The sequence below is a fragment of the Triturus cristatus genome, chromosome 5_2 (genome assembly GCF_964204655.1).
Source record: "Triturus cristatus chromosome 5_2, aTriCri1.1, whole genome shotgun sequence".
Lineage (NCBI taxonomy): Eukaryota > Metazoa > Chordata > Amphibia > Caudata > Salamandridae > Triturus > Triturus cristatus.
The window spans coordinates 719026614-719098702 of NC_140588.1; positions in this window are offsets into that span (position 1 = coordinate 719026614).

Genomic DNA, 72089 nt, shown 5'->3' on the forward strand with positions numbered 1-72089 from the left:
GTGGGCCACTGAGGAAGAGGGATCACAGCTCCCAGCAGGTGCCTCGGAGTGAGACTCGGGGAGGGTGGAGAGAGAGACCACCACAGAGTTCCTCACGCTGTCCAACAGGCACGGCCAGACACCCCTCCTCCCGGCAATTTTGTCTCAGGAGGCAGAGCAGTCAGGACCAGATCTTTAAGGCAGTCTGGAGGATTACCGTCCCACTAGTCCCAGGACCGCTCCGAGCAGGGTCAAGGTGGCCAGGGGGGCAGGGGCGGCAGAGGGGTCCTCACCGTAGTCCTCCCTCCGCTCGATGGAGGCACCCGACACCACCCCGCCGGCCTCCCCTAAGCAGGAATTCAGATTCTTCCCCTAATCCAGCGGCCACAAGCAGGTCCATGGCCCAAAAGGCCAGAAAGTAGGCTCCAGGGCACCTAAGACGAAGGGACATGGCGTATAGGCCACAGGCAGGGCCTACAGGGTCTGGTCCCGCTCCACAGCAAGCCACCCGCATGCGCAGGGGGGCCCCCCACAGCCAGCAAGGGACCCCCTTCCACCACCGGGACATACTAGCCGCCGAGGTAGTTCAGCGTCGTGCTCCCGAACACACAGGCCGCTTCCCCACCGGCCAACACCGCTTACCGTCAGCTCTTGGCCCCCGGCCGACAGAAACAGCAGTTGGTACCACAGCAGCTCCTTCGGGCATCCAGGATCCGCAATGCACAGGCAGAGGGCAGCTCAGCGCCGGGCGTGAAGTATTCGACAGCTGCGGCCAGGCGAAGTTCCTCCAGCCGCCTGATCAGCAGCCAGTCGTCCCCAGCCCCTACCACCCGAGGTGGCGGTTGATGGTGCAGCTGCGCCGCAGGGAAACGGGGAGTGTCAGTGGGTATCCCTGGTGAATGCAGGCCGGGGAACAGGTTCGCACCAGTCACGGCATTTACAGAATTTGCGAGCGGGGCCAGGCCTCCACAGCCAGACACTCTAGAACAGCCATCACAAGGAGGGAGTTACGGGCAGCAATCGAGACCCCGCAGCTCACCTCCCTATGCCCCCGATCCCGGGGGGAGGCCCTCACAATCCTCCGGGTATCCAGGCCGGGGAACGATCAGCAAGATCCGGAGGCCACAGGAAGCGCCGATCAGCGCGGAGGGGCCACCATCTTGGGTGCAGGTCCCGGCCGACCGACTGAGCCTGGCACGACAGCGGCCCACAAAAGTTTTCCACAGCTGGGGGTGCAGCTGGAGGTGCGGCGACCAGTCTCAGGGTCGGATGGGCGGATTATGGGCGGATGGCAGAGGGGTCCGGGAGCACACTCAAGGTGCGTCCACCATCTTGGCTCGTCAAGCCACGCCCCATGAAGATGTGTTTTAGATTCTAGAATTCTTTATGGACTGTGACTTCTCCACTGACGTTTTCTCCCATCTTAGATTTATCTAACCATAGACTCTTAAATGTGGTCACACTCCATGGACTTTTATGTTCACAATGGCCTATTTTTTTAGCTACCTCAGGACACAATTATTTTATGGGTGGGTGATAAAATCCGCTCCGCCTGTGGAGTTGGCAGGGATTTGTCCACTCCAAGTTACATATGTAACGCTGCATTTTTGCCAAATACCATCTACCGCCCCATGTCACAGTGTTTTTTATCACAACTTGCCAAAGGTCTCTTAGTGAGAGCGAGCAAGATTTGGTGTCACCAGTGCAATTTTCAGTCGCTAGGAGTGCACCGACTTAGATTTACCCAATGCGGGCAGTCACGGTCCTGAAAACTGCCACTAAAGTAAAAAATCTAATTGAGCAGCTGCAAAATCAACTCAAGAAGCAGCATCCTCTGGTGTGCCGTGTGGTACCATACGCTGTGTTTTTTCAGTGCGGAAAAACCCCTTGGCACTCAAAATCACCACCAGCTGCGCAATATGCTCAATTCCCCCTGTTCACAGATCTCTGCTTAATCTTGCAGAGTTTTCATATAACTCTGCAGAGCTCTGCCCACCCCTAATTTTATATACACATTATGTGCATGTTCAAAAGAAATCTATTTTGTTAATAAATTATTGTGCCATCTTCTACCTCTATTTATAATAATGTGCTTATTGCTTTGAAACTTAGATTTTCTTTTTTTAAATTAAGACTGCACTACATAAATTATTGCTTTACCAGAAGACTTTTTTCAATGTAAACTTCTACCTCTTCATTCTGATGAACCCAGTGTTTTAGGTCACTGCAGCCATTCTTAAAAGAAGATGTGGCTCCTTTGTGGGCATCTGTTTTCATTTAGTGGCAGATATGGATACTTGCAACGCCCTTGATCTCCCATTCTGTTTCGAGCATAGCAAGAAGTTGTCTGGGTGACACCTTTACCCCTGTTATTGTTGTAAAGAGTTGTAAGTAATTGGGTTTTTGATTGAGGGCGCAAAAACACTCTCAAGAAACAGCCACAAACAACCTAAATGTGCGAGTGACCCTCTGGCAGCTTGGCACAAAAGCAGTCATTCTTAACTTATAAAAATGTATGAAGAATTTATGCAGTACACATAAAGTAATAATGTGAAATAACAACAGAAGAATAATTCCACACCAATTTAGAAAAATAGAGCACACTTTTATAAATGAAAAGGTATCAAAACAACAAAAATCCAATCAGTAGAACTGAAGATAATCATATTCAATGCTTTTAGGCAAGCATAGCTCTCTAAAAGCAAAATACACCACTCGCAATCATCTGGTTGTGCTAGACAGAGGGAAAGTCACAAGGCCGACCACCATAAAGCATAGGCCGGATACAGAGTCAGGATAGTCTCACTAAAATAGTTACCTTCTGTAAGTTTGGTGCAAATTTGCAGTGGAGGAGGCAGCGGGGAGCAGGGAGAGTGTCAGTGATGGTTGTCGCTGTAGTACAAAGAGTAGGCTTGGTGTCACAGACCGTTGTCTCTGTAGCACGAAGATCCAGTCATGTGTTGCGTATAGTAATTGCTGGAGCTTTGCACTGGCACTAACTGTGGGATGTTGAGGATGTAGCATGAAGTCCAGATCTTGCATTGCTGGTCATCGCGGGTGGTCACTATAGAGCAAAAAGTCAGGTTTACCAAAGCTCATGTTGGCGGTCATCACTTTGCTTTCAGAGTCTCAGCATGAACAGAACTGTTCACAGTTATGAAGAAACCAAAACCTGAGAATTTCACTTTTCATGGCAGAAGAGTTTCTCTTTGATATCAGACCTGGGGAGTCACCTCTTTTCGATCAATGACTCACTCTAGCAGAGGCAGGTGGGGGTTAGAAATGTTCAGTTGCTGCAGGTCCGTTGGGCAGTTGCATGGACGTCTCTTGAACTTGTTGTTTCCCTGTAGCTCAGAACAGGAAGTCAGCCAACTCACTCTTGAATTCACTCATGTAGCCTAGGAACAAGACCATGCTCCAGTTCTCCTTCAGGAAGAGATGTGACACAGCAGCCAGGGCGCCTGACTCCAGAACCGGGGGCTCATGGTTCGATCCCCAGTGCTGGCGGCAGATCAGCCCAGCACCATGTGACTCTGGGCCATAGCTCGCTTGATCTTCCCGACGGCCCCCAGCGCCTTGACACCTTCGGGTAATTGTTCGCGCTTTACAAATACTGGACATTTACATTTACATTTCAGCAAGGCAGGCCTCAAGCAGCAAGAAGCAGTCCTCTGGTAGCAGCAGGGCAGTCCTCTGGGAAACAAGGCAGTCTTGTGGAGTCTTCCATAGGTCCAGGCATGTACTAATTAGGTAGTTCAGGAGGTCCAATATTTATACCTGGGGCCAGGCCTTTGAAGTGGGGGTGATATCCTGAAAACCCTCCATTCGTTAGTCCAGCACCATGTGACTCTGGGCAATAGCTCGCTAAATCTTCCCAACAGCCCCCAGCGCCAGGAAATCTTGCCTGAGGTAGCCGAGTGCTTTACAAATGCTGGTTAATATTATTAAAGCTGTCACCGGTGGAGTCTCAGCGCAAATCCAGCCTGTATAACACACTTGAAGATAAAAAAGTGATAGTGAAACTCTTCATGTCGGTGGCCAGGAACTGAATGAAACTACCACCAATAAAAGATATGGCGACTTTACTCAAATCAGTGCAATACGCTATTCGGAGTAAGAATGCTAAAGGGGCTGCAACCAGATTACAAAAGCAGTGCACAGCAATAATCAGTACAGATTAAATTGAAATTCATGTGCTATGAAACAGAGATTGACCCAGTGTTTGTGAAGGAACATTTAAGCACAAAGCCGACCAAATATCACAACGTTATCTGCTTTCATGGACTAGTAGTATAAAAGGTTTATCTACTTACCAAAACCTTTAATGAATCATTGAACCACAAGGTGTTGGGAAGCGACCCACCACCAAAGCTGCCGCATAGGGGCTCAGAACAAATCCCTAGACTGCTGCCATCAAATAAAGAGCTCCAATGGTAAGCCATGGTAAGGTCCAAGCTTCAAAAGGGATTAATTCTGACCCTGAAGCCAGCATCACAGAATGTACTAGAGAAGCTTTGCATGAACCAGTGCCGCAAGAAGCGCCTGGGAGACCAATACAGTCCACAATGGCATATACGGCTGCTACATTCTTAAAACCTCCATCAGCATTTGATAGTGCCAAAAAACACAATATTGGTAATAGATGGACTGCATGGATAGAGACTATGGAAGATTTCATAGATAGAAAAGATAAAAAGGACAATAAAAAGATTATAAACAATCTGAGGAACATGGCTGGTGAAGGAGTGACAGAAGCCTTAAAAAAGATACCACAAGAAGGTGATGTGACACACAATCGAATCAAAACAGCCATGAATGTCAGATTTAATCCAGTGCCAAATGTAGATTATGAAAGATACATATTCAGTCAAGAATGCCGGAGACAAGCTGAAACCATTAAGGACTTTGTTGAAAGACTATATGTTCTGGTGAAGCACCGTAAATTCAATACATTTAATGATGAGAAAGCTACCTGCCTCAGAGTTATTGATGGATGTCTGATAGATTCCTTTCAGCGATGAATGCTGAATTAAACTCTGAGATTAGAACAAGTCCTCAAGGCTGCTCGCACTGAAGAGCATACTGATTGTCAAGCCACTGACACGGAGACCAGAGGTACTAAAAGTGCATCAGTCATGAGCATGAAAAGTAAGCCAAAGTACAAGTCCAGTGGCCACAGAAAAAGAAAATGTGTTACAGATGTGTAGTGTCATTTCCACACAAAGGTAAATGTCCAGGCATTAGACAGATATGCATTGCGTGTGCTAAAGCGAACCATTTTGTGACGACATGCGTCACAGCATGAAGACAAAATGGACGACCTTAATGCTACCTCAGTGACATTCAATGTGCTCCAACAAGGCCAAGCAGTCACACCAACTGAGGCGAATCAACACCAAATGAAGTTGATAGTCATCTAAATCATCGACAAAGAGTTCCTCAGTATCAGTTTACAATGAAAGTGACAATGATGATTATGCAATGTCGAAGTTTACTTCAGAGAAGCATGCACATGTGGGACTAGTCGAATGTGAGGGAAAATCGAAAAGGAAGAAAAACCAACATAAAAGCACCAAAGACATTGAAACATTGTCCAAATATTACCCTAAAGATAAATGGGTGTTCAATACCATTCATAATTGACAGCGGTGCATTGATACATATCATGCCTGAGAAGTATCAATAATTGACTCCGCGTTATCACAGCTTACAAAGTAAAAAAAGAAAGTCTACACATGGGCTGCCTCAACGCCCTTAAAGAATCAAGGTTCGTTTGTAACCCTAATGAAGCATAAGAAAACAGTTGTACAAACGCCCATTCGTGTACTTCAAGGAATGGCTTCAAGTGCCTGTTTGCTCAGTTTCAACACTGCTGCTGATATGGGACTGATATCGGTGAACTACAATATGAATCCTCATCATGAAATTTCAAGTAAATTTCCTTCATTGTTTCATGGGTTAGGAAAACTCAAAAAATTAAAATAAAGTTGCAAATAAATGAGGATGTTCGTCCTTTTGCTCAGACACAGACAAATTGCATTTCACTTGCAAGAGGCTGTCGAAAAGGAACTTAATATGTTGCTTAAACGCTACATCATTGAACTCTTCACTGGCCCAACAACATTTGTTTCTCCCATAGGAGTAGTGCCTAAAAGAGACGGTGAAGGAGCTGTTTGCATATGCATTGACAGGTGTCAGACTAACCAGGCGGTTGAGCGAGAGAGACATCCAGGTCCGCACATTGCTGCTATGATAACTAAATTGAATGGTGTGAAGTTCTTGTAAAGACTCAACTTAAAGAAAGGATGGCACCACTAGGAAGAAAAATCCAGGTACATTATAGCCTATGCATTTTGATCTGTTTTGCTATAAGCAATTAAGTTATGTGTAGTCTTTGCTACAGAACATTTCCAAGATGTCATTTGACGCATCATACAACCTGTAGTAAATGCATTTAACTATAGTGATGACATACTGGTTTTTTGAGCCTCTCAGAAAGAGTATGACAAAGCTCTCATGCAAGCATGCTGCAGGCTTATCTCTGAATACTGACAAATGTAAATTCCACAAGAAAAGCTTGACATTTTTTGACCATGTCTTTTCTAATGGGGGCATGAAACCTGATCCAGCTGCAAGTGTCCCAATATCTACCGTAGATCCCCCACAGAATATTTTTATGTTACGATCATTTCTTAGAATGGCCAGTTACTGTGCAAAATACTTACAAGATTTTGCTACAGTCAGTGCACCATTCTGAGAACTAAAAAAAGGATGTGTCATTTTTTTGGTCACATAACTTTGAGAAGAGGTTCCAAAAAAACAAGCAAACCATCAGGAATGCTGCTGAAATTGCCTACTTCATTCCCAAACTTCATGCAGATGTTGTAGTACATGCTAACCCTGTCAGTTTAGGTGCAACCCTAGCACAACAGAAAGGACAGTCAAATGCTCTGAGGCATATCTTGGCTTACGCCAGTAATAGTCTTTCACTAATGGAACGTGCTTACTCACGACCTGAGAACGAAAGTTTGACAGTGGTCTGGGCATGTGTGCTTATATGGAAAGCCTTTCACAGTAGTGACTGATCATCAAGCACTGTTGATAATATTTGGCAATCTCAATGCCAAAATCCGAACTCGAATTGAACGTTGGGGTTTTATTTTCACAAGAATGCAATTCTGAAAATCTTCATAATTCAGCAAAAGATTGGAATCCTAATGATAATTTTTAGAGAATGACATTGCAGTGCCCTGGTACCCCATCTAAGACAGCCATCGCCTACATCAATTTTATTGTAAAATCGAGCTCACTGACTGACATGTCTTTAGAACAAATTATTACTGCCAACAGCCAAGACAAAGAGCAATAGGTAACTGTAGGTGTGGATCATGTTCCATCTGCCCTCACTGTATTGAGACCAAAAGTATAGAAATGGCAGGTAAAACTATAACGGCGACTACATTGAACAATTGTCGCTGTAAGAACGTTATATACCTAATCTTGTGTCCTTGCGGTCTGGGATACGTAGGTGAGACTAGCCGCGAGTTACGTGTTCGTCTTCTCGAACACAAATCTGCCATCAGAACTAAAAAAGAAAAGGCCCCCTTGACAGAACATTTTTTCAAAATAGGACATAGCTGTGATCAATTCCAGTGGTTTATCCTAGAAAAAGTTAGTATCAATAGAAGAGGTGGTGACCTTGAAACTAAAAGGAAAGTGAGAGAACAATGGTATATATGCCATTTTAAACACAGTAGAGAAGGGTCTTAACTCCTGGGAGGACTGGATGCAGATTATAAATAGATAATTTTTAATGTTGTCAATATAGTACCTCTTTAGATACTCATATAATGTACGAAGGGTCTCGTATATAAAAAAAAAAACTTTTTGAAAAAGATGAAAGATGAAAGCTTGTATGCAATAAAAATGTTATGGAGCCGCAGTTCTGACTCAGAAAAATTATTATAAAAATGTAATTAAGGTACTAATAAGAAGTAACACAGGAATGTGCCAAGTTGAGTATAACTAATCTTAAAAACTTACGTAAGAAATCGGCAAGCGGCAGGAGTACATTGCTCAGGGGATCTAAGCAAACGGGGCATAGAGTCGAGCACTTCCGGATGAACTTAGGCAGACAAAGTTTAAGTCTGGACAACGTAATTGTCGTGGCATACTTGTGGGATTACTTTAGATAATTCCGTGCATAATAAGTAGTGCATTAGTACTACGAAGCACAGTGTGCACTGGAGATTAGTATATAATCATGTTATACGATAGTTTTAACAAGTAAAGAACCAGGAATCGATCATATGTTTTACTGCCGGGTGAATATAGGCAGAGTCAGAAGTAGGCCAGTATAGGATAATTGACAGGAGTATGACAGCCAATGGGAAGGCGGCTGGTTACTATTTAAACCGTGAGGTAGAAGTTATAACGGAGGTTTTGAACCTTTTTTAAAATGTGAGCTATGGAGACTGAGGTAGTTGAACGGAATCACCCAACAATGGGTACCGAGTTAAGTGAAGACTTTTTCCCTAGGAGGGGAGTGCATTTGGATATGCGCAGGGGTAAATCTAAATGAGTAGCGGTGGAATAGATTGATTTTGCCATTTCATGGGGAAGGCAGTGATCACATTTTAATTTGTAAATAAGTTTCAACTCACAGGGGTTAGGCTATGAATCCGATAGTAGTGTGTCAGGATTCATATGAAGAAATAGCATAATAAAACCTATCAGAGAATATGTAGCAACATACAGAGTAAAACAGAGGAGCGTATAGGATAAGGTGATGTGAAGCCTATTATACGAATGGGTCTAGCTATAATACGGGAAGTAGCCCTAGGACCGATACCATAAGTAGTGCCAATCACACAACTATAGAAAATGGGGGGACGGTGATTGCTCACAAAAGGTTAATTTGACATTTGTTTTTAGATTGGAAGACATGGATGAACCACATGCTCCTACCCTGATGACAACATATATAATTTTGCATCCTTTAGTGCTTCGAGGATTCTTATAGCAACAGAAGGAGACAAGCAGATCCTCAATAAACGGAGGCAAATATAATGATAGCGCTCAACACTAGAGGCTGTATATAAGGTAGAATAAAAGGTATGAACACAACAATATATTTATCTTCTAAAATCAATGTAAGATAAACGTTAGGTGGGATATGCCATAACGTCCTCGTAATTTTTCAGTTTTTTCCTAAATAGGCGAATATTAATTGAAGTTGACAAAAAAAAATGTTCGGTTGCAAGGTATGAATGGATGGAACAACGAATTCAATGTTAAGAGGGCAGTTGTAAAGAAATTAGGGAACAGTATCAAATTTATTGGATAACTCTTGATTGTATACAACAGAGTAGATTAGTTTGAATCCAGGGAGATATTAATATAGATGTATTTGAGTGGCAATTTATAAATGATAGAGCATGACTTTTTTTAGCATGTAAAAATGTATAAAAAGTAAACAGAAATTGTATTAATCCTACATTGATAATTGTAGGAAACAGTAAACCAGAGCTCAAATAGTAAATACCAATGTATGCATATGTTCATTTTTCACACAGGATCTCTAATCATGAGGACACAAGAGGTAGAGAAAACCTTAGGATAATATATGTCTTGAAAATGATGGAAGAATTTTGAGTAAAACCATCGAAACGCGTTGACGCTTTGTGGATTACATAATCTCTAAGGGAATATGGTTGTGGTATTTTTCGAGTAAAAGTTGAACCAGACTATACCCTCACTAATTCAGATGATATGTCCATATCAAGACTAATTTAGAAGTCTGGAATCGTGTTTTCTCTTGTACATGTGTTTTTCATGTCTGTATAATGATACGGTATATGTTGTAGAAATTGTATGGAATATATGGAATGTTTTAATGAAAAAAAAATGTCTTCTGTTTTCTATTGTATCAATTGTATGGTCTTTTTATGTGATTTTATTAAAGAAACACTGTGTACTATTGAAGTAGACGTGTAAGATATTTTAAAACTTTGTTTGCGATATTTTGTTCCATGAATGTTACATTTGCTTTGTATGGGGCTACAGTGGATATATATTGTGCAGGCGTATTCCAAAGGGAATTAATTTATAACAGCCAAGATAGTGACATGCTGAATTTAAAAGACATTATTGTTCACCAATGGTGGAATCAGCACTCTAAACCCTTCACTAATGCAAGTGAATATTTAAAGTGAAAACATTTAAGTGATGAACTATCAGTAACTCAAGAAAGCCTCATCCTGCGAGGCACAGGAATTGCTATTCCTAAGAGTTTACTACAACAAGTGATCGACGTCGCATATTAGTGACATCAAGGAAGTGTTGCTACAAAGAGAGCTCTCCGCAACTGTGTCTGGTTTACTTATCTCAACAAAAGCATTGAAAAAGACTTAAAGGCCTGTCATGTATGTAACTGTCTTTCATCTCAAGTTATTCAGCACCCTTTGAACATGTCAGAATTGCCTCATCATTCTTGGAAGAGGATTACTGTTGATTTTGTTGGTCCTCTAGAATGGACATCATCTTCTAGTCCCATTTCCCATTGGTAGAAGACCTTTCATTCACTACACATAAAAAGGTTATTCAAAGATTAGATGGCATCTTTGCAACATGGGGGGTACATGCAATCTTAAAATCCGACAATGGCCCAACCTTTAATAGTGGAGAATTTCAAAGACTTTCTTAATGACCTCAATATAGAGCAACAAAAAGTACTCCACTTTGGCCACAGGCCAATGGCCTGGTAGAGTGGTTCATGAGTACTATAAAGAAAGCAGTTCAGTGTACTGCAGCGGAGAAGCTTGATTGTAAATTTGTTGTGAACACTACTCTTCGAGCTTACTGTTCAACCACTCACTCAACAACACGTGAAAGCCCTGCAACTCTAATATTTGGAGGAGCCATGACAACCAATGACAAAGAATGTCATGTAAAAGATGTCAGTCACAAACGAAAGAAGAAAATATATGCTGAAAAACAACATCAATGTAAAAGATGTCACCTTTACAAGAGGTGATCGAGTGCTTGTCAGACAACTCAGAATAAGAAAGTCTGATTCTCCTATTGAGGCTAAACCATTTACTATCACTATCACCAAAGGATATATGGTGACTGTCACCCGTCCTGAGAAGTCCCTTACGAGAGATTCCTCTCACTTTCAACATGTGAGCCATCACCCATCAAACATAGATGTCAATGTAGAGACTGGATCCAGACAGACTTTGATGATTCTGTGTCTGCAGATGATCCCAACTCACTTGTGCAGATCACTGACAATTTGACTGGCAGATCCCGGTTTCCAATGACCTGATCAGGACGTGTGATTCAGAAGTGACAATGATAAATTAAAGAATTATAATTGCAGATATATCTTTAATCATCTGTGCATTTATTCATGTATTTATTTGTATTTTTATTTATCTATTTTGAGAAGTTGGAACTTTTTTAATTTAACATAGCGGGAGATGTAGGGGCATATTTACAACCCCCTAACGTCACTTTTCATGATGTTGTTGTGGCGATAGGGGCTTCGCCTTATTTACAAGTCAGCAAGGCAGCATTAAGCCACTTCACGCGGCTTAACGCTGCCTTCTAAATAAGGCACCCTTTCACGCTGTACTTAGCGTGAAAGGGGAGCGAGCGCAATGGGTGTTACGGTGTGCGTTTCACTGCAACACCCATTCATTTTGACGCTATCCCCTATTTACAAGGGTGGTGTAAATATGAGGCAGTGCCAAAATTAAGACCAGGGAAAACCTGGACTTACCCTGGCGCAACAAGGATACACTTTTTATTTCTCCTAGTTTTTGCTATTGTACAACACACATGAAAACCGCAAAACGCCATTCATTGTTTATGTGCAGGAAGGTGTTCCTTCCTTTGCATAAACAATCATTTAAAAAAGACGTTTTGCAGCTTCTATGTGTGCTGCATTAAGCAGCACACATAGAAGTTACAAAACGCCATTTAAACATTGTTTATGTGCAGGAAGAGAAACCTTCTGCACATAATCAATCTTCCCCTGCAATGCATGCATGTCTGCATTGGTGCTAGGCAGATACATTTAGTGCCAGTACAGGGGGAAATGCAGGGCTGAACCATATTGTTGTAAATATGGAATTTATACAAGAGGGTAGTACTGTTCCCTAATGGGAAAAAACCTGCACATCAATATAAGAATTAATATAAAGAAAAAAGTCAATGGCGTGAAACAATAAAATGAAATATTGCTGTAAATGTAGCGGGGTGCTTGGCTAGCTGAAAGCACCCACCACCCAAGAGTGCTTATTAGGCAGATAGAAAGAACAACCTGCCAATTTAGAAAACAAAAAGCAAAAGCTAATATAGCACACCCATAATCCGTGTACAGAGGTCCTGCTTAATAACCAGTAATGGGGACCATTCGTCGTTTGAAGGCAAATAAGCAATTTCACAACTTATGAAATCATATATGGCAGTCCAAGATCCAACAAGATATGATGAAAAGTCCATGTGATGTCAGTAGAAGACGTTCTTTTTATTTTAAAACAATATCCAAGATAGAACACAGCCAACACGTGTTTCATCAGTACTTGTCAGTACTAAAGACTTTCTCAAGGCTATCGAATAATAGTATAAATATTGGAGTCTGATGAGAAGTTCTGAAGAATAAGTGCATGTAAAGCACAAAGTCCATACCATGTTTTGTTGTAAATATGGTGCAGGCCTATGCTTCAGAAGTGGCTGAGTGTGGCGTTAAGCCAAGAAAGCTAACGCCACAAACTATCACTTCTATTGTAAATATACCCCGTAGGGTCTTGTAAATAAAGAATGCTGGAGCTCTTCTGGTTCCCACTTTACACCATGGGATTGTGACGTAAGTGTTGGAGGGATGAGTTAAAGGCAGACTGAGAATGCTGAGTTCTGACTTACACACAACAGAATAAAGATGTGTAAAATGACTGTGTGTGGCGTATTTATTGGCAAGTACCTGGGTTAGTAGGACGCTACAGTAGATATTCCTTAGTTTCAAGCTATTCCCCCTCATCCTTTTGACATTTATACCACAGCTGTGTTCCTAAGAGTAGCGAGTTCTCCTGCATCCACACATTATCGATATAGGAGGCATAGGTGGACATCTTTGCAGAACCTTTTTGAATAGCTTTTATCAGCACCTAAAGTAGTGCGAAAGGACTACTACTTTGCATATAGTAGCTTCTATGTCAATACTGACGTGCTGCAAATGCCATAGAAACTTAGGATAAATATTTAAACGCCCATATGGCACTATGTACAGGTCTTAAAGCTGATGATTTCATATTGACCTAGTGTGATGTACTTTTCAGTCATTTACATAAAATGCCAATCTTTGTTTAATATGTTTTAATGTCTCGTGTACAGCTCTTAGGTGCAACTCACAAACTTAGGGGCATATCATTAAGGGATTTATCGCCACGTTAGCGTCAGTTTTCGGCGATAAACCAGCGATAATTTTATCGCCCTATTAACAAGGCATCGCTAACCCCCTTTAGCGTTACTTTTCTGGCGATAGCAACCGGAAATTTATCGCCTTGCAAGGCAGCGATATTCAACGCTAATGACATGCAAAGTAGGCTTTCCTGACTTAAATTTCATGAAAAAAGTTGCTAACACAGCTTCTCACTATTATCAAGGATATCGCCAACCCGCTTAGCTACAAAAAAACTCACGCTAACTCCCGCTATCTCCAGTTATTAACACCTGATAAAAACCTGACTTACACTGGAGATAAGTGGGTGTATATAAGGGAGATTAGGCCCGAGCTTCCCCAGAACAGCCACAGAAGCCATGGAGGTAGTCATCATGCAGATTGGAGTCCCACCAAGGCAGCAACAACAACAACCACCGCCAATGCCACTACCCCCAGGACCACCACCACCGATGCAGTGACGAAGAAGACAGTGGGCACTGCGCAGACGTGTCTACCTTGCAGACTTAAGGTCATAGGAAGTCATAGCCCACTACAGGCTCAAAAGGACATCCATCTAGCATATCCTGACCCTGATTGCCCACAGGCTGACACCACCAACACAGCGGACAACCAACATCCCTCCGCAGACAAACTGCTTGCTGTGCTGCACTTTTTGGCCTCTGGGACATTCCAACCAACAACAGCCAGAGTCGGTGGAGTATCACAGGCAGCCTTCTCAACCTTCCTCCATACTGTCTTGGAGGGCATACTCAGGCTGATTCCCCAGCACCTTCACTTCCCCAACACTGTGCAGGAGCAGATTGCCATCAAGCAAGGATTCCATGCCGTTGCTGGCTTACCACAGGTGGTGGGTGCAATTGACTGCACACATGTATCATTTTTGCCCCCTGCAGACAGCGCCCACATGCACCGCAACAGGAGGCACACCTATTCAATGAATGTGCAGGCAATAGTGGACCACCGCGGACTGTTCATAAATGTCATTGCCAAATTCCCAGGGAGTGTGCATGAAGCATTCATCTTCCGACACTGCATCATAAACCAGCGCTTCCAGGATGGCACATATGGAAATGCATTGCTTGTCGGTAAGTACCAACTGAACACACCACATGCCCAAGAAAAACAATCATGTTGACCCATCAAGAGGGAGGATGTAAATACGTTGCCTAGGTACTGATAGGGGGGGCACAAAAGGCATGGGCACATCACTTCGTGCCACATGCTGATGTATTGTGTATGAGGCTGAGGTATACAGGCTCCACTGTGTAGAGCACGGGTACTCATAGTACGGCCGCGTGCTGCCTGCATCCCGGCAAGCCGTTCTTGGTGGCCCGCTGACCTTACAGACATTGTACATGTGTCTCATTCTTTTACATTTGTCATAAGAGTGCCACCAAACACCATCACAGCTGCGCGGACTCTGAGAGACTCTGCCCTATGGGTGCCGTGCGATTCCAGCGATAGTCAGAGTGGAGATGCAGGTGCACCAAGAGGTAAAACATAACAAAACCTCGTTAACAAGTAAATGGTCCATTATAGACCTGTGAAGTAATGGGGTGCGGCTGTGTGTATGTGCCCAGTAAGCTGTCTCAGCCCAGGCTACGGGTGGGAGGTGACAGAGGGTGACAGAGGAAGAGAGGAAAAGAGACAGAGGGAGGGAGACAGAGGGAGGGCGAGACAGCGGGAGGGGGAGGCAGAGGGAGGGGGAGACAGAGGGAGGGAGAGATAGAACGAGGGAGGGAGAGAGAGAGCGAGGGAGGGAGAGATAGAGCGAGGGAGGGAGACAGAGAGAGGGAGGGAGAGAGAGAGAGAGAGGGGGAGGGAGGGAGTGAGGGAGAGTGAGGAAGAGAGAAAGTTAAAGATGTGTGTATGCCGGGTGGCACAGTGAATATGAGGGCATCCGCTGCAGGGGCCTGTGTTCAACCACATGGTCAGTTTCTTTTTTCACTAGCCCAACCCTCTTCCCCAATGACCCCGTCCCCACCGGTGCAGCACACTGCCACAAAACACACTGTAAAGTTGGGCCCAGAGAGAAAGTATGTGAGTACCCATGGCGTAGAGTAACCACCATCACTTGACCATTTATGTAGCTCATCAAAGTCATCCTCACTGGTATCCCTGTCCGGTGTATGGTCGCATAGTTGAGGGGCAGTTCTTGTTGCTGGTGACCTATTCGGGTGACCCAACATTGCATAAGTACTCACACATGTAAAAGAAGTGTGTCAAGTCAGAGGTTTGTTGTGACCAAGGTTGTAACAATGCACTTTGATTGTAGCAAGTGCATTGTGGGGCAAATGTGCATGCATAGGCAGAAAAATGTGTCATGAAACCACGATCTCGCACCATTGGTGTTGACTGCAGTGTTGTGGGTGCTGCTGTTAATGGGGTTTAGTAGTATCTCCTCTCTGACTCAGCTACACATATGTCTCATTCTCACACCTGTGATATGGTGTGTCATGTGGTTGCCCGAGGAGTAATTGTATGTGCATTCGGTCACCACTTGTGTGTTGAAGTTGATCTTTTAAATGCTAATCCATTACAAATGCAAAGAAGTGTGCAAAGGTGAGCCATGCCATGTGTATCAGCGTGGTGAAGTGTGTGGACAGTCTGATTTTGTCAGACAAACCACATAGTGTAAATGATTCTGAGAAGATGTGTCATGTGAGTTTGATGCTCTGCTAGTGACAGATGACACAGGCCAGTAAGTTTACGTTGTGTCACAAGTTATTGTTGATGGTGTGTGCAAACCTTCACTGTCCCCAGTGGGCCCTGCAGGTGCGGTGGCTGCGGTCTGTGCCTTTGGTTTGGCTCTGGACGTACAATTGCATGGCTTGTATGCTGTCACAGGTCTGCCATCAGCATGAGATGCATGTCTGAATGTGAGCTGTGTCATGCGTGGCCTATGTCATTTGAACATTCACATGGCGGTGACTGCGAGGAGTGTGGATCATTGTCATGGCTAGATGTTAGGCGAGCCAGGCTGGCTTTTGGTGTTTGTGGTTTTTGTGCAGGTCTCATTCCCATTTGGTACACTTGTTGTGACACTTATGCAACCGTGCAGCAAACACCAGCAAAATGGATGGTTGGAGGATCAACAATGAGGCAATGTACTCAGCATTGATGCCGCTAAATAGCCAGAAGCAACACATGTCTATCCTAAGTCTAAAAACAGCAAAAATAACAAGAGAAAAAAATGTCAACACTGCCAACATAGTATGCCTAATGAATCATTAACCCATCTCCCCATTATAGGTGATCAAGGATATGCTCTCTGCCCGTGGATGATGACACCCATATGAAACCCCACCACCCAGGCACAGAGGCAGTACAATGCTGCACATAGATGCACACGTGGTATTGTGGAGCGTACATTTGGTGTGCTCAAGTCACGTTTCCGTTGCCTGGATATTACAGGTGGCAAACTGCTGTACAACACAGAAATAGCAAACAAAATCATACTAGCATGTTGGGTATTGCACAACATTTGTGTCCGCACAAATGCCCCCTGGATCCAAGTGCCTGCAGCACCAGGCGATGACCAGGATGATGACGAAGATCAGCGAGGTGGCCCACACCCCACAGCCACTGCTGCTGGAATTGCCCGAAGGGACAGGATAATAAACAATTACTTCACTTGAGCACATCACATTGTGACTGACAAAAACAAAGACATGTATGTGGAAAATTACCTCAAGAACTGTTTGTGACAAGAAACAAACTCAACACACATACCCTGTCTGCAAGTTACTCTCCTGCATCAGTATCTCACTATGAAATTTTAACATTGTACAATAATTGCAAGTAAGAGTACAAAAGTTAAATAATGGTGTGTATGTTTCATCATCACAGAGATGCAATAGTGTGTCAACCGTGCACAACTTGACTTTACAAGGAGTAAAATCTGGCACACAATTCATCAATGGTTGTGTCAAATAGTATGTAATTCATGATTCACAGGGTGTACTTGATATGAAAAATAGAAATAAAATGGGTTTGTAAGTGCCAAATGATGAATTTTAGGGTTAAATCGGTGTTAAATTTCACTGTTAAGGCCGTGAAAAGGGGGACAAATCAGAAAATTGGGTGTGGAATGGGGCTAAAATTGGAAAAGTGGGTCCTAAATTGGGGGCAAATCTTAAAAGTGGGTGTGAAATGGTGCCAATTCAGAAAATTCTTCTCAGCATGCATCCAAGACATTGAATGAGCCACCACCAGAGCTCACATGCACACCATCTCTGGATACCTTCATAAAGACCGTCAAGACCGGGCTCCACATTGAACAAATCGGCTCATTGGCAGTATGACCCAACAGACAAGACAAACTATCTGACCAACCACTGCACCCCGTGGTGGACAAAGTCATAGAGAGACTCATAAACACCCAGCTGACCGGCTGCATTGAAGCGAACTCCATCATGGACCACTCCCAGTCTAGGTTTGGCAGCAAGCACAGCACCAAGAACGCCCACCTTGCCTCCAAAAAATGACATACGCATGCTACTTGTCTAGAGTCACATTGCGGACCACATCCTACTACACTTCTATGCAGCGTTAAGCACCGTCTCACACCGCACCCCAGATGACAGACAACACCACAAGGGGATACGAGGAAAAGCCCTCTCCTGGATCCACTCCTTCCTCCCAGCAATAAACCAAAGGATCACCCCCCCATCTCCAAAACCCCAGGCACTAACTGCGGAGTACAATATGGAGCGTCACTAAGACACACGTTTTTCCATATACACATGTCCCCACTCACTGCCATTGTTAGACAGCACGGGGTAAGCATATCATCCCACACAGACGACACACAGCTCCTCCTCCCCCTTACGAAGAATGCAGAAGACACAAAAGCCAGCTCCCAGGAATGAATGTCGGAACTAGCATATTGGATGACAGATCTCTGTATAAAGCTCTAATGCGAGAAGACTGACCTCCTCATCCTCGGTCCATCCACATCCACATGGGACAACCTCTGGTGGTTGTCTGCCCTTGTGAGCCTGCCCTCACTGACAGACCATGCACGCAAGTTCGGCATCATCCCAAATCCTCCATGATCCTGCCCTGGCAAATCTACTCCATTGCCTGCACCATCTACAACTGCCTACTGATCTAACACAATCCATCACAATGGATAACCCCATGATGCATTAAAATTGTTAACAACGCACTCATTACCAGCAGACTGGACTACTGCAACAAACTCAACGCAGGGATCTACAACACGCCACTACACAAGCTCTAAGAAAGCCTGAAAACTGCAGACAGACCCGTCTTCATAAACTCACGTCCCAAACTCAAGAGGGAACACATACAAAACATCAAATGGCTCACTGACAAGGAGAAAGTAACCCTAAAACTACTCTCACACACCTGTAATTCACCACACATCATCAGGCACAAAGACATCCACTAGAGAGTCAACCTCAACATCCACAAGAGGAACTGCTGCTCCAACAACTTTGCCCTTGCAGACTCGACCTGGATCGTCAAATCACGAGCCTGAGGAAGAGCTTTCACCTACGTCGCAAGCAAAGCCATGGACGAGATGAAAATCAACATCAATCTCTCAGCCAGCACGCTTACATGTTGAACGACAAGACATGGCTATTTGACTGAGAAGGAGCTGCACCCCCACTCCCCCACTCCCCCCCAGCGACTTGTGAGCCTCACGTGTGAGTAGGGCACATCATGGCCATCCTTATTGTCGGGTTGATCTGCGCACATACTCATCACCTACAGACCACCCCAGGTGAGTAGTACCCTTACAATTCACATCTTTTATTGAATGAATGTTAGTGAAATCAGTAATTGAGGTAGGGAGGAGTCATGTTACATGCCATTTTGTGTGTCAACTGTCTTGGAACATAAACGGTAGTCTGGGTATACCCCCTGAGGAAGTGTTGGCTATGGAACAACAATTCCCATTCCATTGGGTGCAGGGGGATATACAGTACCTGGGTCTCCAACTGGCTCCGACTCTTGCCTGTACAGTGAAGCTCAACTATTCAACACTGTTGGATGAGATGGCTAAGGCGCTGGACGCCTGGTCAAAACTGCACCTCACATGGTTTGGACGCATAGCGTGAGTCAAAATGTCGATTCTTCCATGCAATCTCTATGTATTTCAAATTATACTCATGGTGCCCCCGCACCATGCACTCACACAATTGCAAGCCCTCATTAATAAGTCTGTCGGGGAGGGCAAGCGGCCGCGCATTTCACTTGTGCAGCTTACATGCCCAAAAATGCTAGGTGGCCTGGGATTGCCCCTTATTGGTGGCTACTACCAAGCCACATGCCTTCGCTATATAGTGGAATGGAATTGGCTGCTATCGGAGAAGCACTGGATGTTATGTACCAGTCTGTGGCAGGCAAAAACATCTGGAGAGAACTGTGGCTACCCCGTAAGCACTGGGCCTGGGACTTGTACTCTTCGCCGGTTACAGCGTCCACACTCAAGGTTTGGGACAGGGTGGCAGCACGGAAGGGCTGGACCTCTTTCCCCTCACTGATGAACCCCAGCGTGGATAACCCGGACTTCCCCCCGGGTCAGGACTCTGCGATATTCCATCGCTGGCGCGAACAGGGCTGCAAGCGCACAGGGTCTCTCTTTGATCTAGAAGGGCTGGTGCCATGTCCTTCAGATCATACAGGATAATGATTTTCACACTGCTGATGTGTATTCATACCACCAAATAACATGCTGGGTCATGGGGGCCAGGGGCGTAACACAGGCCCACGCAGCCCCCGCGGTCCGGGGAGGCCCCAAACTCCCAGGGGCCCCCTCAGCACAGCACTCTGGCTGCAGGGCCCCTGATTGAGCCCACAGGTGCATGCAGGGAGGCCCCCTCAAGGTTCGTTACACCAGGGACGGGGCCTACTAACCATGCACGAATGTCGAGGTTGTTTACATCATATGAGAACATGCTTTTGATGAGTCAGAATGGTCAGTGCACAAAAGCGCAGATTTACTGGGAAATGGAGCTGGGGAGGCAGCTCTCCTCCAAGAAATGGGATCGTATCCTGTATCGCACACATCACACTGCGCACAGTGTAGCGGGGGCTGAAACCTCCTTTAAAGTTCGCTCTCATTGGTGTTGCACACCTGCGCGACTATATTGCTGGGATAAAAGCAAGCCAGATCGCTGCTGGTGGGGAGGCTGAATGACTGGTACCCTCGTGCACTCACTCTGGCATTGCCTGAAATTGCAAAGATAATGGGGTGAGTTCTTAGATAACATAGATACAGCGTTCGACATTGCAATGCCCGGTGCACCGGAGTACACTCTCCTTGGCCTCCACATCCTAAGACTTTCCCACTAACATTGCTCAGGGGCAGGGAAATAGCCAGAGCGTTGCTGGCAGACTGGCAGGTTGTCCTAGCACAGTGGCAGTTCCAGAGCTCCTGTCCTGGTTGAAAGAACATCTCTGGACACACTCTACAATACTGTATCAGCATCAGGACATTAGCGGCCTCTTAGCGTGAAGAAACTCATCGCATTCAATGAAACCGGATGCATGCACATTACAGTAAGCATAAGGACACTTAGCGTGCAGATTATGATCGCATTCAATGAAACCAGACGCATACACATTACAGTAAGCCTGAGGACACTTAGCATGCAGATTATGATTGCATTCTATGAAACCGGACGCATACACATTACAGTAAGCCTAAGGACACTTAGCATGCAGATTATGATCGCATTCTATGAAACCGGACGCATACACATCACAGTAAGCCTAAAGACACTTAGCGTGCAGATTATGATCGCATTTACTAAAACGGGCCGCATACTCATTACAGTATCAGCCTGAGTACATTAGCGGCCTCTTAGCGTGCAGATTTTTGTCGCATTCCATAAAACCTGCCGCTAACACACAGGAAGTGATGTATGCATGCTTCCTGTCACCCAGGGGTGTGGCATTCACTTTCAGTTTCTCTTTTGAGCATCTTGATGTTGATTTTGCTGAGTGAAGGAGGTGTCTGGTGGATTGTGGTTCTGGAGAGTGAATCTGGGAGTGTTGCTGTGTTGCTGTGTCCTGTTTAAAGTGTCTTTTGATTTTTTTTTACACTTTTAATATGTTTTACTGTCTACTGTCCTCAGTCTTGTTGTGTTTGTGGTGGGTTATTTTAGTTTTGTGTCATTAGAGGGTTTTCTTTTATTAGGCTTGGGTGAGAACTGGGATGCTGGGAGATGCTGGCTGTGGGAAGGTCAGGGCAGATGTCGGAGGGAGCATTGGGGGGCTTCCTCTGGCTGGTGCATTGTTACCTGCCTCTGATGTTGAAGAGGGGAGGACGTATCCTCCAGGGCTACAATGTTGCAGTGCGGAAGGTGCGGTGGGAGCATGTGCGTGTGCAGATGCTCCGCTGCTTCAAAGTCGCCCGGACCGTGCGCCAGTGGAAGCACCTCTGGCAGGACATGCTGGCGCGGGAGGCCGACCGGCTGGATTACACAGGAGTCATGCCTGGCATCCAGGGTGGTAAGTTCCAATCCCCTTTTTGTCCATGACTAATGTTACGTACATATATGAGAGACGTGTGTGACAAGAAGGTATGACGTCTTTATGCTGGCTCAAGAACGTGACACTGTAACAATGTGGTTAATACAATGCTACTTGCTAAAAATACTTGTGCATGATGGCCTTGATTTTGGATTTGTATGACTTACTCTTCCCACTACAGTGTGTGCAACAGTAGGGAAGGTGTTGGAATAGTCAATCCTAATATCCATTATTGATGAGCGCCATGCAGTGCAAGTTGTAGTGATGATTGGCGTTGTAATGACCACGTAGATTAAGTTTGCCACTGTAAATACCACCTTGAAATGGAGAACCCCGGTATTAACCATCCCAAAATACGCATACTTATTGTGAGCGTCTACTCAGCAGGAAGGGTTGCAGGGTGCGTGCCGGTGTTTGCATGTTGAAGTATATCAAGGGGCGTGTCTGTTGAAGAACAATGTTCAGAGTTGATGCTTGAAGATGGGGAGCAACGTTGTCTATCAGAGGTGGCGCGAAAGGTTGTCACAGGTTATGTCTGCAAGGTAGGAAAAAGAGCAGACTCATGATCTGGTCTCTCTGGTGCAGGGGAACACGGCATAAGCTAGCTGGTCTGTTCGTCGGGTCCTTTGATGTGCGTGGAAAGTGAGTTGGATGTTAAGGTATGTTGGGCCAGGGTTGTGGATGTCTGTGTGAGCCTGGGTGAACATCTTGAAGGTGACTCTAGCTTTGATGTGGAGACAGTGGAGTGTGCGCAGGTGGTGGGAGGTGTGACAGTGTCCTGGCAGTGTGAGGATCAGTCCTGCGGTTGCATTTGAGATGTCCTGCATCTTGCGGATGTGGTTTATGTAAATTCCGGCATGGACTATGGTGCCGTAGTAGGGTGAGCTGTCACACAGGGCATGAGTGACTGTCTATGTGTGTTTGAGTGGAAGGCATTTGATGGTCTGACATAGGAGGCAGAGTGTGTGGAAGCAGGATGATGAGACCGGATAGATCTTGTGATTATTGATGGATTCCAGTTGCGTACCTTGTCCGTGGTGGGGTGTGGGTTCCCTATGCCGTGGGAGGACCCTGTGTAATTTCATGCATGGAGGTTTTGTAACATGATGTGTTCTTATGTTTTGTTGTTGTTCACTTGTATGCAGCTGTTTGACAACCATTTAGCAAGGTCTTACATGGCTTCTCAATACTTGTGTTTGGCGGAGTTGTGTTAGTTGGATGTGTCGAGGAGAACTTGTCTGTTGTATGCATATGATACAATGTGGAGTCCATAGCTAATCACGATTGTGACATACGGAGTCATGTAGATGTTGAAGAGTGTAAGGCTGAGTGAGGATCCCTGGTGGACTCTGCAGGTGGTTGTTGTAGGCTCAAAGACAAAAGGGGGGAGTCTGACCCACAGCATATGTCCGTTGAGGAAGGAGCAGGTCCAGTTGAGGGCCTTGTCTTGGATCCCTGAGTTGTGGAGTCTGCATATTGGTGTGCTTTGAGAGACAGTGGTGAACGCTGCAGCGATAGGTCAAGGATGATGAGTGCAACAGTTTTTTCTCTGTCCGTGTGGAGAAGCTGCCTTGAGATTACGTAACACTACTCATATGTGCAGGTCTGCCAGCAGTGATGTTTTGGCTGGGCAGCCTCTGCTTCCACAGGTCGTGTGTGAATGACATTCAATGTAGACCCAGTCATGTGGCCAAAATGAAGTCAACACCACAGGGATGTAGCATTGTCTGTCACTAATAATTTATATTGTGAATATGCCACGTTTGCCAAAGTTTGCTAACAACACATATTCACATTTGTCCTCTCACAGATGGACGTCAACCTATCACCCAGGGGGACATTGACCGATTCCGGGACCCACACGCCACTGGTGAGTAGTGACAACAAATATTGGCAGGTTGCGGGGTCATGAGTGTCTGTGCCAAATGCAACACGTTGTTGATTAGCAGTATGGGTGTGTATCGCATGTCAATTGCCTATGATGTGCTGAGGTATTCTGCATTTCAGATTTGTGTAAAAAATGGTAGTTTGAAGGGGTACAATGCATCTTATTCAGAGTTGTGATTTTGTCCATCAACAGTCAGTGATACACATGTCAAATTATGTGCCTATTTCCGAGCAACTAATGCTGCCAACAAGGCATTTACACTGAAGTAGTGTTGGCAATAGGCCACTTGTATTTTATCCCATGTTCATTTGCGCAGCCTAGTCAAGAAGGCACACTTACATGCTGTGTACATCGTCCAAGGGGCGTGCAGTGGGTGTTGCATTGTGCACAAGGAGGCAGTGCATTTATGTCCGTCCAACGTCAGACATGTTGGCACAGTGATTTCTAAGTTATGCTGCATAGCAGATAACCATAAGTGGCAGTGTGTAGCTCAGAGCCAAAATTGTCAATGGCATGTTCCACAAACACATTAAATAGATGTGTACGTTAATTGAAATTGAATATTTGTGCACTGCGATGGTGTTGTCAGGCTGTGTCCGTGGAGAGATTCCATGCTGGACTAAGGATCATGTGTACCAACTCAGCTGACACAATTGGTGACATTACTCCACACATATTTCATACGCATGCATTAGCTATGCATCATTTGATGTCACATAGATTTGACAATCCTGCCTGCGCCAACAATATCTGTGAGTTTGCATTAGCCGTAACAATTGCACAACCCTCATGACCCCAGGGTGTTATTACAATGTGTAATCCATTGTAACAGTTTGCGTAGTTGATGCATGCGTGTTCATCTCTACTATGGAGTGATATTAGTGGTTACAAGAAATGCATGAGTGGCAGTTGTGGTTCAATTATGTCTCCCCCTCGCAGTGGATAACTATCACCAATTGCATAGTAATGGTGGAGTGAGTAAGTGCCTAAGTCAGCATTCATACACCAAACATGTTTCCATGTGTGCGGCATGATGCAGCATGATTAAAAGTGTGAGTAGGGCAGTCCCAGTCATGTTTTGATGCAGCTGTCTGTCACAGGGTAGGAGAGGGTGGTGCTGTGCACGTAGGGGTTATGCTTCCCGACTCAAGTCAATTGTACATGTCACCCACAGCCCCCTTGTCCAATGGTGCCATGTTTGTAGCATGTCATTTGCTTTTAGTAGTGTCAGTGCATGTCCCATGCCATGCACTGTCATGTCTGTCTCCACAGCATGTAGCGATTGAATCATGCTTAGACATTGGGTTTAACAGATCAGTCTTTGACATAACAGAGTGAAGCGGGTGTGTTGCCTCCAATGTTGTTTTGAACTTGTAATACAGATATCATGTTGGACGTTTAGATAGTGTAGGTGACATAAAAATGATATTGAGTTTATTTTTTCAGACAACATGGCACCAGAGGAGCAACACACATTCCAGGTTGCAAAGGACCGGTACCTCCATGTGAAGAAGGTCCACAAGGGTTATCGTCTCATGGCAATGAGGTATCGGGACGAGAAGAAGGCTGGGACCTGGAAGTCGCTGCCGGATTGTGATCTGACCTGCAGCAAGACCATCCCCTCACCCTCAGGTGCCAGTGTGGGCTTCCACACGGTTAATCCCCCTGCTGCCACACCCGCACAGGTGCCAGTCCAACCTGCACCAGCATCTGCACAAACTGATCCTGTCCTTGCCCAACTCATGCAGGTGGTGACACGGAACAATGCCATTCTTAAGGACATACAGAGAGAACTGTTATATCTCAACCGGCACCTCCATGAGATACGCACTCACCTGGGACTGCAGTAAAGACTCCCCATGTTCTCACCCATCCCTCTCTTCTCCCTTCCCACAATGTCCCTATTTGAGTGTTATGTTGTGTTAGTTCATTGTTGTGTGTATTAGTTAGAATACTTTTAGTATAGGCTTAGTTAGTTGTAGATTTAGACTTTTTTACTTCTTGAATGTGATAGGATTTGGGGAAAGGTTTCATTTGGGTGGGGGGTTGATGTCTTTATTCATTTTGTGTGTTTGTAAATAGTTAGGGTAGTTAGTTTTTGTTAGGATCAATATTTGTAGTTAGTTTAGGTTTAGAGTTAGGGTAATAGATTAGTGTTAGTGTAGGGTTTTTGGAATTTTTATCTTGTGAAATAAATCTTGTTATTTTTGATTTCTGCTTGCACTAATATCATGGCTTATGCAGGGTAGTGGGGCTTGCTCCATTGTATGCAACTCATACCATCACTGGAGTAATCATTGTATGTGTAACTATGGTTCTGACCTGTTACTCAGCAGGATGGATTAAGTACAGATACCTTAGATGTGAGCACAATGACCTTGCATGTCTGATAGATTTGCAAATGTGGTTTACGGCCTACTCTGGTGACAGTTTATTGTGACCTCCAACATCTTACGTGTGATGCACAGAGTTGTACTGCACATTGGTGCACATTTACAACTCACCTTAGGGACATTGCATTGTGAGTATATCAAAGTTACACATATAGTGTGAAAAACATGCATATCAGATGTTCCAGGGTCCATCTCAATTGCACAGACCTTTGCACACTTGATGCGTGGTGCCAGTGCATCAGATAGCTTTGCCTTACATGTTCCTGGGCATGGCCAATCAATCTCCATTCCATGCATGCTGTTGGTCATTTATGTGTCCATTGTTAACGTCACATGGCACAACAGTGTTAGTGAGTCACATGGGGTATATGAGACTGAGTCATGACTTCGGAATAGAGGTCATTCACAGGTGTATTTTTGGATTTGCACTGTTCGGTATACTGATTTAACTTCGAGTTTCTTGCTTTTGTGACACCCTTGATCAGTTGAGTTATGCTTTTGTACCTGATGATGTTTGGTTGCAGGCACACAGTTCTGCTGCACACAAGTGGCGATATGCTGCATTGCTCCCTGTACCAACAGTGTCATAGCCACTCATCCCAGCTGTAACTTTAGCATTGGCTCATAGTGATAACAGCCTTGTAATCTTGCCACTGATTCAGACTATATGCTAAGTGCAGTTCAACTGACATCCGTGAGCACATTGGCCAATATTTGGGCACTTCATGCGAGGGCTCTAAAGTTTGTTAGGCATTATTTGTGCACAGGTAGGGGCTGATTGACACTTTGCACTTTGGCTTCAGTAACTATTGTAGACTCAACTTCAGTGTGGCTTACTTTGTAGTTCTATGTATATATGTTAGACCTGTGCCCTTGGCTCTCATCAGCAATGTGAATCTGTTGTGAACACCTAGAGATGTGACATGCAATGTGCTACATCACAACAATCTTTGACCAACATGTCCTGTGTAAGGCGATGTGCCAGGAGATTATGCTTTGCTATCCTTCTTGGTGACATTACTTGTGTCCTGCAACAGACTTGTACATGTTGTCACACATATATATTTTCTACATGGATGTGGGTCAGAGTTGGTATATTGCTAGATTGTGCTATCTGATCAATGTGGGCAGTGCAATTTGGCCCATGTAATCTTGCATGACCCCCTGTGCCCCTTCTTCACTGTGTGCCTTCCGTTTTTCATCTGTACCTTCGTTGCAAGTGTAATTTAGTTTGGCCCACTGTGCCCCCTTCTGTCTGGTTTAGATGTATTGCTCATTTACCTTTTTTACCCTGTATACGGACACGTGTTTTTCCACCCGTCTCCGCTCTCCTTTCCTGCCGCAGTTTTCCCTACTGACCCGCACAGCAACACGCCCATTCGTACCGCCCACATGTCAGGCTGATCCTCCCACCTCCCCTTCCTCTGGCGTACGTCCACGCCTGGACCACGCAAAGTGCAGGAACATCATGGGCCCGCAAACGCAACTACACACGCTGCCGCTACGATGCCAGCACCCTCAATGCCGTCAACATAGGACGATCACACACCTGCTTCCTGCCCGGACCAAAACGCAACAAGGACCCTTCTCCTGCCAGAACAGCATCGTCACCAGCATCCCGCCACGGACGCCAATCCGCAGGTGAACTCTGGGAACTCTGGGACCTACTCGTCTCAACCTCCCCAGACATGGCATTCAAGTAGTGTGAGGATTAAGTCACTTATCAAAAAATATTGGCCATTGCTACAGTCAGAGACAGATTTTAAAGGAATTTTCCAAACATTACCTATTTTTGCCTACAAGCGAACTAACAATCTTCTTCAACTACTCAATAAAAGCCAACCAGAACAAGCCTTGATTTTTAGGAGCTAGTTTACAGTTACCATCACTATGGATTTCCTTGGTACTCTTTGTTGCTTTAAGGTGACTTTGTCACTATGTGTTGCATTGTTTGTGCTCCTGGGTACAGCAATTTCTTTTTATATTTGTAGGACATTTCCCCTGACGAAGGGCAAGACCCGAAATGCATTGGGGAGTTAATGTTACTGGAAGTTATACACGTTACATTGAAGTTGTTTGCTCAATATGAGGCTGATCATGTGAAGGAGCAACAGTTTTCTGAAGAACTTCATAAAAATGTATAAAAATTGCTAATGTAAGAAAAATGAAACACGAGCAATTGATCTTCTTTTGACTTCGCAGAGACACTTTAAAGCGCCTAGGGCACCCACTTAGAGTGCTGACATGAGTTCGTCTTTTCCTTGTAGTAGGACGCTTCGCTGCATATTCAATACACCTTACTCGATCGGGAGGTGGCCCTCACTAGCACCTAACCTATTTAATTTGTTTAATATCAGAAACTTGGATTATCACGGAGTGCGGCTGGCACATATGGATTTGTCTCAATGCAGACCTGCCATGAGCTAGTGAAGAAATGGCACCGTGAACAGACACTGGACAGCTACGCAACCCACAAAGACGCCACCCGCAGACACCATCACCTCGTCAGATCCGCAATAGGGCCTCCTTCAAAGACCGCATAGCCAACAACGCACACAACAGCAAAGTGCTCTTCAACATAGTGAAAGAACTCTCCCGCACCAGCTCCAAAACCAACAACATCCCACCTTTGCAAGACCTGTGCAACTCCCTTGACACTTTCGTCCATCGCAAGAGTGCAGACATCCACGACAGCTACAACCTTAAGACTGCCACGAATAGCACTGAGACCTCCATCCCCACGGACACCATCCGCACCAATTCCCTGCTCTACTGGACCAACATAAATGATACAAACACAATCAAAATCATGTACAACATCCACTCCGTATCAACGTCAGACACATGCCCACACCACATCTGCTACAAAACCAGCACCACCATTGCATCCCATATCCAAAAAAGCATCAACATCCCCTTCGAAAATTCAACATTCACGTAGAGCTAGAAGCACGCCGAGATCAACCCCTTACTCCACACACACAAGACAGACCCCAAGGACCTCATGAACTTATGTCCCATCTCCCTGCTACCATTCCTGTGAAAAGTCATTGCGAAGACCGTCAACGGACAACTGACCCACTACCTCTATGGAAACGGCATCCTGGAGCCGTCCCTTCTGCGGCAACTTCTACAGCAAAACTGCCCTCATCTCCGCCAACAATGACATAATGGCCCGGATGGACAACAGCGAAATAGCAGCACTCATCATCCAGGACCTGTAATTCGCCTTCAACACTGTCTTACACCGCACACTACGCACACGCATACACGACACCGAGATCAGAGACTAGGCTCGTGACTGGACCACCTCCTTCCTCTCCGGCAAAACCCAGGCCGTCCACCTCCACCCTCCTGCTCCGAATCCACATTAATCATCAGCGGCTTACCCCAGGGCTCATCCCTCACCCAACATTGTTCTACATGTACATGTCACCGCTCGCACATGTTACCCGACTGCACAACCTCAACATCGTCTCCTACACCAACAGCCAGCTGATCTTCTCCCTCACCAAGGCCACCCTCACTTACACAACCAAACACCATGTAGGAATGTAAGCCTTTGCCGAGTGGATGAAGAACTGCCAACTGGAGATAGACTCAGACAAGACAGAAATGCTCATCCTCGGATCCACCCCCTCCGCCTGGGACAACTCCTGGTGTGCGGCTGCACTGGGAACAGATCCAACACCAACCAACCACGCACGCAACATGGGGTTCATCATCAACTCTACTCTCTCCATGACAAAGCAGGTAAACGCTGTCTCGTCCTCTTGCTTCAACATCCTCCAGATGCTTGGCAAGTTCTACAGGTGGCTTCCCTCCGAAACATGGAGAACAGTCACACAGGCACTCATCAGCAGCAAGTTGGAATACGGAAACACCCTCTACGCAGGAGCCTTGGCCAAACTCTAGAAACAACTTCAACACATTCAAAACACCTCTGCACGCCTGGTCCTCGACATCCCTCACCGACAGCACATCACACCCCACCTGGGAGACCTGCACTGGCTCACCGCCAACAAGTGGATCACCTTCACGCTCCTGAACCACGCACACAAGCCACTCCACAACACCGGAACTGCATACCTCAACAGACGACTCAGCTTCTGCACCCCAAACATGCAGGTCCGCTCCACTGACATCACACTCGCCACAGTCCCCTGCATCTGAAGAGCGACCTCCTGTAAAAGATCATTCTGCCACCTTGCCGCTAAGAACTGGAACACTCTCCCCACCCTCCTAAGGCAGAACCAGGACATGCTAACCTTAATAAGACTCCTCAAAACCTGGATTTTCAAGCAGTGGCAGACTCCCCCCCCATGCCTGAGACACTCACGGGTTAGTAGTGCACTTTAAAGATGTTCTGATTGATAAATTGATTGATTGCTTTTGCACATACATGGTCATCTCACTGACTATCCATGTCAGGTGACACATGTATATTGATTGTATTTCCCTTGCTGGACCTGTTTGTGTATTCACAGCCCCTTACTTATTGCCTTAGTTAAATACTTGATTGGTCATAGAAACACGCATCGGTGTGATTTTAGGGAATTTATTTACAATACGAGGGTTAGACTGGACCAGAAGTAGCCCATATGACACAGGATTGGATGGATGCCCGTTAGAGTGGCAGACAGAGTCCATTGGGAGTGACAGAGCCAGGGGACGAGGCGGAGTTTGCAGTGCCTTTGTCAAGGAAAAGAAGATTTGCTGCAGGTCCATGTGTGGGTCCAAGCTGAGTGTTGGTGGACGTCTGAGGACAGTGGAATGGTAAGGTCAGTGGAATGATGTTATGAAGAATCCAATGGTGAGACAGGCCTTTGTACGTCACTGGTAGGTGTACTTGCGCCTTACCAGTGTGGCAGTTTCATCCTCAGATTCGCCCTCTGATGTGTCATGTGTCTCACATGTGGGTGGTGGTATGGTGGGAGCAGCACTGTGAGTCACAGACACATCAGGGTGCAAAGCTGAGGAGGTGGATGCGCCAGCAGCAGCAGATGTTGGCGCAAAACCGTGGGGAGGCGCAGATGGGATGTGATGTAGCAGGGCCTAGCATATCCCTGCAAGATTACGCTGGTGTTCAGCTGTGGCAGCCATCTGTTGGAGTTCCCTCGGTTCCCTGGTCTCCATTATCCGTGAAAGTCTGGACAATTCGGCACAGACACTACTGGAGCCACCATGCTGGGACAGTGTGTCAGCTCTCTGGATCATGACCCCAGCAATGTAATCCAGGGTGCGTTGGATAGCATTGAGGAGTAAGTGGATGTCTGACATCCTCTGCATGTGGTCGTGGATGCGAATCAGACACCCACGTATGTCGTCAAATTTGGCAGCCAGGCTCTCCAACCCCACCCGCACATAGCCATGTGTCTCACGCTGGTCCTCAAGTACCATGCGGTGAAAGGCCACATATGGGTTACCAGGGTCTGTGAGGCAGCTGTGGTGGGAGGTGCTTACTGCTGGGTGGTTTGCGCAGGAGGTGGGCTTGGCGCAATGCTGCTGGGTGGCCCTGCTCCTGGAGATGGTGTGGAAAATGAATCCAGGATACGTTGGAATTCATCCACATTGATGGTGGGGGTTTCAGACAAGTCATCGTGGCGGAGTGGGTCGTCCTGCTGTCCAGAAGGTGTTGTCTCTCCCTCTGCAATGTTCATGGGAGATACAGTTTAACAGTGGGTTACATGTATGGACATGCATTATTTGACTTAACAAGCAGACTGCGAGAGACTGTACATTATAGATATTTTGTACAATATGCATGTTATATTCTGGATGGTGATTCTTTCAGAGACATTCCGGATGTGAGGGTGTACTTGTACATTGTAATATCACAAGTTACCTATGTGAGAAATGTGTCTTGACAGTGTCTACACACAGATGCTACCTGTTGTGTCCTGGTTTGTGTTATGTGACTAATGTAGTCCGGAACACCTAGTGGGCAATGTTGATGTACTCAGATTGGTATGTGTGTACACTGCATTGTGTGATGGTGGCACCTGCTGCTTTTGTTTAGCTGCCCCTTGTCCCTTTCATGAAATGGGCCTTTGAATTCTGTGTATGTACAATGCAGACATGTGGAAAGCTGTGGGGATTGTGTGTCCTTGTCAGAGTGGTGACACTTGTGCATAGTAGGTCATCAAGTGTCTTGTTCACATCTGGGGTTGTGTGTACATAAGGTTGTGTCAGGGTGTGACATGCTCCTTTGAGGATGTGTTCCACACTCCGCAACATCAGTGAGGTGTCCTGCACCATGTAAATCTCTTTGTCCTGCAGGCATGCTATTCATCATGCCCTGTCACTTGCCTTGTCAGTGTGGCTTTAGGAGTTGCAGCTTTGCAGGGGCTTGCACATGTGCATGTGTTTTGTGTGCAATTAGTTATGTATGAGGAGGGCCCACTTTTGGCACATTGGCAATGAGGGCCTACTTGGGGGCATATTATCAGGGACGGCCTTAAAATTTTCGCCGCTTTAGCGGCAGGAAACTTCCGCTACAAGCGGCGATGATGTGCTTGATAATATGCCGCATTGAAGTCCAATAGAAGCACATGTTCTGGTGTGAACATGGGCTTCTATTGGAATTCTCTGCAGCATATTATCAGGCACATTATCACCGCTTTAGCGGCAGTTTCCTGCCGCTGAAGCGGCGATAATTTTAAGACCGTCCTTGATGATGTGCACCATGCTTTTTCTAAGGAGCTGCACTGTGTAGGACACATGTGCCTCTAAGTCGCTTTGGCTCCTTGTGATTTGTGTTGTGTGCACTGCGTCTGTCATGTTTAATCTTGCCTGGTTTGCTTCCTGCACTTCTTTTGGATTACCCTTTCAGAGTATGGCGCAACATGTATAGAAATTGTTGTTGCTGTCTGAGCAGACAGTGTCCACACACATTATCCACAAATTTGGGCCCACATGTGGAGTGTGTGTGGCAGTGGTGGGCCATTTTGTGCATCATACCAGGCGGTGACCTTCTGTACTCTGCATAAGTGATTTGATTTAAGAGGGGGGACTTCCTACTCCATGCAGCGATCACTGCGGATATTCGTGCGCATTGTAAAGGGGACCAAGCAGAACCTGAGGTTTCTTTAGGGTGCCAATACATATTGACAGCAGCTGGAAGTTTAAGGCAGTCACATGCCTATACATGCGCATGACTCTTGAGAGGCTGCCCCCTTTGGACATACTTTTTTTAAATTTATTTTTTTAATTTTTAACAAACCTTTATTGACATCATGCAGATCTGACACAGCCGGGTGCCTATATCCCAACTGGCCGGCACAGCGGTGCATGACATTCTTTGCAAAGGACAGTGGGGAAGTAAACACAGCAAGCCGCCTGCAACCCCAATGGGCCGGCCGCGTCAAGTGGGCAAGCATAACGGGTGATAATCAACTCAGGTCACGAAACAAGTACCCCGCAAACATCAAGTTCAATAAGTCACAGTAGCAACACCATCTTTCACCTGTTATGCCAAAGCATTGTCAATTCAGTCTCCACTCATCGTTCACCCCCAAAGTTCCTTTTCCCCGCATTTCCATCCCCAATCACTACGACACAATAAAGTGGTCAACGCAACCTCATGTCCGGGAGACCTTCAATGGCATCCTGTCTCTCCCCATCGTGTCCCTCGCTCTCCCCTCTACCAGGATCAGGGTCAGGGTCTCCAGTGTCAGTGTGTGCCAAGAGATATGTTTGAAGAGGGGCCCAGATATCTCTAGGGCATGAGGAGGGTGGCATAAGGTTAGCATATGCGTGTAACTGGTCCTGGCAATATATGAGATCTTTTATCCAGTCCTTGAATTTGGGAGCTCGGCCACGCCCCCATCGACAGGCTATTCGTCGCTTCGCCAGCAGGAGGGCCAAGGAAACATATCTCCATATCTTGAGTGGGACTTGTACCGTGTAACCCAAGAGAACAGTGAGGGGATCATCGGGCACATGCGCCCCAGACATTTAGTCCAGCGCATGCAGTACTTCTCTCCAGTACTCACGAACCGGCGGGCAGTCCCAAGCCAAGTGCCCGAAGTCAGCTCCCCCCGCACCGCATCTATCACAGCAGTCAGTGTCACGCAAATACAAACGGTGTAGCCGAGCCGGCGTGTAGTATAGGCGGTGAACATATTTATAATGCATAAGACGTAATCTGCTATTGACGGATATGGCGCCCGTTTGGCGACAGCAAAAGGACCACTGTTCCATCGTGATGAAAGTTCCCAATTCCGCCTCCCATTTACCCTTGGCTGGGGCCGGATCCCTCTCCCATTCCCCTTGAGTTGAGCGATATAGTCGCGACACTACATGTTCCGGGGGAGTGTGCTGTAAGAGAGTGTGTAGAGGAAGCATAATGGGGGTTCCAATGGAAAACACTGAGTCAATGAACGCATGTCTTGCCTAAGCCTCACATAATAGAACCGCTCCTATGGAGAGGGGGTCATGGTACCAGAGAAGTGCTCACTATTCCTAAACGTTCCATTTACGTACAATTGGCCCCAAGGAAGACAGGACAATTTCCACAGCATGCGGCAGCATCCACCCTCTGTCGTGACTGGTAGATCATGTCCCCCCTGCTAACGGCGAGTAGAGAATAGGGCATTTATGTTTGTGCTCCAGATGGCGCCAGGCGCTGGTAGTGCATTGTACAGTTGTAGATGCTAGGTGTCTAGGGACTGTGGTAGTGCTTAGATATGCTGTACAAGGTGTAGGGATCATGTAGCCATCTTCAATTGCAAGATGAGGCATGTATGGGGGAGGTTGCATCCAGTAAGCCGCAAAGTGCGCTTGGGCGCAGATGAAATATAATTCCATATCTTGGACTTCGAGTCCTCCAGACTCAAACGGCCGAGTAAGAACATCTCACGCCAGTCTGGGTTGCCTTCCACCCCAAGTTAATCGGATCAGCTGGGTTTTGATACGTTAAAAAAAGTGACGGCTAGGAGCATGAGGAATGTTGGTAAAAAGGTAGAGTAGTTGGGGCAATATCACCATCTTGATCAATGATACTCTGGCTGCCATGAAAAGAGGCATCGCGATCCATCTAGAGATCTTATCCGTAATGAGATCAAGTGCGCGCCCATAATTGGAGCGCATCAGTTCTTCGCGGCATCGAGAGACCCGTATGCAAAGATAAGTGACCGTATCTGAACACCACGTCAGGGGGAAATCAGGAGCGAACTCCAATGTGGCATCTGTGAGTGGGAATATTTGAGATTTCCCCCAGTTCACGTTTATCCCACATAGTTGACCTAAAAGGATGTGCAAGCGGAGAATGGGATTGAGGCTGACCGCCGGGTCCCCCAGGTACAATGTGAGATCATCGGCATATGGGGAAATCAGAATCTGCCTCTCTGGGTATATCAATGCAAACTCCCGGAAATGTTTTCGGACTTTGGCCGCCAGAGGCTCGATGGCTATAGCAAAGAGAAGGGGTGACAGGGGACATCCCTGCCGGGTGCCCCGTATAATCGCAAAGGGAGCCGATTGAACTCCATTAACCATCACTCTAGCTCGTACCCCCGAATATAATAAATTGATCCATTCCAGGAAGGGGGCGGGGAACCCCATACGCTGTAAAACAAAGGCGAGGTAGTCCCATTCCAGGGAATCGAATGCCTTGGTGGCGTCAAGAAATATAGCCGCGGCCTATATATAGGGTCTATATCGTGTAGGAGCGCGAATAGTGTGCGCAGGTTATGGCACGTGCCTCTAGTGGGTACAAAGTCTGATTGATCAGGGAGCACCAATGCTGTCATAAGGGGACTAATCCGATTAGCAATCAATTTGGCTTAAATGTTTGCGTCCACATTTATTAAGGATAGGGGCCTGTACGAATCACAGTAGATAGAGGGCTTCTCCGGTTTAGGTAGGGATATGATACGCGCCTCTCGCATTGAAGGGGGAAGTATACCAGTCTCACGAGCCTCCTCGTAGATGTGACGCAGTACCGGAATGAGTATGTGGAGGAAAGTTTTATAAAATTCGTCCGGGAGGCCATCCAGGCCTGGCGCTTTCCCTGATTGCAATTGCATTATAGCCGATATAATTTCCTCGTCATCGTGATGTCTCAGAAGAAATTCCCTCTGCCCATCCCCCAACCAGGCGATCACCGTATCCTCGAAAAAGGGGGTAAAGTTTATTGGCTGAGCTCTATGCGTCCTGTAAAGACCTCTGTAGAACCTACGAAACATCTCCACTATCTCAGTCGTATTACTATGCCTTTGGCCGGCCTCATCTTCCATTTTAAGAACAATGTTTGAAAATTGCGGAGGTCGGATTAAGGACGCCAGAGTTTTTGCAGGTCTGTCCCCCTCTCCATATTGTCGTGCCCTAAAATATTTCCCTATGTATTTGCATTCGCTTTCCGCTGTCTCTTGGTAGTCACTAAGCACGCTGCGCAATTTAGATTGCAATTCAGTTGTGGGACTATTTTGCAATTCCGCCTCAATATTTTTAAATTCCGTCTCCAATCTACGCAGGGTAGATCAGATGTCTCTCAAAATGTCCCTGCTTTTTGCAATACACAAGCCACGGATGGTCACTTTGAAAGCTTCCCACACCATGGAGTATTTGGTCACCGACTCCTCATTGCGAGGGAAAAAGTCTGTGATCTCCTGCTCGAGTTCCTGCTTGAATACTGGGTCTAATAAGGAGAGTGGATTAAAATGCCAAAGTAGAAACGGAGAGTCCACGTGCGGGGGTGTTATAGCGACCAGTACTGGAGAATGGTCCGAATATGTCCGGGGAAGATGGGAGGTATGTGTCACCCATGGGGCTAGGCCTTTGGTAATGAGCCATGTATCAATTCTGGACCAGGAAGACCGGGCTGTGGAGTAACAAGTACCCTCCTGCCTCGATGGGTGTGTCTGTCTCCATGCATCAATCAGCTCATAGTCAGCAATTATAATTTTTAGGGTTGCTTGTGATTGGGAGTAGTGATGTGGTTGCGGGTGTGACCGGTCCTGTGTGGGATTAACTGTGACATTAAAGTCCCCCCCATAGTAGGTGTGTAGAACCAATCTCTAGGATTTTTCCCCAGAGCACGTGAAAACATTCTGGGTCGTCCGTATTCAGCCCATAACATGAAACGAATGTAAAGGAGTGGGAGGCAATTCTACCCCAGAGAATGGAATATCGTCCCTGCTTGTCTGTGACAGATCCTATTGGGGTATATGGAACAGACTTCCTTACTAGGATGCATGTGCCTTGGGCATATGATGAATAGGAGGAGAAACATGTATATCTGGCCCATCGAGCAGCAAATGTGGAAGGGATGGTGGGGTTAAAGTGCTTTTCTTGCAGCATCGCACAGTGTACGTCATGGCAGTCTAAGTAAGATAATATGTGTCTGCGCTTGCGGGGTTCCCCCAGTCCTCGCACATTCCAAGTGAGGAAGTGGTATGTGGGGGGTCTAGAGTGTTCAGTCATGGCAGTGATTGAGGTAACACATGTTCAAGCGGTGGACTGAAACAAATTGGTATAAATATCTAGGCATTAAAATGGTAGTCAAGGCTATGGCATGTGAGGTGTCGCAAAGTTGTTCGTATCTCGCATGTTTAAACAAAACATTCCCTCCCCCCTCCCACATCAGCAGCCCAATCCTGCCATGGTACTCTTCCCTCCCCCCCTCCCACCATTCCCTCAGTGCCATGTTCCCAACAGGGGAGATTGGTTCAGCCTGTAACAAAACTGTCAATAAACCAACAACAACCATAATGGTAAGGGTTCACCTGAGAGGTGGAGTCCAGAGGGCGTCCAGGGGTCTTCCTCACCACAGCGAGGGTGTTTCGGGCGGTCATATGTAGGGTCATCTCGTTTCAGTTTCTGGTGCATCCTGCAAGTTCGTAGACGACCGCCAACATGGCAGTTCAGGGATAGGGTGTAGTAGTCATCGCTGCTTCCGTCAGTCAGGGGGCAAGGGGGGCAACCCGACCACCGCCAAAGCTCACCAGAATCCCCAAGATCTCCACGGGAGTATCCAATCTCCCGTGTGCTGAGGTCAGCGGTGGTGTCTCCTGGAGGGGAAATTGTCCTTCCTCTCTCCGGTCCCCACGCCCCGCCGCGGTTTCCAGACACCCCCAATCTGGCAAAGTCTCTATTACATGTCCGTGTGGCAGGGTCTCTATGTGAAAAACATATTTAACTAGCATCTTTTTATTCGACATCTGAAGTGCTTCCCCCTCCGCCTGGGCGATGGGGTGGGGAGGCACGTCCTGCCGCCGACTTCGGCAAGGATTTAAGGAAGTCCTGCGCAAGTTGTGGGGTATTGAAGAAGTGCTGCTTACTTTGATAGGTCACTTTGAGTCGAGCGGGAAAGAGCATTGCATAGGGAATGTTGAGCTGCTGTAATTTCTTCTTCACAGGAAGAAACTTTAGTCTCTGCTCTTGCACGGTCAGGGTGAAGTCGGGATACAGTGAGATCTCTATACCCTCGTGGCGGAGCTGACCCCGCTCCCTAGACAAGCGGAGGGCTGTATCCCGATCCCGGTAATTGAGCAACTGAGCAATTATCAGGCGTGGCTCCGGGCACCGGGCGAGCCGCCAGCGCACGGTGCGCCCGCTCAACCACCAATACCGGTGAAAAGACTTCTCTCCCAAAGAGCACAATAAGGAGGCGCTCTACGTATTCCTCCATCCTTCCGGTAGCTGTTGATTCCGGTATTCCTAAAATGCGGAGGTTGTTTCTTCGAGAGCGGGATTCTAAATCCTCGTTCTTGGCCACAACCACTCTCAGGACTCTCTCCATTTCCAGCATGCGGGACGTTGTCGCAGTAGAGGTGTCCTCCAGATCCGATATCCTTCATTCCGTCTCCGTCAGTCTCTCCTCATGCTTGTCCACTCTATGCATGACGCCATCTAGCCGCGCAGACATGGAGTCCATCTTGGATTCAATGGAGTTCAGGCTGGATTGCACAGCCAGCATTAGGTCCTTCGAATCTGCGTTTGAGGTTGCCGGAGCCTCCGCCCGTTCCTCTTCCGGATCCATTTGGGAGCAGGTACCTTTGCATGCGTCAAAATTAAGTTTAGGCTGACGCCCGTCTGGTTTTCCCATCCTGCTTGAAGTCACAGTGTGTCACCTAGGCAAGAGCCAACCCTCCAGCACGTGGCTCATATTAAGGAGATTAGGAGGTCGGACCCCGGCAGCACAGACCGCCGTCAACACGCCACCTCCAGAACCAGGTCCCCGATCACGTCTTCTCCCCCCGGCGCCAAATCCTCAGGCTCTCCAGATAGGGGGCGGGCCAGTAATCTCAGTGTATTGATCCTGTCAGCAGGGCGCTTCAGGTCGCCCGGGGGTCTTGGCAGTGCTGAGATAGGTGCCCGTTCCCACAAGGTGGTATCTTCAACTGGCTCCAGTAGACACTCCTCTCCCCAGACCCTCAGGTCACATTTCTTCTCCCTGAAATACTTGTCGACCTGGTCTCAGTGCTGTTGCTAATTAGGGGGGGGATTGACCGATCAGGGGTGCTCAGTCTGTAGCAAAAACGGGCCCCAGTTCGGGCCCCTGCTAATGCCCTCTCGCTCGCTATGTCCTCCTGGTTCCAATGCAGGGAGGGTAAGGGGGGACTTCCACCGCCCAGCGCTCCTCACCTCAGTACCGGAGCCAGCACAGTGTCGATCGGCGGGCCACTCCCCACCGCAATCAGCACCAGGGACCGCACATGTCGCAAGGCGCCCTCTCCCCCCGAGTCTCAAGGCACATTCCGCGCTTGGGTAAATTGCGTCTTCCCGCTCACAGCGCCTCCCAAGCCAGACAGCGTCCAACGAGCAGATCGGACCGCGCCTCACAGAGACAGCCTGGTGCTCATATGTCACCGCTCCGTGTACTCCCTCGGGTCCGCGGCTCATCCACCCAGCGGCCTCCGCTATCCCTGGCGGCCCAGCACGTCACGGCAGTCTGCCGCCAGTCCCGCAGCCCCGTGACCAGGGGTGGGCAGTGCAACTCCTCTTCGAGTCCAGGAATGCTCAAGCCAATACTTTGTCCTGGCAACCAGTGGGCACCTAACCCACACAGGAACCTCCAAGCTCCAGAGTCCGGGCAGGCCTCCACTGCCGACACGTTTGTCGCTTCACATCCCCAAGGCTCAGGCCGCCACCGCCGCCATGTTGTGTGCCCTAGGTGCCGGGTTCATCCGCGATTTCCAAGGAACAGGGGACAGGTACAACTGCTTTTTGAAGGGGCTTTCACTTCAGTCGCATTCCGATGCACATTTCTTTTCATTGCTCGCTGCAGCTTGTCCAGATGACCAGGATATTTGACGGATGAAGGCCCGAACCGCACTCGAGAGCGGCCATCTTGCTTGGCGCCCTCTAGCACCCCATCCCCTTTGGACATACTTAATTGAAATGGGAGGTAGCTGTAGGGAGATAGATACCGGAAAGGGCTTGGGCTGAGATTGTAGAGTAAGCGTGGAGGAGCACCAGGCACGCCCGCTTTCAATGGCTTCTTTTTAATGTTTCACATCGCCTTACCTCACACCGGCAAAGAGTCAATGCATGTTTCAACACTGACTCATACGAATGCCCAAGGGTTCGGGGAGAGGGGGCTAACTTCCCTCACATGATTTGGGGGTGACCACTTTGGGCTACTTATTGGACTATAGTGATGGCAATATTGAAGGTGTTGACGGACAGGGAGGTAGATCAGGCGTTGGGGGCTTGTATACTGCATTGCTTTCCACACACAGCTCAAAGTGGGATCGCAGCACGTTTATGGATAGGGGATTATTAGTGGCCATGAGGGAATATCACGATGCACTGGAAGGCGAGTGGGGCCATGAGTTTAGATCAATGGAAGTGTGAGTTCACCAAATGGGCAGAGTGTGATGGGATAGTTAGGCTACTACTGGTCAAGGGTACAGTGAGCAAGGGATCACATGAGGCGGCTAGGGCATGGGAACATTTATTTGGACTATTGGTAGACCAAGACAGTGAGAGCGATATCAACACTGAGCCAGGTGAGCTGGTACCAGGGTAGAGCCTTTATAGCAAGTAGATGTAACCATTCGACACCATTGTAGACATGCATGATGGGTGAATCTAAAGCGGCAGTCTGTATATTGGGTTTTTAGTGTTTACCTTCTGGATACCACAGATTACGCACTGCTAATGGATATCATAGAGTACAGAGTAACATGGGTTGTGACATGCCTTGAGGGAGTGTGAAATTGATTTTAGGATGGATTTAGTTGTGATAATGATTTTTGTTTATATGGCCTGTGTTGAATATTGGTTGTTATTCTCCTTACTACATGGTTCTTCATCTTAAAGGTAGTAGAGGAGAAATGTCATAGTAACAAGCCAAGGATCCTATGCTCGGACACTTGTTCATCATAGTGAGGGGAGAGGGACTAGGTTGGTGCTATTGGTAGATTTCAAAATCTAGCTTTCTCAGACCTAATGAGTTTTTAATTTGCAAGAGGAAATAGTACATGCCATGTGTTGACGTGGGTAGGGGGAGGGTGGTGGGTTGTATGGATAGGGATATGTGTGAATGCAGGTAAGTAGACTTTGGATGACTGAATGGATTTCATGGTGCGCCGTGCATCGCATTTTGCAATGGAGGGCACCCGACTAAATCCATATTTTTGTTGTGACATTGCATGTGTTGTCAGTATGCAGACTCACTCGTTACTTTCTAATCTTGTTGTACGCAGTACTGCCTAGCATCTACAGGCAAGGGGGCATTTTTGTAGGAAATGCATGAGGTTGTCACAATGTCCCCCTTGCCTCATCACCACACATATCCAAATCATCTTCACAAGGCCGCATCTCCCATGTGCAAAAATGAGTATGCAGTGTGAATGTGACTGATCACGTGCACGAGTAAGCATGCCAGCAACAAGCTCAGCACACCTGTAACATTGCACATGTGTCTGGCTCGTGTGCAAGGTTGTGTGTGGCCCTCCAAGTCACCCTTGATGGCCACGCACATCCTTGCACACGAGTCAGACACATGTGCTATTTTGCAGGTGTGCTGGTCTTGTTGTTGGCATGCTTTCTCGTGCATGTGATCATTCACATTCACACTGCATACTCATTTTGGCACATGGGAGTTGAGGCCTTGTGAAGATGATTTGGATATGGGTTGTGATGGTGCAAGGGGTGCATTTTGGCAGCATGCTGCGTCTCTATATGATGTGGCATTTTGCTATGTGATGTTGCACTTATTTTGTGGTCTGATGTTGTACCTGGACTGTGTTTTTCTGACTTTTCAGTGCACATTTCAATGTCAGTGTGTCCGGCAATGTGTGTCTAGCAATGTTTATGTTGGATCAGATGATGTGTGTCCATGCCACCATGCACAGGGCTATCTGGGACCTGAACCACAGTAATTGTGGGTATGCAATGCTGTTTATTGTAATGTGTGCCATTGTGCCCATCCAACCCCGTCCACCCACTCCATAGTTTGTACTCACCCTATGGTTGTGTATGCTCACATTCAGCAGTGTCCCGACCCGGCACTCCAACCACAGATTCCTCGGTGATGACTTGCGCCACCATTTCCTCCTGCTCATCCAGCTCCAGCAGGGGCCCAGGACTACCACCTCCAGTCGCGATAGCTGCCTTCCGGTTGGTTGCTATCTTATCTTTGATGTTCTTCTTGCTGTCATTCCAGCGCTTCTTTACCTCCTCCACTGTCCTCCTCTTGCTCTCTCAACAGCATTGACCTTGGCTGTGATGTCTTCGCAGATTTCTTTTTTCCTTGACAATGGCACTGTCCGCTTGATGAACAACTCCTGCTGATGTTCAGCCACCAGGCCATACAGGACCTGATTTTCTTGGTGGCTGAACCTGGGGTTCCTCCTCCTCTTGGCCTTCCCCTGGCTCTATCTCTGCTCCTCCTGGCTGGCTGGGGGGTTTGCTGTTGGGTCCGCACTTGTCCCAGCTTCCTCCATGTCTCTCCTGCTCTCTTCTGTGTTCTCCATTTTGTTTTTCAATTCTTTTTGTTGCCCTGCTTGGGGGCCTTTTATAGTGCATTTTCCCGCCTGCAGCATGCAAAATGCAGGGCTGTTAGCAATTATCGGGCCAATTTTGGCAATAATTGGCCTATCGCGACTTTTCTCGCATTAGCGTGTGTTTTTTTATTGCCGGCGCTAAGATTTTATCGCCATCCATTGGCGTCGGAACTGCTAGCTATCACCGGGTAGCGGCGCGTTGCTAATACGTCGCTGCCGTGGTGATAAAAACAGGACTTCGCCGGCGATAAAAATATTCAGGCTAACAGCGCTTTGCGATAATTATCGCAATTTGTTGATGATATGCCCCTAAGCTTTTCAAATGCAAGTGGAAGCACGATATACCCACACAATTCAGACAAAATGAATCCAAAGTGATATTATAACGTGTTCTGAAGCTGGCAAATAAAAACATCCATGCGTTGGCGTTTCGAGAAAGAATACTTCTGCTTTCACAAAAAAAAGGTTGTTTTTATCTTCCTTTAAAAAACACCAAAGAAAAGCAGACCCATCTTCTCTTTTCTTTGCAGATGAGAAACTAAGCAAAATTCTTGCAACTGATTTCGAACGTGTTATAAAATATTGACTCTTCATTAAAACATCTTTTAATGTTAATTATATATATCATTTATTTAGAACATTATTGAATATGTTGTGAAATGTAGTGTAGAACCTATTCATTTGGGAATCAGCCTTTCCTGGCCTCCTGGATCTGCATGCCTGCCTCCCTTTTTCAGGCATAGTGTGAACATTTCCAAACTGCCTGGCCAGCAGAATCAGCACAGAGATGACAACTCATTTTCAGCGCTCTTTTATTAGCCCAACTCTGATTGATTGCTGAAGCTATAAAGCCTGGATGTCAGAGGGCACCGAGCAGCTCCACTAATCCCTCCAGTGGGGCTGTTGTGGGATGTTTGCCAGCCTGTTGAGCACGGTAAACAAGGCCTTTTGGGCAGACTCTGAGAAGCCAGATTATTAGCTTGCATTCTTGGGATCCAAAGCCAACGTGGAAAAATGAAAGTGGCAACGATATGCCAACTGATGAACACATACACTACAAAAATAAGCAAGAACAAAGTTCATTGAATTATATAGCAAAATATAGATTAAAATGTGCTTTTAAAATGTACTCATACAGTGTTCTGCAATTCTCTTATAATACGTTGATGTATATTTTTGACATTTCATTAATCGTCCTAAATTTGGGCTAGAGTCTGGAGATCTTGCGTAATGGTGCTGTCGGTGGGTGAAATCACACACTGATTGGGGTAACATTCTCTGTACCAAATTTCAGTGACTAAGCCTGGCCGTGCCTAGGAATGAAGGGTTTGCACCACTCTGCCCCTAGTCTTCTCCCACTCAGAGCAGGATTTGGAATGACATCGCCAAATGTGCTTGAACAAAGCAAAGGCTTAACAGCTAATGTTGTTATGGAATGTCTTATGTGGCAATCATTCCTGGTTTTCGGAGCCAACCTACACTTCTTTAGATGTGGTTAGGGTGCTACTTACATGAAACTTTGAAAATAATGGGGCTAAATTGTGCACAATTTCGCTATTAAATAAGTTAGAATCCATAGAGTTCCCATGCAATTTTCAAAGGGACTAATGATATTTTCAAATTATTCAGGCTGTACCTCAGTACCAACTCGAAACCTGTCTCCATAGGGACAAATCAGATATGTGTAAAAAGAAAATTGGGTGGCTGATGTAAAGACGCTTCAAACAGTCTGATTTGATGCATAATAAAGTTGTATTTATTCCTTAAGATAAATCCAATAAGGCCCGCAAGTGAGCAATACAGACACAAAAAGACAGTGTCTCTGATGAATTCCCAAACGCTTCTGCCCCCTACATTCCATTACCGTGCTATATATGTGTCTCCATAACATTCTTTATTCTAATAAACTCATTCACGTGTAAAAGGACAACTATGTTGGTATATACTACACCTCTCTTTTTCATAATAAAACAAACAATAAAACACAACAAAATAAATAAAGTAAAATACAAACAAATAAAGTCTAATGCATAAAATCTGGGAATTGTGCTGGAATGTTTACTTTTCTTCCTTTACTTGAAGTATTTTCATTCTCTTTGTTTTGTGGTGTGAAAATACAGCTTTCTTCCTGATGTTCCACTATAGTATCAGATTCACTGTTTTGCTGATTTACAACACTACTGTCACAACCTTCTTCATGTTCGATATTTTCTCTATTATCTATTTGTTGTGCGATTATGTTGTCATCCCCCCAAAAATAATGACTTTCTCCAATACTTTCTTTATTCTTCCATGAAACTACTTGACCTGGTTTTGGAAATACCACTGCACCACTGTTTATTATTTAATAACAAAGCACTATTTGCTACTTTCAACACCTGTACAGGTGACGAATATGCTGAGTCACCTTTTTCTACTGTTACAGTTTTCTTTACTATTACCCGTTGACCTTGTTTAAATGTTTTTAACTTTGCTTTATTAACCGAATCATAATAAACTTTAGTTTCCATTTGATTTCTCACAATGTTGTTTTTTACCTGTCGTTTCTCATCATTAATTTCTTCATCCTTCTTCTGCACATTTTTCTTGTTTCCAAACCTTGGTGTAAGTAATGTGAGTCCCTTTCTTCCTCTTACTCAAATAAAAATGAGAATGACCAGTGATTGAATTTGGTGTGTTATTGTACCTACATACCTTTTTACGCATACAATCATATACAGACAATCCAGACGCTACAGCTGTCTGAATACCCTCCTTTATAAATCTGTTGACTCTCTCTACCAGACCATTTGAAGAAGGGCTCTATAATGGTGTTTTTTCTTGTTTGATGCCATACAGCTTAAAGAATTCAGACATTTTATGTGACACTATCTTTGTGCCATTGTCAGCCACCAAACATTTGGTGAACATTCAGTTGCAAAACTTCCTTTCACAAATTCTATGACTACATCAGTAGTGATGCTCGGTATGAATGCATAATGAATGCAGGTTGTATCATAACCAGTCAGTACTACTAAATAATGCATATTTTCATTCAACTCAATTGGCAATTTAATCCAGGGTCCAGTTGGTATTTCTACAAAATGCATTTTTTACTTACTAGTCTTCCAAGTCTTATCTGATCTGATAGACTCAAGGCAGTTATCAACAAACATGTCAACATCTAAATATAATCCTGGCCAACAGTAATGATTTCTTAGGAACTTCTTAGTAGCTATTGTGCCTGGATGGCCTCTATCAGCCAACTCCATCAATGTATTTCTTAATGCACTAGGGGGTAAGAAAAGGCATGTCTAATTAAAAGTCCACCCCATAGTTAACTCAACTGTAATTTGAAAATACGTTTTTAATATTTTATCCAAGTTTCTGATTGGTGTTCAAACATTCATGACAAATGTTATTAACTTGTTGCAGTACTGCATCAGTGTTAAACATATCAACCCATTATTTCTCTAAAATGGCCCCCTGATAAGTTCCTATGGCACCCAAGACAGTTGCAACACTCTCTAGGACATCATCTTCTCTGGATTCATTAATCTCTTCTAATGGTAATCTAGATTAACAATCTGCCCATTTATTCACACCTCCTGCAATGCACCTTACTCTAAAATGATATTCCTACAACTTTGAGATCAACCTCACTAGGCCAGATGATGCATTTGAAGTGCCTCTACGACACCCATCTATCATGTATGGTAAAGGTTTATGATCAGTAAGCAGCTCAAGCTCTTTGCCCCATAAATATGTTTTCAATTTCTCCACAGTCATGCTAACATTTCTCTCTCAATGGTGCTATAACATTTCTCTGCATTTTTAGTGTTCTGCATATAAATGCCACACCACCATTTGGTCTTTACCAGCATTCATTTGACTAAATACAGCTCTAGTCTCTGCTGCACTAACCTCTACTGTAATAATATTCTCACCTTTAATATTGTATGGTTTAAGAACTGGAGTATTGAATATAACACTTGCGGAATCCTGTTCTTCTACCCATTCAAATTCATTCTTTTTCATAGTAGTTTCTTTAATGGTTCAACCATTATTGCATAGCCTGTGATAAACATAGAATAATATTCAATTAACACTGTGAATTACTTTAACATAACCTTGACTTTTGCATTAGGTGCATCTCTAATGGATTTAGCCGTCACTAGGTGTTACGCCATCCTCGGAGAAAGTATGACCTAAATATTCAACTCTAGTTTGTAAAAACGTACACTTAGTTTTGCTAACTGTCATATCTCTTTCACTAGGTGCCTTTTTAGTACTTTGTTTAATACATTATTGTGATCATTGATGGTTTCAGCATGAATTAAGGTATCACCCTGAAATGTTTGGGCGCCACTAAGCCCATGAAATAAAATATCCATGAACTTTTGATATACACTTGCTGCCAAAGCAAGGCTAAATGAAAACCACGCATATCTGTATGCACCAAATGGTATAACAAACTAGGTGTACTCTTTAGAATCCTCTGACAATTTGACCTGATGGTAGGCAAATTTAAGATCAATCAAAGAAAAATATTTGATCCACTAATTGCACACAACATTTCCTGGTTTTTCAGTAGGGGATGACAATTTACAAGTACATTTCTATGCAATTACCTAAAATCTGCACACAACCTGATATCTCCAGTTTTTTTAATCTGTGATCACAACCACTGAAACTCACTCAGATGGATCAGTAGGTTCTATTATTCCTTCCTTACAATGTGTGTTTAGCAATTGCTTTAATTAATTTCTAACTGATGAAGGTACAGGACGTAATTCATGAATTACAGTAATTGTTAACTTTCAAATTTATGGAGTGTTCATACCTATATAACACACTCTGTATTAGGTGCAAATACTTCTTTGCTATTTGTCAAAACATCCTCTATGGTCAAGTTATCATACTCATTCCTAATAAATAAAATCGGGATATCAACTAGAATAATGGGGTCTGGTGATTCAGGCTTGAGAATAATACCAAGTTTTCCCATGTCTTGCCAACTGACAATGTTTCTCCCTCTTTCAGCTACATAACATTTAGTCTCAATCATGTGACATTTGAATTCAAGACTATCTTTGAAATAGCCTAACATACTGTTAGAAATTTGGTTTCTGGTTGGCAGAGGTATGCACCCTGTCCAAGCAGGAACCACAATCTTAATCTGGGTAAGTCAGATACACGTATTGAATTTGAGAGGGTAGCTGTTCCTAAAGAAAGGAGGTGGAGAGAGATGCTATGTGTGCTAAGAGCTTGGTTAGGCCGGGATGAGTGTGGGGAATTTCTCCTTTAGTTTTTAGTGCCCTCACACACCCTTTCAGGTGTCCTGCTTCATCATAGGGCGTTGCTCCTCGTGGGGGTGGCGCTGCAGTCCCCCACGGGCCCCGCGAGAGGGCTCTTTGTCGGAGTTCTTTTTTAGGAGACGCCGCAGTTGTGCATGTGGGTGTGTGGGTATGTCTATAAGGGATGTGAGTGGTGCCTTAAAATAGCTAGGTAGGAGCCAAGACCTTTATTCGCGGCTCTATCCAGCATGAATTAAAAATGATCCTGGAGGTCCTCGAGAAAAAAATATAATGAGGGCAGATATAAAAAATTTTTACTGCAGCTCTCAGGATACGTGTGGGGGTGTGAATATTAGAAAAATAGGGTCAACATGTTTCGCGCATATGAGTAGGTCCTTAAGGGATCCGATTGCGCTTCGTCAGGACCAAAAGAGATGGGTGGATCTAAAGAGTTAATAAAAAATAACAAGAAAAAAGAGAAGGTTCCAGTGAAAGTGAGGTACTGTGAACCAATTTTACCTTTACAATAAGGGGAATTGCGTCGTTGCGCTGGTAGGTGCTCCTTCTTATAGGAAAACCTATACCCAACCTGAAAAAATAAAGACAAGGACAAACACACATATATAAACAGACAAGGAAAAAGTAACATCTGTCATATAGAAGTGCCAAAAGATGTCGTGAGTTCATTGTACAGTGGTACGAAAAATGTACATGATCCACATGCTTCTAATTTCCACATGCAGATTCTAGTGAGAATATTCACCGAAAGGAATTAAATTAGTTAAAGAGAATCTTGCCGCTATCCGCAGTGCACATGTAAACTCGTAATACTAATCAAATGTGGCCATGCGATATGAAAAGACCAAAATGCAGGTCTCTCCTCATGCGGCGTTCAGATCAAAAGGAAACACCCGGTGTGCGTTCGGGTGTCGATGGTAAGTTAAAAAATTACTAAGGACAAATCAAGCCTACCCTCCGAGATGAAAGGGAAGGGCTCCGTCAGCGGTTCGGATGAGGCGAGCAATGAAACTAAGGGGAATCAATGAAAATTTTCAGTCTACCTCGTTCAAGTTGTTCCCACGTCGAGCGCGTTGCCATGGTGGCGGAATACTCACAAGTGTTCAGTCGCCTGCAGGGTGGAAACCTACCCCTCCTCCGTAACACGCCGGAATGGTAGAACGGAGTAGGATGGGGAGGGCTTATATGTAATCATAACAAACGCTGAAAATGTGCGTGGTCAATTAACGTCAGAAAGTGACGTAATGACGTTGAGTCAGGGAGAACACCAGTCGCTTCATGATGCTGAAGGGTGACGTGGTGACGCTCTCTGCCGAGTTGCCATGACAATGTGATCCAATACGGAAGCTTCATGGTGCTAGAAGGTGACGTAGTGACGCTCTCTACCGAGTTGCCATGACAATGCGGTCCATTACGGAGGCGTCAGGAAGTGCCGTGGTTGGTTGGAAAAAGTTGTTAGGGGCGTTGTCACGGCGATCATATTGATCGTGGCAGCGTCAGACGTAGGGGTTGGTAAATAGGAAGGTTATACGAGGTAAAACCCGGTTGCTGTGGCGCAGAGTAAATCAATGGAAACATTATTCAATGCGCACAAGTTGTGCGTACATTCACTAGGTAACTAGTGAACGAGAAGTGGGCCAAGGTGCATTGGCCAATTGTTAGGCAGCGACCAGCCAGTCGGAAGTTGTTAGGCAACTACTATATGTTAGACGTGATGCTTGCAAAGCAGACTATGCAGGGGGAATTTAAACAATGTAATGGTGTGGTAATGAGTCTGGATTGATCTCGTTACACGGTGTTAGTCTCTAAAGTTATGTGTGTCTTGAAAAGACCGTGCTTCCGGATAGTGTGTCTCTGATCTAAATGCAAAGATTATCAAACCGGTGCCTGGTTAATTCAGCTAAGAGTTCAGTCGGAGTTTCTCTAGGAATCATGTTAGCTCGGCCCACGGGATTTCATCATTTAAACCCGTGGAGTCACATCTCAGTCTATGGACCCACCGTTGTTCTTGTATAAACAAAGTCCGTTTGTTCCAATGAGGATTGGAAACTATGATGGTCCATCGCAGACTTTCTGCTGGATGTCCTAGTTCAGAAAAATGTGTTAGTAATTTGGTATTGGTCTTCTTGCGTCTTATGGTGCTTTTATGCTCCCCTATGCGTATCTTGACTGCTCGTGTGGTCATTCCCACATACCTCTTGTTGCATGGGCAAACTATAGTGTAGACACAGTTAGTAGTGTTGCAGTTCGTGTGTCTAGTTTGGCGCCAAGGTGTCATTAGACCTAGGTCGATTTCTTTCGAGATCGCAGTTTCTGCACATGTTGAGCAAGAGCCACAAGGATAGTGTCCCATTACAGGTGGCAGAGACCACAGTGTAGATTGGTATGTGGGTTGTGGTTTTGGTCTTGTATGTACCAGATGGTCTTTTAAGTTCTGCGTACGTTTGAATGCAAACAAAGGTGGGGGACCAGGTTCGAAAGCTCCTGAGTTCAATATTGTCCAATGTCTTTTGATTGCCTTCTGTACATTGTTAGAGCCGGGGGTGAACGTGGTGACACAAGTGATCGTTTCCAAGTCGGGTTTTTCTTTTATTTCCAAAAGGGCTGTTCTTGGGCTGTTTTTTGCTCTTTTGTGAGCTTGACGGATAATGTTCTTAGGGTAGTGTCGTACCTCCAAATTGTGCTCAAGTAGAGCTGATTGTATCTCAAACTCCTTGGTAGTATCACAATTCCTTCGTAAACGTAAGAACTGGCCAACCGGGAGGTTGTTCCTCAGAGCACGGGGATGGTGGCTATCATAGATCAGAAGATTGTTCCTGTCTGTTGGTTTTTTGTAGTTCGTAGTATGTAGACAGCCATTCTCTAGTGAAATAAGGAGGTCCAAAAAGGGGATGCTGTGTTGAGATCTTGTACTGGTGAATTTCAAATATGGGTTCAGAGTGTTAACCCAATTACAGAAAGCAATACATTGTTCTTCATTTCCTTGCCAAAACAGAACCACATCGTCGATGTAGCGACGCCAAAGGAGAACGTGTTTGATGTAGGGGTTGGTGGCTCCTAAGATGTGCCTATCTTCGAAATGTGCCATGTAAAGGCATGCCAGGCTCGGCGCGAATGTGCTTCCCATGCTCGTGCCTTGTATTTGGTGGAACAGTTGTGATTTGAAAGCAAAGAAATTTTCTTTCAGAGCAAGGGAAGCACAGTCGCAGATAAATGTGATAGGTGTTTCGAAGGGCCATGGTTCAATGTTCCGGAGTGTATTCTCCAACACTTCTAAAGTGGCATCCTGTGGTATGTTCGTGTAAAGTGCTTCCACGTCCATGGTCACCAGGAAATCAATCTTGTCCGCATCTGGGAAGAGTTCTATCAGATTTAGGACTTCGGTGGTGTCCCTCAGGTAGGTCGGAGTTTTGCTGACCAAAGGACGTAGATAGAAGTCGCAGAACTTACTCAGAGGTTCTAGTACAGAGTTAATTCCGGACACGATCGGCCGGCCTGGTGGGGGGGTAAGCCCCTTGTGGATTTTAGGTAGCGTGTAGAAGTATGGAGTGCGGGGTTCCTCTGTCGTCAGGAAATTACCTTCTTGTGGTGAGATCCAGCCTTCCGTTACTGCTTCATTGGTCATGCTCTTGATCTGAGTCTGAAGGCGTTTAGTTGGGTCCACCGTGATCAATTCGTAATACCTGGTGTTCGCCAGTTGTCGGTCACATTCTCTGTCATATGCATCTTGGTCCTGAATAACAATGGCCCCGCCCTTGTCAGCTGGCTTGATTATTATATTGCGATCTTCTGTCAGAGTTCGAAGAACCGCTCTCTCTTCTCTTGATAGGTTGTCGTAGGACCGTTTCGGATTCAGAGCTCCTACATCTTTTAGGACAGCTTGCTCAAACGTCAGGATCTCATGTGGGGTCATTGCTGCTGTTGGAGTAAATTTAGAAGGTTTTTTCAAACCTGTCTCAGTAGGGGGGTTGTCAGGTTTTCCTTGAAAGAAGGCCTTCAATCTGATTTTTCTGAAGAACTGTTGGAGTTCCTGGTGTAACCGAAAGGGATCTTCTTTAGGTGTAGGGACAAATCCCAAGCCCTTCTCCAGTAGTGTGGTTTCTTTTGCTGTCAGTTGTCTGGATGAAAGATTAACAACTAGGGTCTCTGTCCTCTTGCCTGGCTCCGTAGTGTCATTGGTTCCTGATCTTGCCACTGTACCTTCTTGAAGCCTCCTCTCCTTCTTCCTCTTCCTTTGCCCCTTCCTCTGTTCTGAAAAGGGGGGTTCTGGTATTGTTGAAAATAAGGCGGTTGGAGATGATGAGTAGGAGGTACATGCCACATCGGAGGTGGTCCCATCCATTGGCCTGGGTAGGCTGGTGGTTGAAAGGATGAGTGTGAGAATGGAGGTGGGGGATTGTGGAATAACGGAGGGCGTGTTGGTTGTTGTATTCCTCTAGCATATGGTGAGTACTGTTGCCCTTCATAACTTGAATCACTCCCCACAGATCCTGTCCTACTAGATCTGTTGCTACTCCCTTCATCGGAAGTTGTTTCGTTATTAGGGAATATGTAGCCTTCTTTAGTATAGGGATATACCTTCTCCTTATTGAATCTTTTCAGGTCTTTCTGTAACTTGGTGATCTTTTGTTTTGTCAGAAAGTCTTTATGTTCACTCATTTCTTCATTAATTTCCGCTAGTCTGGACTTGAATGAGGTAATGGAGATCCCTGTTTTTAAACCATTTTCAGCCATGGTAATCTGAATGAGGAGTTCGTCCGAGAGGCGTTTAGCTGAATTAATTATTAAAACGAGCCAGTCTCGTGTGCACTTCCATGCAATCTGTGACCATTCTGTGCGAAATGTCAAGTCTTCCAAGAAAATCGTTGGAGGTATAGTGATTAGGAGATCGTTGGGTGCGACATTGGCTCTCAGGTATTCGGTCATCATCAACCCGTGGAGAGCCGTCTTAATTTGTAGTTTCCTTAGTGATTGTAGGGACTTCCAATCATCTGCTTTGCTGCCTGTCGCTGCACTGCTATCTTCTCCTAGGAGTGACGGTGCCCGAAGGATCTCCGCTATAGTTTCATCATCGAAACTAAGGCCTGCGTTGTCCATAGTAGATGTTCGTTTGTGTTGAGAGAGTACTCTCAAAAATCCAGAATAAATAGAGGAATAGAGAGATAGGGGGGTCCCACGGCTAACTGCCGTTCATTAAGTCATCAACAAGGAGAGGGGGGGACCGGGAGCGTAATTAGAAAATAGGTCCAGTACCCGTGCTCCCTCAGAGTCACGTATTGAATTTGAGAGGGTAGCTGTTCCTAAAGAAAGGAGGTGGAGAGAGATGCTATGTGTGCTAAGAGCTTGGTTAGGCCGGGATGAGTGTGGGGAATTTCTCCTTTAGTTTTTAGTGCCCTCACACACCCTTTCAGGTGTCCTGCTTCATCATAGGGCGTTGCTCCTCGTGGGGGTGGCGCTGCAGTCCCCCACGGGCCCCGCGAGAGGGCTCTTTGTCGGAGTTCTTTTTTAGGAGACGCCGCAGTTGTGCATGTGGGTGTGTGGGTATGTCTATAAGGGATGTGAGTGGTGCGTTAAAATAGCTAGGTAGGAGCCAAGACCTTTATTCGCGGCTAGCCGCGAATAAAGGTCTTGGCTCCTACCTAGCTATTTTAACGCACCACTCACATCCCTTATAGACATACCCGCGAATAAAGGTCTTGGCTCCTACCTAGCTATTTTAACGCACCACTCACATCCCTTATAGACATACCCACACACCCACATGCACAACTGCGGCGTCTCCTAAAAAAGAACTCCGACAAAGAGCCCTCTCGCGGGGCCCGTGGGGGACTGCAGCGCCACCCCCACGAGGAGCAACGCCCTATGATGAAGCAGGACACCTGAAAGGGTGTGTGAGGGCACTAAAAACTAAAGGAGAAATTCCCCACACTCATCCCGGCCTAACCAAGCTCTTAGCACACATAGCATCTCTCTCCACCTCCTTTCTTTAGAAACAGCTACCCTCTCAAATTCAATACGTGACTCTGAGGGAGCACGGGTACTGGACCTATTTTCTAATTACGCTCCCGGTCCCCCCCTCTCCTTGTTGATGACTTAATGAACGGCAGTTAGCCGTGGGACCCCCCTATCTCTCTATTCCTCTATTTATTCTGGATTTTTGAGAGTACTCTCTCAACACAAACGAACATCTACTATGGACAACGCAGGCCTTAGTTTCGATGATGAAACTATAGCGGAGATCCTTCGGGCACTGTCACTCCTAGGAGAAGATGGCAGTGCAGCGACAGGCAGCAAAGCAGATGATTGGAAGTCCCTACAATCACTAAGGAAACTACAAATTAAGACGGCTCTCCACGGGTTGATGATGACCGAATACCTGAGAGCCAATGTCGCACCCAACGGTCTCCTAATCACTATACCTCCAACGATTTTCTTGGAAGACTTGACATTTCGCACAGAATGGTCACAGATTGCATGGAAGTGCACACGAGACTGGCTCGTTTTAATAATTAATACAGCTAAACGCCTCTCGGACGAACTCCTCATTCAGATTACCATGGCTGAAAATGGTTTAAAAACAGGGATCTCCATTACCTCATTCAAGTCCAGACTAGCGGAAATTAATGAAGAAATGAGTGAACATAAAGACTTTCTGACAAAACAAAAGATCACCAAGTTACAGAAAGGCCTGAAAAGATTCAATAAGGAGAAGGTATATCCCTATACTAAAGAAGACTACATATTCCCTAATAACGAAACAACTTCCGATGAAGGGAGTAGCAACAGATCTAGTAGGACAGGATCTGTGGGGAGTGATTCAAGTTATGAAGGGCAACAGTACTCACCATATGCTAGAGGAATACAACAACCAACACGCCCTCCGTTATTCCACAATCCCCCACCTCCATTCTCACACTCATCCTTTCAACCACCAGCCTACCCAGGCCAATGGATGGGACCACCTCCGATGTGGCATGTACCTCCTACTCATCATCTCCAACCGCCTTATTTTCAACAATACCAGAACCCCCCTTTTCAGAACAGAGGAAGGGGCAAAGGAAGAGGAAGAAGGAGAGGAGGCTTCAAGAAGGTACAGTGGCAAGATCAGGAACCAATGACACTACGGAGCCAGGCAAGAGGACAGAGACCCTAGTTGTTAATCTTTCATCCAGACAACTGACAGCAAAAGAAACCACACTACTGGAGAAGGGCTTGGGATTTGTCCCTACACCTAAAGAAGATCCCTTTCGGTTACACCAGGAACTCCAACAGTTCTTCAGAAAAATCAGATTGAAGGCCTTCTTTCAAGGAAAACCTGACAACCCCCCTACTGAGACAGGTTTGAAAAAACCTTCTAAATTTACTCCAACAGCAGCAATGACCCCACATGAGATCCTGACGTTTGAGCAAGCTGTCCTAAAAGATGTAGGAGCTCTGAATCCGAAACGGTCCTACGACAACCTATCAAGAGAAGAGAGAGCGGTTCTTCGAACTCTGACAGAAGATCGCAATATAATAATCAAGCCAGCTGACAAGGGCGGGGCCATTGTTATTCAGGACCAAGATGCATATGACAGAGAATGTGACCGACAACTGGCGAACACCAGGTATTACGAATTGATCACGGTGGACCCAACTAAACGCCTTCAGACTCAGATCAAGAGCATGACCAATGAAGCAGTAACGGAAGGCTGGATCTCACCACAAGAAGGTAATTTCCTGACGACAGAGGAACCCCGCACTCCATACTTCTACACGCTACCTAAAATCCACAAGGGGCTTACCCCCCCACCAGGCCGGCCGATCGTGTCCGGAATTAACTCTGTACTAGAACCTCTGAGTAAGTTCTGCGACTTCTATCTACGTCCTTTGGTCAGCAAAACTCCGACCTACCTGAGGGACACCACCGAAGTCCTAAATCTGATAGAACTCTTCCCAGATGCGGACAAGATTGATTTCCTGGTGACCATGGACGTGGAAGCACTTTACACGAACATACCACAGGATGCCACTTTAGAAGTGTTGGAGAATACACTCCGGAACATTGAACCATGGCCCTTCGAAACACCTATCACATTTATCTGCGACTGTGCTTCCCTTGCTCTGAAAGAAAATTTCTTTGCTTTCAAACCACAACTGTTCCACCAAATACAAGGCACGAGCATGGGAAGCACATTCGCGCCGAGCCTGGCATGCCTTTACATGGCACATTTCGAAGATAGGCACATCTTAGGAGCCACCAACCCCTACATCAAACACGTTCTCCTTTGGCGTCGCTACATCGACGATGTGGTTCTGTTTTGGCAAGGAAATGAAGAACAATGTATTGCTTTCTGTAATTGGGTTAACACTCTGAACCCATATTTGAAATTCACCAGTACAAGATCTCAACACAGCATCCCCTTTTTGGACCTCCTTATTTCACTAGAGAATGGCTGTCTACATACTACGAACTACAAAAAACCAACAGACAGGAACAATCTTCTGATCTATGATAGCCACCATCCCCGTGCTCTGAGGAACAACCTCCCGGTTGGCCAGTTCTTACGTTTACGAAGGAATTGTGATACTACCAAGGAGTTTGAGATACAATCAGCTCTACTTGAGCACAATTTGGAGGTACGACACTACCCTAAGAACATTATCCGTCAAGCTCACAAAAGAGCAAAAAACAGCCCTTTTGGAAATAAAAGAAAAACCCGACTTGGAAACGATCACTTGTGTCACCACGTTCACCCCCGGCTCTAACAATGTACAGAAGGCAATCAAAAGACATTGGACAATATTGAACTCAGGAGCTTTCGAACCTGGTCCCCCACCTTTGTTTGCATTCAAACGTACGCAGAACTTAAAAGACCATCTGGTACATACAAGACCAAAACCACAACCCACATACCAATCTACACTGTGGTCTCTGCCACCTGTAATGGGACACTATCCTTGTGGCTCTTGCTCAACATGTGCAGAAACTGCGATCTCGAAATAAATCGACCTAGGTCTAATGACACCTTGGCGCCAAACTAGACACACGAACTGCAACACTACTAACTGTGTCTACACTATAGTTTGCCCATGCAACAAGAGGTATGTGGGAATGACCACACGAGCAGTCAAGATACGCATAGGGGAGCATAAAAGCACCATAAGACGCAAGAAGACCAATACCAAATTACTAACACATTTTTCTGAACTAGGACATCCAGCAGAAAGTCTGCGATGGACCATCATAGTTTCCAATCCTCATTGGAACAAACGGACTTTGTTTATACAAGAACAACGGTGGGTCCATAGACTGAGATGTGACTCCACGGGTTTAAATGATGAAATCCCGTGGGCCGAGCTAACATGATTCCTAGAGAAACTCCGACTGAACTCTTAGCTGAATTAACCAGGCACCGGTTTGATAATCTTTGCATTTAGATCAGAGACACACTATCCGGAAGCACGGTCTTTTCAAGACACACATAACTTTAGAGACTAACACCGTGTAACGAGATCAATCCAGACTCATTACCACACCATTACATTGTTTAAATTCCCCCTGCATAGTCTGCTTTGCAAGCATCACGTCTAACATATAGTAGTTGCCTAACAACTTCCGACTGGCTGGTCGCTGCCTAACAATTGGCCAATGCACCTTGGCCCACTTCTCGTTCACTAGTTACCTAGTGAATGTACGCACAACTTGTGCGCATTGAATAATGTTTCCATTGATTTACTCTGCGCCACAGCAACCGGGTTTTACCTCGTATAACCTTCCTATTTACCAACCCCTACGTCTGACGCTGCCACGATCAATATGATCGCCGTGACAACGCCCCTAACAACTTTTTCCAACCAACCACGGCACTTCCTGACGCCTCCGTAATGGACCGCATTGTCATGGCAACTCGGTAGAGAGCGTCACTACGTCACCTTCTAGCACCATGAAGCTTCCGTATTGGATCACATTGTCATGGCAACTCGGCAGAGAGCGTCACCACGTCACCCTTCAGCATCATGAAGCGACTGGTGTTCTCCCTGACTCAACGTCATTACGTCACTTTCTGACGTTAATTGACCGCGCACATTTTCAGCGTTTGTTATGATTACATATAAGCCCTCCCCATCCTACTCCGTTCTACCATTCCGGCGTGTTACGGAGGAGGGGTAGGTTTCCACCCTGCAGGCGACTGAGCACTTGTGAGTATTCCGCCACCATGGCAACGCGCTCGACGTGGGAACAACTTGAACGAGGTAGACTGAAAATTTTCATTGATTCCCCTTAGTTTCATTGCTCGCCTCATCCGAACCGCTGACGGAGCCCTTCCCTTTCATCTCGGAGGGTAGGCTTGATTTGTCCTTAGTAATTTGTTAACTTACCATCGACACCCGAACGCACACCGGGTGTTTCCTTTTGATCTGAACGCCGCATGAGGAGAGACCTGCATTTTGGTCTTTTCATATCGCATGGCCACATTTGATTAGTATTACGAGTTTACATGTGCACTGCGGATAGCGGCAAGATTCTCTTTAACTAATTTAATTCCTTTCGGTGAATATTCTCACTAGAATCTGCATGTGGAAATTAGAAGCATGTGGATCATGTACATTTTTCGTACCACTGTACAATGAACTCACGACATCTTTTGGCACTTCTATATGACAGATGTTACTTTTTCCTTGTCTGTTTATATATGTGTGTTTGTCCTTGTCTTTATTTTTTCAGGTTGGGTATAGGTTTTCCTATAAGAAGGAGCACCTACCAGCGCAACGACGCAATTCCCCTTATTGTAAAGGTAAAATTGGTTCACAGTACCTCACTTTCACTGGAACCTTCTCTTTTTTCTTGTTATTTTTTATTAACTCTTTAGATCCACCCATCTCTTTTGGTCCTGACGAAGCGCAATCGGATCCCTTAAGGACCTACTCATATGCGCGAAACATGTTGACCCTATTTTTCTAATATTCACACCCCCACACGTATCCTGAGAGCTGCAGTAAAAAATTTTTATATCTGCCCTCATTATATTTTTTTCTCGAGGACCTCCAGGATCATTTTTAATTCATGCTGGATAGAGCCGCGAATAAAGGTCTTGGCTCCTACCTAGCTATTTTAACGCACCACTCACATCCCTTATAGACATACCAACACACCCACATGCACAACTGCGGCGTCTCCTAAAAAAGAACTCCGACAAAGAGCCCTCTCGCGGGGCCCGTGGGGGACTGCAGCGCCACCCCCACGAGGAGCAACGCCCTATGATGAAGCAGGACACCTGAAAGGGTGTGTGAGGGCACTAAAAACTAAAGGAGAAATTCCCCACACTCATCCCGGCCTAACCAAGCTCTTAGCACACATAGCATCTCTCTCCACCTTCTTTCTTTAGGAACAGCTACCCTCTCAAATTCAATACGTGACTCTGAGGGAGCACGGGTACTGGACCTATTTTCTAATTACGCTCCCGGTCCCCCCCTCTCCTTGTTGATGGGATAAGTCAGATACACACCATACATTAACCTGTACTCACCCTCTGGTGGCTTGTCACAGAGCATTCAAGTTTAACTTAAGAGGAAATGTGTAAAGTATTTGTTTATTACAGCAAACAGAAACACAGTGAAAACACCACAAAAAGACTCAGCACCATTTTTGAAAATAGATTGTGATTTTATACGCAAAACAAGACCAAAATGACAAAATTCCATTAAGTAGAAGTCAAGATATGAATTTGTAAGTATTAAGTGCAAAAATAGTGCTTAAAAGCAGTAAGCGCCTAAAGAGTCAATTGATTCCGCTGTAATAGGAAAAAGTCAAGAGTTCAGGCTGATCGCATTGGAGCGCGGGCCAGAAACAGGACCCAGGCAGACTCGCTTTGTAAAAGTACCTTCATCCTGGTCACAAACAACAAGATGCTGCTGCAGCTGAGCAATGCGTCTGTGTTGATCCCGCAGTCGCGGAGATGTGTTGGTTTTCTCCATGCAATGATAGTGATGCATCTGTTCTGAGGACGAAGCGCCGGTTCTGAGATGCATTGGGTCCAAAGCTCCTGCTCCAGATTTCTCCAGGCAGTTTAAGGGATGCGTTGATTGTCCTTCTGCAGTGGCGGCAATGTGGTGGTGCCGATGCGGTGGTTCTGATGGTGATGCACTGGTTCTGAGTGCAATGCACCTGTTCTATTCCCTCAACAGCTGTGATGAATCAGTTCTGCTCTTGCAGCAGTGGATTGGTTTGTTCTGCTGGAGCAAGCACATGGGTCAACTTCCAATGAACTAGGCACAAGAGCAAGATGGAAGACTTTGATGTCCCTGAGTCTTCTAAGAACAGGAGGCTAATCGGCTAGCCCTTGAAGTCACTTTGGGTCAAGGGACGAAGGTCCATCCAGAGAGAGCAGCAGACAGAAGGGCAGCACAGCAAGGTAGCAGTCTTCCAGAGCGGCAGTCCAGCAGAGTGGCAGTTCTTAGCACATCAGTTCTTCTTGGCAACTTGGTTTCAGGTCCAGAAGTGTTCTAAGTTGCTAGCATCAGGGGTCCTGTATTTATACCCAGTTATGTCTTTGAAGTGTGGGTGACTTCCAAGAAGGGTCTTTGAAGTGCACAGAGGTCCTTTCTTCCTGCCCTTAACCAAGACTCACTACAGGGGGGTATGCAGCCCTTTGTGTGTGAACAGGGCCCAGTCTTTTCAGGTGTGTGAGGCTATGCCCACCTCCCCCTCCCCCTCCCTTCCTCCCAGTAAGATCCATGACGTCACACCCAGATTTCCTGTATGTGGCCGTCTAGAGGGAATAAAGAAAGTGAACTGTCTCCCAGCCCAGCCAGTGAACAGAGACAGGCAGCAGGCACCAAATGCCTAACTTTCTGAAAGTGACATTTTCAGAATAGTAATGACAAATCCAACTTTACCATTAAACAGAATTTATCATTACCATTTCATAGGTACTAAACATGATAATGCTACCTTCTTTCAAGTAGGAAATACATTTTTTTTACATGCAAAAAGAAATCCCCAGTCTTAACCTATAAGAGGGATATGCCTCTCAGAAGTGAAAACTGATTTTTGAATGTTTTCCCTACCAGGACATGTAAAACTTAAAAGCACATGTCCTACTTTTTGATTACACAGCACCCTACCCTATGGCCAACTAAAGCCTTCCTTTGGTGTGACATATAGGTATAAAAAGGGGAGTTTAGGGCTTGGAAAGGGGTTTTAAATGCCAAGTCAATAAGCAGTGTAAACTGCACACAAGCTCTGCAGTGGCACGCCTAGCAGATATTTAAGGGCTACTTGAGTAGGTGGCAGTGCTGCAGTCCCACTAGCAGCATTTAATTTACAGACCCTGGGCACATGTAGTCTACTGTAGTAGGGACTAACACGTAAATTAAATGGGCCAATTGTGGATACATTTAAAAAAAATATGTTTAGGGGAGACGCATGCAGGCAGAAGGTTTGGGAAAGACACTCTAAGGCTGTCAGGTCTAACACGTGTCCCCCCAGCTGAAAGTGGGAGAGCTACCCACCCTCATGGAAGTTCTGAGTTGGTAGGGTCAGAGATCTAGTACTTATACCCACTTGTGCCATTGAAGTGGGGGTGACATCAAAGCAGTTCCTTGAAGCAAATAGGCTCCCTCTTTCTTACCAGCCCTGACTCTAGACTATCAGTAGATGGTAATCAACCGTTTGTGTGGGAAATAGGACCCTGCCTATTCAGGTGTGTCAGCTCCCCCCTTTCTTCCACCCAGGAAGAGCTATAAGAATGCAGATGAGTTCCTAGTCACACTCACCCTTCGTGTGTTTGTGGCTGTCTAGAGGGAGTGCACAAGTGTAGCTGTCACCCACCCAAGGTGTGTATTGGAGGCAGGCTACAAGGTAAACAGAGCACTAAGAGGAGAATATTTACAATTTTCTAAAAGTGGCATTTCTAAAATCGTAACGTCAAATCCAACTTTACAATTAAAGAGGGTTTAACATTACTATTCCAAAGATATAAAACATGATCCAGCTATTCCTTTCTGATCAGGAATTACAGTTTAAAAGTATATTAGTGAATTCCCAAAGTTAACCAATGAGAGGAGTAGGCCTCACAGTAGTGAAAAACAAATGTGGGTGTTTGTCACTACTAGGACATGCACAACTTAAAAGCACATGTCCTACCTTTAACTTACACAGCACCCTGTCCTATGGGCTACCTAGGGCCTACCGTAGGTATAACCTATGTGTAATAAAAGGGGAGTTTGCTTGGCAAGTAGCTTTAAAGGTCAATTCGAAGTGACAGTAAACTGCACACACAGGCCTTGCATTGGCAGACCTGAGAAAGGTTTGAAAGGCTACTTGTGTGGGTGGCACAACCAGTGCTGCAGACCCACTTGGAACACATAGATTGCAGGCCCTGGGTATATGGTATACCACGTTACAGGTCACTTATAAGTTATCTAAATATTCCCCTTGGGTATACACCAATGTCACTATGTTTAGGGGAAAAGCACACTTGCTTTAGCACTGGTCAGCAGTGATAAAGTGCACAGAATCCTAAACCAAACAAAAAGATATAGTAAAAAGAGGAGGTAAGCAGGCAAAACATTAGGGAAAAGACCACCCTAAGGATGACAGGTCTAACAGCAGGGAAGCCCTAAACATACCCCATTCAAATACCAATTTGGTAAAAACATTTACAGATTGTGAAAACATTTTCTGAATTGTTAAATGGGCTTAGTACATTTGAAAAATGGTTTTGGCTTTTATAAACTCTTTGATTTACTGAATAAAAGGGTTTACAATTGCTAAAATCCATCAAGCAACTGGCTTCTATTTCTTTACAATCAGTGTAGAGACACCAGTGCAGGGGATGCATGATCCCTCTTTTACATTTTGGGATGCCCTGTTCTGCTGTCTTAGGAAACTTATCTGCAAATATTGTTGCATCTCCAAGTGTGCACAATTGGCATAATCAAACATATGCAGCAATACTTTGAACACAATGTTGAGAAATATAATGATGCATGCAATTGCATTTAAAACGTACTTCAGCTTTCAATTATCCCTGGGCAGGAAACTCCACTCCATTCGCCGGAGATTGCTGAGTTTTCCGCACTCCACCCACCGCAGAGCACGCAGGGTTCTCAAAAGCAGAGTTATTTTCCTCGCTTGCACTTGTCAACATCAAGTTGGTGAGTTTCAATGGTTTTGTACGAGTGAAATGTCCAACTAACTATAACGCCCCTGAAAACCTATGTTTTTTTCAGTGAATATATATATATAGTCAGGCTCTACTATCGTTGACACGAGAACTGTAATCACAGAAGGACGGAGTGTTGACTTTACCCTGAAAATTGCTTCGAGAAATATGCTCGTAACAAGCTGCTGGGGAGTGCGGCCTTGCCTGCGGGCAACTTTGGAGCTTGATGTTTATGCGGCGGCCCGGCCGTAAAGGATCGCACCACCCCATATCCAAGGGGGCCATGAAGGACCAGCAGCAGGGGATTAATGTTTTCACCCGTTCCTTCGGGTCCATCCAGGGCATCACAACAGTCAAATCATTGTAAGGGACACGAACTACCTTTCCCATAAGACATTGCAAGGATTCACCTAATGCAAAGCTCACCTGAGGGCGGTTAATCACAAAGGTGTGGGCGTGTCTACTACAACAATCTCATGTCGAGCCTCTGAAGAGGGCGGAAGCCCAGAAACGCGTCAGGCTCTACTATCGTTGACACGAGAACTGTAATCACAGAAGGACGGAGTGTTGACTTTACCCTGAAAATTGCTTCGAGAAATATGCTCGTAACAAGCTGCTGGGGAGTGCGGCCTTGCCTGCGGGCAACTTTGGAGCTTGATGTTTATGCGGCGGCCCGGCCGTAAAGGATCGCACCACCCCATATCCAAGGGGGCCATGAAGGACCAGCAGCAGGGGATTAATGTTTTCACCCGTTCCTTCGGGTCCATCCAGGGCATCACAACAGTCAAATCATTGTAAGGGACACGAACTACCTTTCCCATAAGACATTGCAAGGATTCACCTAATGCAAAGCTCACCTGAGGGCGGTTAATCACAAAGGTGTGGGCGTGTCTACTACAACAATCTCATGTCGAGCCTCTGAAGAGGGCGGAAGCCCAGAAACGCGTCAGGCTCTACTATCGTTGACACGAGAACTGTAATCACAGAAGGACGGAGTGTTGACTTTACCCTGAAAATTGCTTCGAGAAATATGCTCGTAACAAGCTGCTGGGGAGTGCGGCCTTACCTGCGGGCAACTTTGGAGCTTGATGTTTATGCGGCGGCCCGGCCGTAAAGGATCGCACCACCCCATATCCAAGGGGGCCATGAAGGACCAGCAGCAGGGGATTAATGTTTTCACCCGTTCCTTCGGGTCCATCCAGGGCATCACAACAGTCAAATCATTGTAAGGGACACGAACTACCTTTCCCATAAGACATTGCAAGGATTCACCTAATGCAAAGCTCACCTGAGGGCGGTTAATCACAAAGGTGTGGGCGTGTCTACTACAACAATCTCATGTCGAGCCTCTGAAGAGGGCGGAAGCCCAGAAACGCGTCAGGCTCTACTATCGTTGACACGAGAACTGTAATCACAGAAGGACGGAGTGTTGACTTTACCCTGAAAATTGCTTCGAGAAATATGCTCGTAACAAGCTGCTGGGGAGTGCGGCCTTGCCTGCGGGCAACTTTGGAGCTTGATGTTTATGCGGCGGCCCGGCCGTAAAGGATCGCACCACCCCATATCCAAGGGGGCCATGAAGGACCAGCAGCAGGGGATTAATGTTTTCACCCGTTCCTTCGGGTCCATCCAGGGCATCACAACAGTCAAATCATTGTAAGGGACACGAACTACCTTTCCCATAAGACATTGCAAGGATTCACCTAATGCAAAGCTCACCTGAGGGCGGTTAATCACAAAGGTGTGGGCGTGTCTACTACAACAATCTCATGTCGAGCCTCTGAAGAGGGCGGAAGCCCAGAAACGCGTCAGGCTCTACTATCGTTGACACGAGAACTGTAATCACAGAAGGACGGAGTGTTGACTTTACCCTGAAAATTGCTTCGAGAAATATGCTCGTAACAAGCTGCTGGGGAGTGCGGCCTTGCCTGCGGGCAACTTTGGAGCTTGATGTTTATGCGGCGGCCCGGCCGTAAAGGATCGCACCACCCCATATCCAAGGGGGCCATGAAGGACCAGCAGCAGGGGATTAATGTTTTCACCCGTTCCTTCGGGTCCATCCAGGGCATCACAACAGTCAAATCATTGTAAGGGACACGAACTACCTTTCCCATAAGACATTGCAAGGATTCACCTAATGCAAAGCTCACCTGAGGGCGGTTAATCACAAAGGTGTGGGCGTGTCTACTACAACAATCTCATGTCGAGCCTCTGAAGAGGGCGGAAGCCCAGAAACGCGTCAGGCTCTACTATCGTTGACACGAGAACTGTAATCACAGAAGGACGGAGTGTTGACTTTACCCTGAAAATTGCTTCGAGAAATATGCTCGTAACAAGCTGCTGGGGAGTGCGGCCTTGCCTGCGGGCAACTTTGGAGCTTGATGTATATATATATATATAAATATATATATATTCACTGAAAAAACCATAGGTTTCACACACGTTATAGTTAGCTGGACATTTCGCTCGTAAAAAAACAATGAAATTCCCCCGTTATAGTTAGTTCAGCTAACTATAACTCGCACGCCCGCAATCCACTGCTGATGACGTCATCCATTCAGTATGTGTTTCTTAACAATTTTAATATGTTTAATATATATAGGGAAAGGCCTGTTGAAGAATGAGTGGGTGTACGAGTGTGTATATGTATGATTTTCTGTGGTGCATAACTGAGTCTATAAGTGAGTCATTAAATGTATCTTACTGCACACTAGTGACTAAACTGTGTAAATGTCTGTATGTGTCTGTGTGTTGGTGCCTAAGTTGCTCCATGGTTTTATGATTAGCTATATGAGTGTCTTTATGAGTTATTGATTGGTTGTCTGAGTATCTGTATGGGTGCCTGTGTGTTTGTGTGGGTAGGGTGTGTGTTACTCTGTGCATAGATGTGTTTCAGTGGGTGATTCTATGGGTGCATGGTTTTAAGAGTGCATCTGTGATGGACTGTATGGTTGAGTGAGTGTATGTATGGGTGTGTTAGGGATTAAATGTATATCTCAGTGGTACATTTGTGAGTAACTACATATGTGAAAGGCAGTATATATGCGTGTAAGAGTATATAAGTGGGTATATGTGAGAGTGTATGATTGTGAGATTGGCTTATGGATGTGTGTGTGCTTGTATCAATTATTGTATAAGAGCGTAAGAATGTGGTACTCTTTTTAAGAGTAAGTGAACTTGATTGTGTTTAACTGTATAGGTGAGTAAATTGGACTGTGTTTAATTACTAGCACGACTGAGTAGGTGTGTTATTACCTCAATGGATGATTGGCGGTGTGTGAGTGTCTATATAGGTCAATACATATGGTAGTCTTGTATGGAGTGACTGTAAGTATGAGTGACTGTACAGGTGAATGAGTGGAGTTGTATGTAGACCTTAGAGTTAATAAGTGAGTATCTAGTTATTGGTATTTGATTACGAATGGTTTTGAGAATGTAACTCTGAAATTTTCAGTCAGTGTTTGAAAGGTTATGTTAGAGTGTGAGAAAATGTGTTAATATATCACATGGATGACGTCATCAGTGATGTCATCAGTGATGTCATTTGAGATGTCATCAGTGATGTCATGAGTGATGTCACTGACCATGTCATGAGTGATGTAATATGTGACGTCATCAGCAGTGGATTGCGTGCGCGCGAGTTATAGTTAGCTGAACTAACTATAACGGGGGAATTTCATTGTTTTTTTACGAGCGAAATGTTCAGCTAACTATAACGTGTGTGAAACCTATGGTTTTTTCAGTGAATTTCAAAGGTTTTTTAAATGCTAATTCCTAACTATAACGTGTGTGAAACCTATGGTTTTTTCAGTGAATTTCAAAGGTTTTTTAAAAGCTAATTCCTATATATAACGTGCCTGAAACCTATGGTTTTTTAAGTGAATTTGCAAGGTTTTTTAAATGCTAATTTATGAATGTATTATTATAGTTTTTTAAATATTTATTTTACAGTAAGCTACCTATGTATATAGTTATAGATTGATTGTAACCTGTAATATGGAATGGCTCTTCTCTTTTTTTTTTTTTTTTTTTTGGGATATAGTTGAACAGCATAGTTAATTTCTTCGATAAACTTTTTTTTTTTTTTTTTTATGGGTTTTTGACCGTGCGCGCACCGTTCGCGTACCGTGCTTGCACCGTCATCGTGCGCGAACGGTGCGTGCACGGAGTACGCATGCGTACGTGCTCCGTGTGCGCATGCGTACGTGCTCCACGTACGCATGCATACGTCGCGCGTGCTCTGCGCGCGAACGCTCCGCGCGGTACATACGCGCATGTGCGCATGCTATGTACGCGCGTGCTCCGTGTGCGCATGCGTGCGTGCTCCACGTACGCATGCGTATGTCGTGCGTGCTCCGCGCGTGAACGCTCCACGCGCTACTTACGCACATGCGCGCGTGCTACGTACGCGCATGCGTGCGTTCTCCGTGCGTGCTCCGTGCGTACTCCGTGCGCGCTCGGTGCACGCACGGTAAGTCATGTGATTGAGAAACAGCACTTTTCATTCGTTCTTAGTAGTTTCAGTTTCAGATTCTTCCAACACCACACCCACTCCCCTCATGGCAAGTTATGTGATCAAGAAACAACACTTTTCATTGGTTCAAAGTAGTTTCAGTTCCAGATTCTTCCAACACCACACCCACTCCCCTCATTATTACTTCTGATTCCCTGGAAGAAGGAGCTTACCTGTTTTTGTGATACAATGGCAGAGCAGCAGCCAACTTCTATGAGTGAGCAGGAGGACACTCTTGTGAGACAGAGACAAAGGAAGCAGAAAGATTCTTTCATATGGCAGTTTTTCACTTTTCCTGAGGGGGAGAAGAAGGTAAATGCTGCCAAAGTCACCTGTCTTCTTTGTGGTAGAACCTTAGCTCGTGGGAATCCTACAAAGAAATACTCTTTTAGCATTCACACTATGTTAAGGCACTGTGAAGCAGTACATCCTGTGGCTTTTGCTCGAGCTGCTAGTGAAAACCCTCCAGCAGCTCAGCCGAGCACTTCCGCAGCAGCTCAGCCGAGCACATCTTCGGCAGCTCAGCAGAGCACTTCTTCTGTGGCTGCAGCTTCACCTTCCACTGTTCCTCTGGATATACGCCCTTCTTTTCAGAGGGTGTATATACGGTGCACTGAGTGCCATGCTCTTATTTCTCTTGGTGAAACCAGTATTGATCTCATTCAGAGGAAGATAGACCAGCACTCATGCTTCCTGCCATAGTTTTTTACATGTTTGCGTTTTTCTGTTCCTCTGTCCCTCCATTAACACAAGGGCTCTTTTTAGAGCCACCTAATATCTAAACACTAAAACTTGTTTTTTAAATCTACTTTTCATTTTTTTTTTGCCATGCGCGTAACGTGCGCGCACAGTACGCGCACGTTTTATTATTTTTAAAAAAAATTTATTTATTTATTTATTTTTTAAATTAATCGTTTTTTTCAACCTTCGTGATCCTTCATTGAGGGATCCCCTGACAAAGGCTAGGGGGTCAAGAACTCTCTACCCTGCCCCCTTTCCACGTTCTCCAGCTTTTTTTTAAATGGAAACACATTTGTATTGCTTGCAAATTTCAACCCTTTCCAAATGATCCCTACCCCCACCATGACTTCTGCCTGCTACCATAGCAACAGGTCATGGAACACTGGTGTGAGCAGAGAGGTCAGAAGTTCAGCACACAATGTTTCAAGTCCAAACAGCAAGAGTACTTGACTTTTCAAACCTAACAGCAAATCCAAACTAATATTCTGTGGGAACACATTTTTCTGAACCAATACAAAACATGCTTTTATAAATGTGAACATACAGCCTAGTTTTTAGTGTAGAATGTTTTGAAACAGCCAATGAGTTCTTTTTATTTAAAAAAAGTATGTAAGCCTCCATTTTACAAATATCTTTCATTTCATATTGCCATTCTACTGAAAGACACCTTCTGAGTGCATCCAGATCTCCTTGGAAGATGTTCACAGTGTGGATTATAGGTCATAGCTATGTCTTCTGGAGTGAAAAGTTTGCAGAAAAAAGAGGTATTGTGAAAGACCTTACTTTGCCAAATGTAGAAATTAAATGGATTGGTCAGAGAGGGTTAAAGTGGCACCAATTAATGCCTTTGGTGAAATCCTTCCTACATCTCCCACAGCCCAACCTTATAATTGTGCACTGTGGTGTAAATGATCTAGGCACTTTAACTGTGGTAGGTCTGGAAATGCTTGTTAAGGACACCTTTGTGCAATTGATGTCACTTTTTCCACAAACTACCTTTGTATATTCTGATATATGCTAAAGGCAAAAGTGGAACTGGTCCAACCAACACTGTCCGCAGATTGACAAAGCAAGAAAGCACGTCAATAAGTCTGTTTCTGCTTTCCTCAGAGACTATGGTATGGGTTCTATATACCACAACAACTTGCGTTACAACATGAAAGACATTTATAGAGGAGACGGTGTACATTTCAATGATGAAGGGAACAGAGTCTTCCTCTTGAACCTTAGACTCTGCATCGGTACTTACTTGTAGGTACAAAAAAACGCTCAATGAACACAACGGATCTTTTTAGAGCCACCTAATATCTAAACACTTAAACTTGATTTTTAAATCTATTTTTGAAAGATTTTTTTTACCGTGCGCGCACGGTGCGCGCACCCCACGTTTTTAAAAAAAAAATTAAAATCTTTTTTTGGACATTCGGGGTCCTACTGTGACCCACTGAAAAAGGCTAGGGGGTCAGGAACTCTCTTCCCTGCCCCCTGTTCACGTTCTCCACCTTTCCTTTTCAGTGTGACAGACAAAATGGCGGCCGACACTTCCTGATTTCGACCGATTGGAATGTTGACTGACATCTAACAACCAATCAGAATTACGCTCGCGCACGGCACGGTGCGCGCACAGTGCACGCACGGTGCGTGCGTATAGATATGTATATGCTTTTAAATGCTATTTTCTCAGGAAATACTGAACAGATTGACACCAGACCTGCAAAAGGCACTTCCCTGACCGGAGGACTACCTCTCTGCCAAATTTCAAGTAATTCTGTTCAGCCGTTCGGGCTGTACCTTAGACGAAAGGTCCTACGGGAAAATGCATGGGGAAAACGCGTTTTGGGACCCCCCTTTTTTCTCGGCCCCCACTTGACGAATCCCCCCGAGACCTGCAGGGTAGGAGCTGAGCAGAGCGCCCCATTCGTTTTGAAAATTTCGTGAGGATTCGTCAACCGGCGCCAAAGTTATTCAAAATAGAATTTTCAGATTTCCTATGGAAACACGGTCCTAACTATAACTATCTACTGGCGGCCGCCAGTAGATAATATATACATATAAATATGTATGTATATATACAATAAATTACAAACAGTAACAAATAAGCTGGACATACTAATTTATTTCCACATAAAAAAATAAACAAAATAAAAAATTACTCTTTTACATAAAATATATTACATATTACAAAGATTGATAAATACAAACATTTTAAAGTTAAACACACAAAAACGTCATCATAATATACATGTAAACAATATAAAAAAATCTTTACATTTATACAAATAACTCATATACTATTCCTACTCCAATTTTTGCAACAGTAGAAAAATCGGTAGACTCTGGAGCGGTAACATTTACTTTTCCCAATCCTATCCATGAAAGAGTAGGGAAAGTGTTAGACTCAGTAGGGGTAAAATGTATTATTGCCAGTCCAGTCTGTGCAACAGTAGGGAAAATGTTGGATTGTGGCGGGGTAACTTTTTACTCCTACAAACACAACAAGCACATCACATACAACTTTAATTGCACAATTTATATAATGAATTACCAATTAAATAATAATTATTAATTAACATTAATGATAAAATATTATAATTCATTTTCTTTACATTCTTTACCTCTACAAAAACCACAATCTACATCAAATACATTAATAAATAATTAAGCTAATTATACAATTTACACCATTAATTATCAATTAAATAATTACAATAATTATAAATAAATTATTAAATAATTATTAAATAAATTACTTTCCACTCCATACCCCTACACACCCCAAAACGTGCACCTAAAACATAATGCAATTAAACAAATTATTATACACTTAACATAATGAATTATCATTAATTAATATTAACTAATTAGTAATTATTACTCATAATTAAAGTACGTCCCACCCTATACCCCTGCAAACCCCACAACTCGCACCTAAAACTTAGCACAATGAAAAACATTATTCGCACAATTTCCATAATTAATTATTAATTAACTTATTAATATTAATTATTATTAACTATTATTAAATTACTTCCCACCTGTACCCCCACAAACCCAATAACACAATAGAAAATACACAATTAACATAACTAATCAATAATTGAATAATTATGATTAATTAATAATTCATTATTCATTCTAATTAAACTACTTCCCAGCCTATACCCCTACAAACCCCACAATGTGCACCCAAAGCTTAGCACT